This window comes from Ischnura elegans, chromosome X (genome assembly GCF_921293095.1).
Source record: "Ischnura elegans chromosome X, ioIscEleg1.1, whole genome shotgun sequence".
In the NCBI taxonomy this organism is placed as follows: Eukaryota; Metazoa; Arthropoda; class Insecta; order Odonata; family Coenagrionidae; genus Ischnura; species Ischnura elegans.
In genome coordinates, this window is record NC_060259.1 from 23,536,284 (window position 1) to 23,608,372 (window position 72,089).

The 72,089-nt window shown below is 39.0% G+C and overlaps 2 protein-coding genes and 1 long non-coding RNA gene across 5 annotated transcripts; 1 reads left to right on the plus strand and 2 right to left on the minus strand.

Annotated features, from left to right (window-relative positions):
* Positions 1 to 15,602: 15,602 nt before the first annotated feature.
* Positions 15,603 to 24,661, plus strand: LOC124171863. 2 transcript variants are annotated; one of them, XR_006867988.1, is made up of 5 exons: positions 15,603 to 15,685; positions 15,889 to 15,944; positions 17,119 to 17,310; positions 17,704 to 17,862; positions 23,720 to 24,661. It is a non-coding gene; the product is annotated as an uncharacterized LOC124171863 (long non-coding RNA). The 2 variants fall into 2 exon arrangements; XR_006867987.1 differs by lacking the exons at positions 15,603 to 15,685; positions 15,889 to 15,944 and adding an exon at positions 16,501 to 16,866.
* A 3,426-nt stretch (positions 24,662 to 28,087) lies between these two features.
* Positions 28,088 to 39,304, minus strand: LOC124171861 (thioredoxin reductase 1, cytoplasmic-like). 2 transcript variants are annotated; one of them, XR_006867984.1, is made up of 6 exons: positions 39,182 to 39,304; positions 35,974 to 36,103; positions 35,599 to 35,829; positions 29,891 to 30,025; positions 28,752 to 29,017; positions 28,088 to 28,591 (listed from the first exon to the last, which is right to left on the minus strand). XR_006867984.1 is itself a non-coding variant. In XM_046551223.1 (5 exons), exons 1-5 carry the CDS (start codon positions 39,253 to 39,255, stop codon positions 28,955 to 28,957), a joined length of 633 nt encoding a protein of 210 aa, XP_046407179.1. In that variant the 5' UTR covers positions 39,256 to 39,304; the 3' UTR covers positions 28,088 to 28,954. The 2 variants fall into 2 exon arrangements, 1 of the variants encoding a protein (XP_046407179.1); XM_046551223.1 differs by having other exon boundaries at positions 28,088 to 29,017.
* A 70-nt stretch (positions 39,305 to 39,374) lies between these two features.
* On the minus strand, positions 39,375 to 47,430 carry LOC124171105 (thioredoxin reductase 1, cytoplasmic-like). The gene is made up of 3 exons (XM_046550247.1): positions 47,401 to 47,430; positions 45,549 to 45,782; positions 39,375 to 39,533 (listed from the first exon to the last, which is right to left on the minus strand). Exons 1-3 carry the CDS (start codon positions 47,428 to 47,430, stop codon positions 39,375 to 39,377), a joined length of 423 nt encoding a protein of 140 aa, XP_046406203.1.
* Between the last annotated feature and the right edge of the window lie 24,659 nt (positions 47,431 to 72,089).

Sequence of the window (72,089 nt, forward strand, 5' to 3'; positions counted from 1 at the left end):
TTGCAATATCGGAAAGAGCATGCAATATTTCATCATCAATGCTTTTTAATCTTAACCCTTTTGTGCTGGCATAGATAGGCAAAGATATAGCTGGCATCAATTTTTCAACGCACACAACCGGATGCCAGCTATAGCTGGCATGTGGAATGGAAGTGACCAGTGAGTGTCACCAGCAAGTGTCATAGATGCATTCAGACCCTGGAAGAGACCCAAGTTAGCAAGACCTTAGGGCCAATCCTCAGAAATTAAGCCTGACCCTCATTTAAGATCCTCCTCGCTGCAGGAATGTGTTGTGAAGTTGTTATACTGTCAATGATTTTTGCCCAGTAGCATTTTGTTGCACAATCCAACTTTTTGTACTTTGAAATGAATTCTTTATTTCTTTCAGTGTGTAAGCAATTGTTTATCAAAATTATAGCGTTACTAATAACAGACTTATGGATTAAGAGTCTTAGTACCTTGTGTTCACTAACTTGGTCATTGTCATTGCTAGAAATACATTTAAAAATCCACAATGTTTAAAACAATTTTAGTTATTCTTATAGAAGAGTAAATTAATGAAACTCAAAAGCAATATTGAATTTTTTAAATATGTACTGGCAACACAATAAGTTGACAGAGGACACATGCTAAGATAGGGTTAGAGGGTCGAGTACAGTGGCCAGGGTAAGGGGTGGTTGAGTTGGGTCCCAAATCGAAGGGACGAGAATACTAGGGTAACTCATCCCCAAAAAAGCTCCTTACAGAGAAGTTAAAAATATTCTTAGGCTAATCATAGCACCGAAAACGTTTTCCTTCTGTAGGCACCAGCAGGATAAAGTTGCAATTGTAAAAGCTGCAGTAAAGGATGGATAAAATGGTAGAGGCTACAATAGACAAGCAAGGAGCAATTAGAGGACTTAAAAGTACAATACTTTCACTAATTCCAAGCCAACAACATCAATACCAATGGTCCAATGGTCATCTACATAAGGACAAAGCAGATAAAATAACAAGTTTGTTTTACGAATTTCAAAGAAGTGCCACCATCAATGGATGGTTGAATAGATTACGAAGTCAAAGAAGCATTTTTATGCCAACAGATAACAGGTGAATCCCAAGTTGTACATCAACTATGTACTCCATAAAAATTGGATCAATTCACAGAAACATGTAGAATACACACCCAGACACGTCCGCATTATCTCACAGCCCTTCCAAAATTTTTATTTGGTACAACCTTGCATAAAATCTCCAAATAATTTTCTAGCCAAAGCAATGTGAATGACAAAAAATAAAACTTATTCATCACTGACATCACTGGTAGAGTTCAGCCCCCAAAAAACGTTTTGTTCATAGCCACAGCTAACCTTGCTACTCTGTAGGAAAGATGAAAAAGATTAGCATGCAAGTGGAACTAGGGGTACAAAGAAAACAGCTGAAGAGTCTAATATGTATGACTCAAGAATGAGGAAATCTTAATCTTGAAGAAGGTTCAAAACTGCCTTGAAGCATTGGAGATGTTGATAGTTGATATGACGGAAGATAAAGAAAGAAGTAAGGGCTTGAAGTATTGTGAACTAGGTATCTATGTCTCCGGAAGAAGGTGTGGACTTTCTTTACTCAATCCTTGAGAGTGGGGTCAAAGATTTTGTGCCCATTGTGAAACCTAAGTCAAAAAAATTCCCCTCTTGGTTCAAAGCAGATACCATTCGCTCACTTGGAAACAAGAATCGTGCTTGGTATCTTTATAAATCTTTCCCGAACGAGGAAACTCGAACTACATTCACTAACCTTCTTCGCTGTTCCAAAACGCTAATTCGCTGTGATCACAAGGAGTATGTTCAGGGCATGTGTTCATCCATTTCCTCCAACCCAAGAAAATTCTGGTCCTTTGTGAATAGTCGCCGAAAGTCTCCAAGCATCCCCCTTCACGTGACCTATAACAATCTCGAGGCTGTGGGTCCAGATAGACCAAACTTATTCAATCGATTCTTTACTGATTGCTCAGCTCCTTCATCTACTCTCTCTAATAAAATTGATAACATCCCCACGCCAATTCGTGGCCATTGTCTATCTAACGTTATCACAGATCCCAAAGAAGTATTTGAGTATCTCTCCAAAATCCCTCTCCATCGTGCCCCTCGTCCCGATGGTTTGAGCCCCAAACTAATTAGACATTGCGCATACTACCTCTCTCTTCCATTGAGCCTCCTACTGAACCGTTGCTTTTCCCTCGGCACCTTCCCCTCCCAATGAAAAATTGCCAACATCATTCCCATACATAAAAATGGCCCTAAAGATGAAGTCTCAAACTACCGCCCAATATTGATACTTCCGATGCTATCTTCAGTTTGTGAAAGGATTATTCTCAACAGGCTCTACTACTTCACTTCTCCTTTTTTATCAAATAATCAGCATGGTTTCCTTCCGGGACGCTCCTGCCTGACCAAATTGGATGCAAGTGGAACTAAAGAAAACAGCTGAAGAGTCTAATATGTATGACTCAAGAATGAGGAAATCTTAATCTTGAAGAAGGTTCAAAACTGCCTTGAAGCATTGGAGATGTTGATAGTTGATATGACGGAAGATGAAGAAAGAAGTAAGGGCTTGAAGTATTGTGAACTAGGTAATTAGCATGATGGACATGAATGAATATTCACTAATTTAAATAAATTAGACCAGGGGCGCAGCTAGGAATTAAGGCTGGGGGGGGGGGGTTTAGGTGTAACTAATACTGGGGTGTGTGGGAGTATGGAAAAGGTACCCACAAGGATAAGCGGTATGTGTGAGATTGATAAATTTTGGAATTTCAAGAAAAATGGTTCAAATTGGTGAGTTTTACGGCTCTCTGAGAGATATTTTATTGATCCTTACGCTATTCTATTAGTAATATCAATCCAATTAAGTAAAATGGATTAAACATAAAATTTCTCTGAGCTCTGGAGGGGGTTTTATCCCCCCAAACCCCCCCTCGCTGCGTCACTGAATTAGACAGCACGCTGAGAAATTAGGGTATGCTGAACACTAGAGCTGGGAGTTTCAGTACATTTTTAGGAATTCGTTCACGTGGTTAGATTTTTGACAATGATAAGATTTTTCACATTGTCCATAATGAAAAAAATCATATAAATTCATGATTATTTTGACTGAGCCTAATCCACAAATCCATGATGCACACACAGCAGATCCAAGTGATTTTCAATGTTGTACATAGGGGTCGTTCCATTTCAAATCAACCGGGCCCTGACACCCACCGTCTCCAATTTTCATTAAACTTGCCATGGTCATACATTCTGGTATGATTAGAGATTGTGTACAATTTTAGCCTCCAACTGTTGATTGTTTATGAAATATGAGCAATTGAATTTTGGGTGTATCCCCTACAGTACCGCAACGTGCACCATATTGTTATTTTTATTTTTATCCATAGCCCCATTCTTTTGTTATGAAAAGTCATGATTTCCTTCTAGAGCTAAGTAGTCCATAATGATCCCAAGATTATCATTGTATATTAACTGCATGAAGTAATTCAGCTGCAAAAAAATAAAGTTTACAAAAAATCTCGCTTGTACCATTTTTCATTGTCAGCATCCACAGGGAAAGGCCATGCAAATACAGACTCATGGTTCAGTTTTAAGTAATCATTAATGTATGAGCAAAGATCCTGAGAAAAAAATCATGAGTCCAGCATTCCTTAAGAAAAAAAATACTTATTCTTTGTCACGGGAAAAAAGGTATCTTTTCCAAGGCACATAGAAATTACATGATGTAGAGGAGAGATAAGCATTTACTTGTATGATTGAACTATATCGGAGCATGCGTTATCTCACTACAGTGTATGCTATTGGCTAGTAGAGTAGGAAACACACGAGCAATCATGTGAATGCCCCCACGTACTGTTAATTTGGTACTATCAGGACTATTCGAGCTGAGGGAGTTTTATTTAAAAACAACTAGAGATGGGTCGATTCGCAGATTTCTCGGACTCGAATATTGAATTTGAATATTAAATCATTGCTCGAATATTCGAATACCTTGAATACTAAACGATGAATGCGGGAAAGTTTGACTTGGTTGCCTATGCAGCAGGAAACACAAGATTTTGGCTGGTAATTGTGATTTCCTTTAAAGGATTCAAACAGGATTTTAGCAGATTAATGCAATATTTTAATTTTATGGAAGCAATTGGGCATATAGTTGATTCAACTAACATATCTTTCAAATACTCTAAGGGGACACACCACCTCGCGAAAAAATGATTGCATGCCGTCTCGGCATTTACACTGCTACGATGGATTTCTGTCTGATGTATACAAATGCCTTTCTGTCTTATCTACCAAACGCCATTTCAGCGGCACGCCCTCTGATCTGATACTCGGCTTCATCCAACTTCTTATTTTCAACAGGTAGCTTGGTTAACCCCCACTGCTGCCACCAATGACGTGCCAGCGACAGTGGATGGCGCGAAATTCAAAGTATTCGAGGTATTCGAGAGTGTACCTTTAGCATAATTATTCGAGGTCTCGAATATCGAATACTTTCCTGTATTCGAGGTATTCGAGTATTCGCGGATACTATTCACACATCTCTAAAAAAAAACCTCCAGGAACCATGGTACACTATTACATTCTACATTCCGTTTAACCTCAGTCCAAAGACCAGGTATGCACATCTCATATCCAGATGTATTGACATCACAGGAATGTATATTATCAAATGTCAAAAGGAACTGTAATTGATCATTTGAATTGAGAAATTTCTCATGTACTTCACACTAATCCTTATTTTCAATGTTTCATTTAGTTATTCTACATCACTGGAAACTTGGTAAAAACAGTACAATTCAAATCACCATCCTTACCAATTGATTTGGAAGTGAACTTCCTCTTAACTGGCTGACCACATTCTAAGATGTCTTAATTTTTTCACCAACTTTAAATATTTTTTTTTAATGTTGGCCACTTCCTCCCTCAAGAAGTACTATGACCTTCCAGAGCTTATGGTTGCAGGAGGATTAAGCATACACAATAAGTGTCCTAGTGACAAACAGCAAACATCTCTCTCTGGCTAAGAGAATAAAGGAGAGGGACCTTTAAGTGTCGTGAACTTAACTGAAATATCACCTCCTTCATGGTTGAGAGCTTCCACTAGTCCAAAGTACCACTCCTTACTGTAGATACAAGCTGCGTGTGAACCAACAGCCAAATTATCTGGGAAATCCACTTTTTCAGAGCAAAAATAAAATACAATGCTGTACTCATCATCCAGGCCAGTGAACTTTGCAGCGACTCTTCTATCCAATAAAACTAATATCACACCTGAGGTCATCATTTCATGTAGGAAGCCCATTCATTTTCTATCGTCTTTGATACGTGTTCTCCTGGTTAGACAGGCACATGCTTTTATTTTAACAGCTGGGTCTGCAATGTGGCTCTCTGAAACATCAACCCCAGCAACCTTAAGGCAAAGGCACAGACAGGATTAAGGTGGTAAATAGCACAATACAAACAACCTAGAAGACAACACACAGTTGTAAAAACTCAACCCTCGCAGCAAACTAATTGAAAGTTTCAATTCAATCCATCATTTTCCTCGAAAGAATAGAGAACCAGGATTGAAAATGGCAAAGGCCAGGGTAGCTTGCTACTTTTCCACTACCATTTTAAAGGACAGGGTGTTGCCAATGAAATATGAAGCAGTTATAACCTAAATGTCACAAGTAAAGGTACAAGTCACATCACCTTCTAGCTGGAGTGAAAGACAGGTAAATGATGCCAAAATTATAAAATTGCATAGCAATTAAACATATGGATATATCAGCTAGCAAAATCCCAACAGAGATAGCAATCCTACACTTCAATGAATGAGCAAAATCAAATTATCATGGTAACTAATGGGCTCTTGTCATCATACCCATATTTACCAATAGTCCATATTAGGTACCACAAAGTACTACATACCTCCACTTGTACAGGCTGAAAGCCCATCAACTAAAATGCATTATACTAGGATAATTGGGTTTTGACTAAGTTGTATCACCAATAAATTATAGCTCATGGGATGAGAGACAAATCTCAGAACCCAACAACCAAAGCAGGTTATAACTTGCTATCCATTATTTATTTATTTATGTAACGCCAAAAACAGCACTAAGGCATTTACATTGGGTTTATTAACAAAATAAATTATGTAAATATAATTAAAAAGCACGTATAAAAATAATCTCATAAATAACAATGACTTTCAACATATACAATACATACAAAAGGTGGGTATTAAAAAGATAGTCTTTTCAGTTGGTTATTAAAATTGGAGCGGGAGGCAAAGAGGTCAAGAGAAGAAGAAGTATTTGAGATTGAATTGAAAATGGAGGGTAAGTGGTAACAGAGGGAGCTATGAGATATTGCCAGACAGAAATTGGGCTAGTGCAGAGCTTCATTATTGCGGGTTTTGCGAGCTGGAATGCGGAGTGAAAAGCATGTTAGGAGATCAATGTATCTGAAGGACCCATTCACAATGAAGTAAAGAAATTTGATGTCTGATGTCAATCGGTGGAGGGTGGGGTGTAATAATGCAAGCGAATTAAGAATTTTTACAAGTGAAGAGAATCTGAGGTGAGGTGTGCGATGGGACACTTAACTATTGCTAAGAAGAAATTGAGCGGACGGTTGAGTAGCTTTCGTGTGGTGGGAGAAGCAGTTGACCAAATGGGAGAGCAATATTCAAGGATGGGCGGCACATATCCAACGAAGACGGATTTTAAGGCACTCGGTTCGGAAATCTCGTTCAGATGATATAGGGTCCCAACCACTGCCATAGCCTTGTTAACAATGGTTTTTATATGTCCATAGAAGGTTAATTCTTTGCCAAAAGTGATGCCTAAATCGGAGAGGGAAATGACAGAGGGAACGGGTTGATTATTTAAAGTATAAGTGGAGGTGATAGTGCTATTCTACAGCAATAAATACATCGCAGTGGATTTTCCAGGATACACAATTGCCATTTATTGCACCATTTCTCTACCGATTGAAGAGCAGTTTGTAAAACCAGGGAATCAGCCGCGGTGTTAACCCTTTTAAATACAGTGAAACCTCGATATAACGACACCCCACGGTGCACTAATAAACACTCGCTATAGCGAATTGTCGCTTTACCGGAGGTGGAGCAAATAATAGCCAATATACCTGTTGCGAACAGATATACAGGAACAGGAGTGGTGCGGCGACAGATAAACATCTATCCGATAAACGTAAGCATAAATCCAGACGAAAGGCGATGTTTTTTGCATCACTAAATTTCCTTACTCAAATAACGACTAACTATTCAAACAATTTATAAGCGCCACACTGAATAAAAATCATGCAAAGCATTGTTTCGTCATCATTATATTTATCGAACGACAGTTTACCACATAAATTTGATACTGAGCACTCCATTAACTTCATTTCTAACAGATCGCTAGCAATTACAGAGGTTAAGGAGTCTTGATGAAAGTCTTCCGGCGGTGAAACCCTCGCTATGGCGAGAGCCAACACCGAAAGGGTCTCGTAAAAACGAATTTTTTAACACGCTTATTATAGGATCAATTGACGGTGCATCGGCTATCTCTCGTTATAGCGGGGGTGTCGCTATAGCCCGTACTCGCTTTAACGAGGTTCCACTGTATCTTACAATCGTCGGCATTGCTGTAGATTCATTGGCTCCATTAATTTGTTTAACCTGATGGTGGCTAATCTCAACTGACCGACAGTAGGCCGCTACTTTGGCGAGGGTTCTGTCCTCCATTCGCAGCAAAGACTCTTGAACGCCCTTGTCCGGGATGCCTTGAATCACGCGGTAGATCATCATTTTTTCTTCCTGAGGGGCTGGACTATCATAACAACAATTCTTTATAAGTCGCCCACAATCTGTCAGAAAGCGGTCAAATGTCTCTCCTTCCTATTGGAACCGTTGATGAAACAAGAACAGTTCGTAAATTGAGTCTTGCTTTGGATTTACAAACTTTTTGTAAGCTTCCTTAACTTTGATGTAAGCTAGCTTATTTACATTAGATAAATCAAAAGTTTCAAATAGAGCTTGCAACCCTGTGATCCCAACATAGTTTTAAGGAGAGCTATTTTCACTTTGTCCGCCGATTCATCTTGTCCCGTGGTGATAAGATAATTTTCAAAATCCCCCACAAATATAAGCCAATCTTTCTAGGCGGAAGGGCTCTCTAAATCGACAATATCGGGCAGTTTAACAAGGGGAATACCTGCCATCTCTGCAGTTTCGGTAGTATCTAAACCACTTGGAGTACTCCACTGTTGGGAATACAATCATGTGCTGATTTCAATCTGGTAAAATGTGTTCATGATATTTCCAGTAGTAATAGAGATGCTTTTGTGTTACATTATAAGGAAAATTTCAGTGGGATAGGCTGTTTACCACAAAAATGTAAAATTGTCATTAGAAGTAATGCAAGCCCTGTTTGTAAACCCCCAAGGAGAGTTCCTAGTTCCATTAAGCCTCAGTTGAAATCAGAGCTGGATAGGCTGGAAAAGAAGGGTATTATAAAAGAGGTAGATACCCTTGATGCCAATTCTTGGGTTAGTAACTTGGTTATTGTCGAAAAACCTTCAGGTAAACTAAGATTGTGTCTGGACCCCACTGAATTAAACAAAGTGATTCTCAGGGATTATCATGAAATTCCCTCAATTGAGCAGTTGTCTGAAAAATTAAGTAATAAGCACATATATTCAGTGTTTGATCTAAAAGAAGGGTTTCATCAGCTACGGCTTGACAATGATTCGTCGTTCAAGTGTTGTTTCTCTACCCTATTTGGGTGCTACAAATATTTACGCATGCCATATGGGTTGTCCAATGCCCCAGAGATGTTTCAAAAAGTAACTGAGCAAAATTTTGGAGATATTATAGGTGTAGTTTTGTTTTTTGATGATATTCTATGTACCGGAAGCTCCCAAGCTGAGCATGATGAGTGAGTAAAACAACTGATGGAGAGGGCAAAAGTAGTTGGGGCCAAGTTCAATGGAGACAAACTCCAGTACAAAGTATCTCAGGTGAAGTATGTTGGGCAAATATTTTCTAAAGAAGGTAATAAACCAGACCCGGATCGTATTCATGCCTTGGTAAACTTGCCCGCACCAGGTGATCGCAAAGAACTACAGAGAGTCTTAGGAATGTTTAATTATGTTCGGACATACATACCAAATACGTCCAACAGTTGAGCTCCTCTCCATGATTTACTTAAAACTGATGTAGCATGGCAATGGCTTCCGAGCCATGAAATGGCATTCACTCGGCTTAAAAATCTAGTATCCAATGCCCCTGTACTGGCTAACTTTGATCCCAGTGCTAAATTAGTTATACAATGTGATGCTTCACTAAGTGGGCTAGGGTGTACGTTGTTTCAGGAAGGTCCTAAAGGTCTTAAACCAGTGCACATAGCCTCAAGATCACTCACCAGCAGTGAGTGCAATTATTCACAAATAGATAAAGAGCCTTTAGCAGTCTATTTTGCAGCTTCCAAATTTCGTTACTATGTTTATGGCAAACCAGTCCTGGTTCAGAGTGATCATAAGCCCCTAATCAATGTTATGACTAAACCAGTGCATCAAATTGGTGCTGTTCGTTTGCAGCGACTAAGGTTGAAATTATTGAAGTATCAGTTAAATGTTACTTATTTACCGGGTAAACTTATGCATTTTGCCGACCATTTGTCACGCTCTTATGTTACAGACCATGTCACTGATGACCCACAAATGCTAGAGGTCGTCCATTCCATTAGCAAGCATCTGCCTATGTCAAAAGAGCGTCTGTCTCAGTTTCAATTGGAAACTAGCAAAGATATGGTCTTGAGTCAAATAAGTCAATTTTGCAAGTCAGCCTGGCCAGTTTATAAAAAGTTATTTGATGAGTGTAAAACGATATTATAAGCTAAAAAATGATCTTTGTTTTGAAGAGGGTTTAATTTTTTAGGGGAAAAAGTAGTAGTTCCAGGTGCTTTGAGATCGTATGTCCTTAAGTTGCTACATGAGGGTCACTGTGGAGAAACTAAAACTAAGGCTAGAGGTAGAGGGTTATTTTATTGGCCAGGCATGTCATCTAGCATTATAGATTACATAAAATCATGTAGAATTTGTGAGAAGTTTCGCCCAGCCAATTTTAAGCAACCATTGCAACCCCGCTCTATGGCAAATCTTCCATATGAAAAAGTGGGTGCAGATATATTTGACTATTCTGGTAAATGTTATCTTGTCCTCATAGACAAGTGTTCTAAGTGGGTTGATATTTGCAAACTTAAGTCCAAAACAGCACCAGCTGTCATAGATGCTATGCAGACTGTGCTCAGTACTCATGGGTTTCCTCGACTTCTCCTGGCAGGCAACATGCCATTTGCGTCCTGGGAGTGTAGGCAGTACTATAAAAGTAATGAAATAGAGCTGAGAACAAGTAGTCCTCACTATCCACGCTCTAATGGACTTGCGGAAATAGGGGTGAAGCTTAGTAAAATGATTCTAAAAAAGAGTCAGGAAGAAAAATCCGATTTCAGAAACCTTTTGCGTGAATAACGAAACACTCCTCTGCCTGGACTAGACTGGTCCCCATCTCAGTTGCTGGTTAATCGTTTACTACGCACAAAGATGCCGGTTACGTATAACACGCTTAAGCCCAAAGTCATCAGACCACAGGATGTGGTAAAAGCGTTACAATCAAAGCCGAACCAAATGAAATCCAACTGTGATAAAACCTCCAGATGGAAGGAAGTTACTTTTCATATGGGTGAAAAGGTACTCATTAAAACAAGCAAGTGTGACAATTGGGAGCATGGTGTCATTGTAAATAGACATAAAAGTCCTCGTTCGTATTTGGTGAGAAATTCAGTGGGAAATGTAGTGAGGCGTAATATCATACATTTAAAAAAAAGAATAGTAGCATGTCCCTCATCTTATGCAACATTACTACCAGATGTGAATGCAGCAATCCATAATGCTGTAGAGTCAGAGAATCAAAATGTTGTACTAAGATCTGATATATATCCTGTTCATCCACCTATGTCTACCGCTGGGAGTGGTCATGTGAATCAACCAGGTGTACCCAACCCTATTGTACATCCTGCTGGCCTACCTATAACTACTACAAGGAGTGGCCATATGGTTAAACCTCCAAGGCGTCTTGGTTTGTAAACTTTCAATTTTTATGTTCTTTTTACTCCTAAAAGGGGAGGTGTTGTAGATCTTTAATCTGTGTGAATCTTCAGGGTTGGCCACCATGTAACTTGGTGTGGAAACTTAGAAGGTTGACCTCTAGGTTTAGATATATATCTGTGCATCACTGTGGATTGAAGTTAGTTTTGTATTGCAATAAGTTTTTACACCACAATAAAAAGATTAAAACAGGCATAGAGGAGAACACCACAGCTAGAGGGAAGAATGTCATCAATAATGTCGTCAACGTAGAGAGTAAACAGAAGTGGGATTAATACACTGCCTTGAGGCATGCCAGAAGAAACAGGTAAGTAATGCAACAAAATACCTTCTATTAGAACTCTTTGGCTGCGGGAAGTCAGGAAATTAGAGACTAAACATAAGAGAGTGCCATGGATATTAAAACGTGACTGGAGTTTATGGATGAGGAGGGTATGATTAACGGAATCATAAGCTTTAGAAAAGTCAATGTAACAGACATCCAGCTGATACCTTTTTTCAAAGGCAGAAATTATATGGTGGTGCAGTATAGAGAGATTAGTAAGGCAGGTCCCACCAGGAAGAAAGCCAGGCCAATCTATTTCTGAAACCATTATCGCACATACTTTCAGTGCAAGCAGTTAAGTAGTGTAGTAACACACTAGCACGCATGACTATATAGCAACTACCCTCGAGAAGTAAGATAACAAATATTTTTTTATAGGCCACAGAAAAACATCAACTGGTATACCTTCCCTCCTAGCCTCTCATAAATGTATGCATTACTTGATCAAACCTTCCTTTCGCCATAAAACCAAAGTTTTCCACTTTCATTCATTCACTTCATTATTGCATTGGCTTCTCCAACTAAGACTTCTTTGGGACTTTAAAATACTCTGAAGATGAATTATTGTAATCCTGCACCTTAACATATCACATCATGTGCACACATAAATTGGTATCAATTATCACTTCTCTAGCCATGCTTTATAGGTATAATTATAAACACACATGGGCAAATGATGGACACCACTGGTTCACTGGCATAACTATAAGCTTGCACTAAACTGAGCATATTTCACATTAATCGGGAAGGAAAAACTGCCATGTTTATGTGGATGATACGGCATTTCCGTGAATATGAAATTTGTGAATGTGAACTTCTGTGAAGTAATTTCCTTGGCATGAATGCCAAGACCACGATACAGACATAATAAGTCAAGTGATCATTCCATGTTGCATACCACAATCAAGGAAGCATAAGCATACATTACCTTCGGATGAGCCTTATAATGAACACAATTTTGACCAAAATATCTCATGATGATATCAACCAATTAATTTGTTTTCTATACTTCTTTTGAGAAGTTCATTTCACACATGGATTGAGGTGTGGTCGAACTGATGACCATTCAACGATTTAACTTGGCAGGAGAACAGCCCCAGACTAAATTGGTTCATCTAATTCTATCTTACACTTCTAAAATGAAAAAAGGCTATGGTTCAGTTCATTACCAAAGCAAGACATTACTTTGAACCCAAGGGCATACCTAGGATCATAACTAGCGGGGCAAGCCATGGTCTTGGGAGGGGCAAGCCAAGTTGTGACATTTAGGATGGAAAGGTTGAATTAAACCAACGTTTAAAGAGAATTTAAGAATAAGCTTTATTATTTTATGAGATTATTACTTTGAAAAAATAGTTTTATCTTAGTTACATATCTTATACTAATACGTTTCATTTTTCTTGGGTTTAAAGAAAATTTGTTGAATACTTTCGTTTCAATTCAGTACCTACTGATTTTGCTTACAGACTTTTGCGATTTTTGCTTCTATGGGGCTGTGGCCCCCCCTGCCCCTCGCTGGGTATGCCCATGTTTAAACCTCTAACCCAAATCAATGCTTGCCAGCAAATAGCGGACAATGACATTTTCATTCAGTAATGCCACTACCTGATAAATGGATGATATAAATAAGTTTCCGGCGATCTGCAAGTTAAGCTGAATAGATGAAGGAATAGAAGGGATAGAACGTACCCATGCACATAAACAAGTAAAAGTAACCATTGTCTTAACTGATTATGCGAGTAGAGTGCATCTCTGAGCATCAAGCATTTGCATTGCTTCGGACTGTAGGTTCTTAATTCATTTTCCAAAACTTGAAACTACACCAGCAATACATATGTATGCAAATAATACCTCAGCAAGCAATTGGTTATTAAATTAATTTACACATGAATATGAGTCATTTTTTGTTTAATAATTACTTTGCCGGCCTTGGTGGCGGCGGGTAAAAGGACAGGCAAACCGAAGGCCATGGGTTCGAGCCCCAAATGGCAAAATCGTCACTAGCAAGAAAAGGTTAACCCCCCATTATATCGGCCCCCCTAGAAATGCATTCCCCTTTCACGGAAGCCTCGCCGAAATAGATTCTTCATTTATGCAACCCTTCCTCCTCTCTCCTGCCCCTCCAAAGATTTCAGCCTGCAGCAAGATTTCCTTTGTCTGGGGACAAGAAAGTCCGTGTTGTTTACATTGGTGCCAGTTGAAATGCCCAATGTAAAGAGCGTAGAATACTGTTTTCGGGGTTTTGGAGAATAAACAATGTAGGTAAAGAACCATTTTATAAGCACTAGCATGAATATATGACACGTCTTGGGTGACGTCCTCCGTGAGAAATGGTTTAGAAGCAAAAGGGTTGCAGAATTTATTGACAGAGTGGTAATAATTACTCAGTAAGAACTCATACATCCATGCTTCTACTTGTTTTTCGTGGAGGAAATGAGGCGATTTTTACGGTGCCTGATTGGAAGGCCTTATTTAGCGGAGGAAAGGGATTAAAACCCCTCCGAAATTTTCATACAATCCTCCCCAAATGAACCTCTCACAATATATACCCATTCTATGGTATACCAACCCCTCTTTCGCTTCTGACCCCACCGTAAAAATATATGTCTACAGCCTCGCATACAGGCACGTAGACATGGGCAGGGGTGGATCCAGGATTTCTTTCTGGGAGGGGCACAAGCAAGGCCGTATCCAGGATTTTGTTCAGGGGGGGGCACAAGGATACCTTGTTATACAAAACGAACGAAATGATAATGGGACCGTATTAAAATCTAGCATATTTTTAAGGGTCTGGGGGGGGCACGTGCCCCCGTGCCCCCCCCCCCTGGATCCGCCTATGGACATGGGGGCTTCAACCTCTCCCGGAATTTGTTGTGAAGACAGCTCGCGATGCATCCATTGAGGGGGCCACTAACTTAGCGCAACCTCTTCTTTGACGATTGTCGATAACTATATGTTTCCTCAAATAGTCGACCAAATCACATACAAGAAATAGATCGATAATTCTACCCCAAGAGTTGAACATTTTTGTGAAAAATTAGGCGGATTTCGGGAACTTACTTACAAACTTACAAGTACGGCGCGGTAATAAAAAAGAAAAATCGCCTATTTATAACCTCATGGTAACAGCTCTTCACAGAATCGCGGACTACAATTCAGCATTGAAATTCACTCGGGAAGAAAAAATATTGCCCAGGCAGGGTAATAGCATTTTCGTTCGTGTATAAATAAGAAACTAAGAAATTCTTCTACCAGGATCCGCCTTTCGTACTGCGAGCAAACTATCGCGATGTAATATACACCCGCGGGTGTAATATCAAAATTGATTCTCACTAATCATCGATCATCAATCGAAACCTCATCAAATTCTGCGCCGTCTTTACCAATTTGCTGTTATCCTTATAAACAGTGGCGTGTGTGGCAGAAATGAGAGGGCGATTTGTCCCGAAAGCACAAATTGAAGCTTCACCGCCTGCTGTGGGCAGCACTGTGGGGCCCCAGGGGCGCCAAACTCAAGGGCCGCCCTGGGCAGCACATTTTCTGAAGTACGCTGATATTTGTCACACCTCATGGTTTGCCTAAATACCGCGAGAACTAGAATTCCCATACATTTTCGACCAATATTGATCACCTCGTAGTAATCGGCAGGAGGGAATCGGCCGAAGATTTGCTGCAGGGAAAAAAAGATTCTACATCAGGATTCAGATTTCTCACGTCGACCTGTTGGTTTTATTCGCAAGCCTCTAGAAAGGTTGCAAAGTATACTTGGCAAACTTGATGGGAGTCAGAATCAAGAAAAAGCTTTGGCACTACAGCAATCATAAAATCTGCTACAAAATATGTAAAACGAATACCCATGTTTGAAGGGAAGAGTTCTTACTTCATCAAGTGCCGCAGAACTTCTCGTGTCAGCATCAATTATTCATCAACATTTCATAAATACACAGCCGCGCCATATAACTATGCATAGAAATTGCTTTAGTTTAGTCGATCTTTATTTACTGTCCATAGCCATTCATTAGATTGCTCCTATGGGGGTAGTACGAAATGCTTATGCATTGTTGCGCGAAATGTAAACAGCGGCCTTACACAACGAGAGCGTCAGTTGATTGTCTGTGCCGTTCGCAGTAGGTAGCATACACATCCTGCAAGTGATACTGAGGATTTTTAGGTTTGAACTTGATAAATAATTTGAAACCAACTGCAATGATGGATATTGTGATACTTAACAGCATTTCGAGAACCTGCACCTTTGGCTTTATAGCGCCGGCAACGGACAGGAATAATATTTACTCGCTTAAGATATCGTAGGTTTTGTTCTACCTATTATCATAATGTGTTGTTGACGAATGCAATTTCTCTATTTGTTTTAAGGTTACCTACCAATAAGAAGACTATACGTACGAACCAAATATACAACTACTAAAATGGTGAGTAGATTTTTTTGCCAAAATACTTATAAAAAGTCAATGCCGATTAGAAAATTATTTAGGACCTGATTGGAATCTTATATGAATTATAGGTAAATTACGCTAAATTAAACTTTGGTCGAAGATAACAATTTGTGATGAAAGTATTTGAACTATATATACGATCAGGTTGAATTTTTCTTCGTAATTGATACGCTGTGTCCACACAAAATTAATTTCCCGTGGTCTGTATGCACGACGTCTTATTTTTTGTCTGAAAATGCTATTTAAAACTCACGCCTTGGATTTCAAACTGTATTTTAGCTCAAAAGCAAACATAATACGAGTATTTAGAAAGCAAATTAAGAACGTTACTCAAGTGTTCACTTTGGGCGCTATAGAGACGTAAAGGCACGCATTTATAAGAAATACAATTAAAGGAGCTCAAAAACTCCGTTGTTGGTTGATGATGAAAGAGTTGAAAAGCATTAGAATTAATGTAACATTAAATTGGGCCCAAATATTTATCGTAGCCAGCGCAATGCCAGCTCGTACTCCTGTGAGTTGGGCCGCCCAAACGGGGCCCAGGCTCTCGGAAAAAAAAGAAGGCGGAAGTGGCGGATTGAGGGGGAAGAGGGAGGAGCGGTTGTTCACCACCATGGACCATGTTCGCCACTTTGATCCCCAAAAAATAGGAACATATTTACGATGAACTTGGACTTGGTCTTCCGACGCAAGTTCTCATGCCACCATTTCAATATTGCTAAATCTTTCGGTGTACGCGATTCATGTTTGATATTTTTTGTTAAACGAGATCCCATAAAACCCCAGTTTCATTTGAAGGATTGCGTACCCCCCTGTCGACCTGAGATGCTGGAAGGAGTAAGAGCCCTACAGAAAAAAGTACTCCAGGCATCAAAATGTCTCAGACCGCTTTGTGCAAGTAAGTTACTTTTAAAATCCGGACACGCTGAAGCAGTAGGGTGTGAACATGTTACTTCAAAAACTACAAGAATATTACTCATCCAGCAGTCAATGATGTCAATATTCATAATGCCTCCACAAAAGCTGATAGCCACATTAAAAAATAAAAGTAGACTTATTCTAACAAAAAAGACTAGCAAGAAATTTGGTTGATGTTTGGATGAATTCCATTACAATATTTTATCCATATCTTATGTTTTTTTAATTGAAGGGAGGAGCTGGGGATACAGTCACCGATTCAGATTCAGAGGACGATACTCCCGGAGAAATTCGTTTGCCGTGCGAGCTAGTCGCATATCTATTTGCAGATAGAATAGGACTTTCTGCAGATCCACAGCAAAATATCGAAAACACTGTTGAGTTACATTGCAGATGTGGAAGACAGGTGACAGCAGCCAGTTTGGTAAGTTTGTTGATTTAGAATCTGCAGCCCAAACATGATATCTTTGCCAGATGAAAGGCCTCAACTTTGCAACTGTCGAGGCATGGTAGCAAATTTCATAGATCTGAGGAGGAGGCCACTGTGGGGAGCCATTTCACGTAAAACGACATTAGTCCCGTGTCAATAATCCGAAAAAGTTCTTTGTTCTAATTTCCCCTAAGGTTACATGGTGTTCTTTTATGAACTGGTTCTCTGTACTCAGCCGAAAATAATGGTAGGTTGTAGGTTGTCATTAATGCATTTATTCCAAGAGATAGATTTTCAGGTTGGTGGTTAAATTGATGCACAAGATATTAAATTTAGGATCCAATCATTTATTTCTTTTTTTGCTTAATCTCTACATGAACCATTAAGAATCAAGACACTTCGGTGGGCAAGCCGAAGAGGAAGCATCCCCGCAAGTTTCCTGTAGAAAAGGAGTTGAGGAAGGCAGCAATTTTCCGGAATGCATATCCGCATGTTAAATCATTCTACATCATGTCAGGTGATTCTACAGAATCCAAATAAACGTTGGTGAGTGTCTGCTAGTTTATGGTCGAGCTTTGAAGAAACAAGGTGTTCTAGCCAATGTACATATTCTTTCAATTGGTTGCTAGGACACCACTGCTATTTAATACAACTTAGCTTACTAATACTCACTCATGTATTTTCAATCTTATTTCAAATTTAGTAATTCAATTATGCTCAAATCATGCCCAAGGATTCTTGTGGATTCTGTTAAATGAAAAAAAGCTATAATGGCATTGTCTACTTTAACTATGCATTTATGCTTTTTTGTTCGAAGACCTATGCACTCATTCTAGCTACGGTACGTAATACTCTAGAAATAGATCCATCTAGAAGGGATGGGAAAGGGATGCTTTTGCTCAAGGCACTCTCACCTACGCCAGGCAAGGAAGGGGTGAGGAAAGGACAAAATTACCTCAGACTCCTGAATTAAAAGAGACAGCCCTGTCTTGAAATGACTCAAAATAAATAATCTTCACCTCACAAAATGATAATGCTATGCATATTTATGCATGCGCATGGGCGTACCCAGAATCAAAACGGGGGGTGGAGGGGGCAAAATTAGCTGTGGTTGTTCAAGTTGTTACTTTTTTGCACAGAAAAGTTTAATGAAACCAAAATTTTAAGGAAATTATGACAGCAATTTATTAATTGTTATAATTATTTGCTTGAAAAAGAAAATGATTTTTATTTTAGTTCCATGTCTTATACTAATACCATTTTTCTTCATAAGGAAAATTTGTTCATAACTTTTGTTTTGAACTAAATTTATTTTCGCTTCTAGGGCAGCTGCCTCCCCTTCTGGGTATGCCCATGTGCATGCGTGCTGTCGAAGGACAGCTATTGTTTTTCATTTCCCTTTGACGTGTAATTTCCGATATCCCAATCATTTCAGTGAGGAATTATTTCATAGGATTTATGCTTTCCTATAAGGTGGTATGGATAAATCTCAGGAATAAGTTGTCCAGGAAAGATATCCTTGAGGATTTTCATAGTAGAGACATTAGTTTCCAAATAAGAGTGATGTAAAATTTTGGTGTGTATTGCCAAAGGTCCCAGGTTATTTGGTAATTTAATGTGTGGGAGTTCATGAGTGTCATGAACATATGATTCTGAAGGTATTCATGTCTCAATGCCAGAATCTGATGCTTGAAGAAAAGAAATTGCATGCTAATATACGCATATCACTGCACACTAAGAGGTCTCGTGAAAACACCATCTGAATGCTCATTATCACAAACTTTGACAAGTGTGGCAACCTTTTCACATCATTCATAATGAAAAATAACATAATTTAAATTAAAGAGTTCCAACATGGAAGTAGAGCCATCGTCTGGGTAGCATTTTATGAGGTGGGTGGATGTGTATACTCAGTTGAAGGTGGAAAGGGGTAGAGTGGGGGTGGTTTGGAGCTGAGGGTGGCATCTGCAGGGAGGTTCCCGCTGTTGCATTATCAATTCCTACCACTTCCTCCTCTTAACTTGAAGACGGAGAAAGAGGAAATGGTGTTCCCTCTCATTCATTCTCTGTGTCTCAAATATGCTCAGTAAACTCTGGGATGAAACGTTTGGTGTGTCATTTAGAAACCCACTCATAGTGGCTAAGGTGTTTTTCAATGGTACAGAAAACTATGCTGATATAGATTTAAGTCAAATGTATAAATCTACATGTTACACATGTTGTGTGGCTAATATCAGTAACACAGGATGAAAATTCAAAAACTAAGTGAAAGGCCATTAAATATTTTACTTAAATGATAGGTAGTGGAATTTCAAATTTGGTAAAGCATGTACAAAATTGCAACCACTTACATGATTTTGACTTCTAAATTTTTTCATGTTAATGACAAGGGTGCAAAATTAAATTTTTAAGCCCTGTTTATACGGTACATTAGCTCAAACAAGTTAATATCCTAATGTAGGAACATGAGAATGAACACCAAAATACACGATGTGACCACTCAACTTGAGTGAATGAATAAAAATAGAATGTGTCCTAATTTGATTCATGCATTCCTACATGTTCCATTACTGTCCACTCCATGCAATCAGACTTTAACACATGTGTCTTAATTAGAGGTGGGGTTAACTGTTCATTTTGATGAACCGTTCACTTTTAACCTGTTCAGTAAAAAGAGCAGTTCAAAATATCTGTTCATGGTGAACAGTCTGGGTCATTCAGGTAGAAAATACTGTTTATCGGATGTTTAGAGTAAGTGAAAGCTTAGTGTGGTATCATTTGGTTTGTGCAACTTGTCATAGTTATTTCAAGCAAATTCTGTCCCAGGCCTTTACTTGGTTGCCCGTTTGCAGGACAACATCTGCTTTCCACATGTAGAATAAGCCAGAACTAATATTTATCAACCCAGTGTCTGATGTTATTTGCGTGTTTAGCACAAGAAAAGTTTTTTAAATGATTCTCTTATGAGCAATTTAGACTTTCATACACAGCTAACAGTTCTTTATACATATTTTTAGTATAACATAGGAATCTAATATTTTGAACAATAGTTCGAACCGTTCAGCAGCCATGTTGTTCATGTTTGTTGACGGAGGGGAATGATAGAGAAGGAAGGGGAGGGGCTCGGTCGTCTATGATGCACTTCAGTGGCCTTGGATGGTCTGCATCATAACTGCCATCTGTGGTGACCACTACGCACTTGCTGGAGTAAGCTGCAGTTCAAAAAACCTCTCGGTGAGCATACCTGTCAGACCGAAAACACTGCGCTTTTGCTGTGTAGATATGAACAGTGAACAGAGAGTTTTAGAGAACTGTTCATTTTCAAACCGCTTCATTTCAGTAAATACATAGTTCGTTTTGGCAGTTCGGTTCTTTTTGACCCATCTCTAGTCTTAATGTATCATGTAAACAGTTCTTTAGAGCAATTTGCAATTATGAATAGCCTGCATGTCATATGCATATTTCATTTAATGTGTATTACTGTTTGGTAATTGAGATAAAATCCTTCCTAGATAAAAATGATGAATCAAACTAACCATATGTGATATGCATCCCTCATTCTTCAATGTCAGACCAATGTTCTCACGAGACTCCCTCCCTTCTATTCCAAGCAGAAGCAGTTATGTAACTTCAATGTGTTTCCCTTTATTTCATGGGTAAACAATAATTAATCCCTAAAGCATTATTGGTCTGGTTGATGAGCTTTCAGGGCACCACTATTCTGAGTATCTGGCTGGAATTATTTCTTGCTGAAGAAACAATTACATACAATCATTTAAGTTTCCTCTGAATACTATAGAATTAGTACTACAGTATTTCTGAGCTTGTTTCAATGACAGCCTTGGAATGGATAGTGATATTTATTTTATAGTTTTCATGTTAACTGCGATGTGGTAGAGAAGAAATGCGTAGGTGTGACAAGATTAGCTGATATGAGAATAGAGTGGAGAGCTGCATCAAACTATTTTTAAGATTGTTAACCAGTGATGATAAATATATCTGTGATATGTGCGAAGTGATAGTAATGTGTGTGAAAGTTATAATTTTAGTTTCGTATAAATAATTAATAGCTCAAAATATTGAGGAGAGAAATGGGGGCTTCAAATCAATTTAGAAACACAATCTAACTTTCCTATATTATTCAACTACCATAATTCATTCAACTGACATATTCCAGTGAAAGTGAATCAAAATATGAGTTATTTGCATTCATCATTCTGTTGCATTGATGCCGAATCACTATAACCTAGTTGTCCCATCCAAAGCAGGACAAAAACTTGGCCCGTTTTGAGAAAACGTCTCTTTTTGATTCGACTGAGAGTCCATGGTTGTCTTTGGTAGCTTACCATTATCTTCTTGTTTAGGCCACAGAAGCAAATAGCCCATCTTTACCCATACCTCCTCACTTAGTCCCTTTGCCCTCAATAAGCTTGGCTCATTTCCCACTGCTAAGGCAGCACAGGCAGGCAGTCATCTAGCGGGACAGCTGCCCCTTCTCTCCCCCCATCCTTTTCTGTGTGCATAGGAATCTGCATTTTTGATAGTATCCCTATAATTGCTGGTATCTATTTTGTTCATTTTAAGCAGAATAAAAAAATTCAAAGTCTGACCACTGCATATTGTGAGTGGAATTGAAGGCATTTCAGGGTGTACAATCTATGCAGCACGTAGCATTCTCCCCAATAATTGATTTTGTGGAGATATGCCTTGTCAAGCAACTAGGAAACAGTAAATATTGGCAAAACAAATTCATTTACATTCTCAAAAAACTATTATGTATTTTAAATACCTCTACATTATTTGTTAACCAATAAGGGTTTGAGCATTTCTTTTTCGCCCTGTACGGAGTTGTTTCTCGGCTTGGGACTGTCCAGGTAGTCGCTTCCTCCACTTAATGACCTTTCCTAGCAGGGTGCCTGACTCTTTCCTCGGCAACTGGGCAAATATAATCCTCGACCCTTTTCCTGAAGGCAGCCCATCGCGGCATACTTTTGCGGTCAGTTTATTGTTACTAGTGCGATTTTTATTTTTTTTAATTGTTACTATATGAAAGTAATCACCTGGATAGAGCAGTTCTCTCTCTATTCATGTTATGGGCTGCATCGCACAGCAGGGTTCCACAGAAACCATCCCTTTTATAGGTAGCGGAATGGGTACAGAGAGTTAACGGCCATATTTGAATACACGTCAAGAAAATTTTGAAAAGAAAATGAGTTATTCCGAGAAGAGTGAGGTAATTTTCTTCCACAAATTTCAGGAGGAGGCTACTTGCACCAATCTACTCTTAGATGTGCCAGTTGGAGGGTAATAAGTTTTTCCAAGAAAAAATTAATGCGCTAATGTGTTCCGAAGTAAGCCTGTGAGGTGCTCAGGGCAGACCACCTAAATGTAACCTGACCAGAGAACCAAGATATGAGAGTAATTACCTGGGTAGAGCAGTGCTCTTTCCTGCAATGGTATAGAATGCTTCTCACAACATGTGTCTACGTAAAACATTCCTCAATTGCACATTAAATTTAAGAATTTTTAGGATATGCATTAATTAGTATTTATAGCGAAATTAATTTATAATACGTTTGTATTCAAAGGTTGATAAGAGGTTATTAAAAATAGTCGCTGTAATTTTAGCTCATGACAAAGAACTGAGAGGATCATATTTTATTACATTACGAGGGCTTTTTTTCATAGGAGTTAAATCGGATACTTCATAGAATTTCTCCGCAAATGTACACTTAGAATGTGGCAAACAGAGTAACGTATATCTTTAGATGTAAATCATTACAATAACCCTCCTATGAATTTGCTAGTAAGTTTTAAAAATAACAATTAAACATCTAACCTTAGCATCTCCAAAATTTGTTCTAGGTGATGATGAACGCGGTTAATATGAACGCTAAAGTTTTAAACGGAACGCTAGAGTTCCGTTTAAAATTTGGAGCCTATCAGCAAAACATCCAGAATGTAATTCTCGGCATTGATTTTCAATAGATGCAACATGTACGTTTTTATTTAATCTAACTTATAAACAAATAAGTGACCATGAGCACCTTCCTTGAGTAGGACACAGAGCCGGAATGGGCCGAGATAATCCCCACACGGACAATTGGAAAGGGTTGGACCTCTCGCGCCGAGGGACCCTAATGGCGGTTGAGACCCACTTGGCATGCTTGACCACAAAACCGTGAAAACACGGCCTTCAGCCTTTTGCTTCGAAAAGTTAAAGCCCTGAAAACCCAGCCTTCATCCTTTAGCAACAGAAAATTCGTAGGGAAAAGGTTAATTAACTACCCATATGGAGGGGCTTTGGGCTGAAAATACAGTTAATATGCACATGTGTTTTAATGTATGTTGTTTTTCCTTTCTGTTCTTCTTTTTATGATCATGGCACTTCTATATTTACCAGATCAATGGGGAAGCTGTCGAACAAGAGCACAGACATCTGTGGGATGGACAGAAGCAACACCTTTTCCCCCTGGGTTTCATTCTACGCTCGTTCGGAAACGGGAAGAAATGTGGAGAGAAGAAATCAACCTCTTAGGAAACTTCTAGTATGCTCTTGGACTATCAGAACCAGTATTTTTAATCGAGAAGTTTATAAACTATTACAATTGTATCTGCAGCATGTACTAGTACATTACATGTACTGCGTACCTTAATGCTTTTTACTTTCTGTTTTTGGGCAGCCATCAACAATGAGAATGGCAGGCTTACAATATGAGTTTTCCGGTTAAGTAATTTATGTGTTCCAATGTTGCAGGTGTTTCCATTTCATTGAGTTAAATGATTTTAAGAGATTTAACAGGCCAAAATTTGTCATTTAATGCCTGAATTTGATGTTATAGGTACTCCTTTATCAAAGAGTATTCTATTTTTTATTCCTAGTGTTTAGTGAAATCTAGTCGTTGCATGTAAAATACGAAGTATTGCTTGTGTTGCAAGAATGTTATTTAACTTGAGATTCAATGTTATATATTTTAAGTCATTTGTGATGCATGTGTTATGTTATATTTAACTGCTTTACTTGAGGATTTTGATGTTAGGTTATCACTATTTTTTTCAGTAGACTTCAATCAATAATTTGGGACTTAGATTGTGTCTCTTCAATATTTTGTATTCGGAGAGACTGACTGAATTAACTTTTGCATTAAAGTGTGATAACGTGAAAACCTCAAAGGGATGATAAAAAGTTTTTCATATGTACTGCATCAAAATTTGTTGTTTGTTACAAGTTGTATTTTCTTAAATATACCCAGGACTGTAGGTCTTATCCATTGACCAAGTTCCTGTTTAGTCCTGGGCGCTTTTAATTGCATTAATTATAAATAAATATTACTGCAAAAAACTCTCCTTTGCATAGCTTATTTAATTATGGTGTCATGAAAATTCGCAGCGTTCAAAAATTTTCACTCTGATGAGAGTGAATCAAACATTTCTTGTTGGCATTAGCCATTTTTACCCATCACAAACTTAATGAGTGCTTGAGAAAACCAACTACAGTAAAACCTCTTTTGTAGTGAACCTCTTTACATCATAAACCTCCATACTTCATACCACCCCTACGGTCCCGTCAGATTTAGATGTAATTTTATACACAGGCTCTTCTCTTTGCAGGAATCTCTTTGCAGTGAACCTCTCATAAAACCTCCACTTATCATGCCAAGGAGACACCCCCAGGACTGCCTAACTACCTTCGCAAATTAGACCGAGACAACTAGAGACCATTAATGCAGCCGCGATTACGTACATGGAATAACATTTTCAGCAATAAATGTTTCATGCTTATTTTTTTCTTTTACACCTTTAAAATGCTGTAATTTTCACGTTAACCATAAGTTATGGCCATTTTGTTCTATATGAGAGCATACCTAACAGTAAATAAGAGAAAAGATATCAAACTATCGTTATCATTTTAAGTGACTGATGAACTAAGAGATATCACATCGTTTTCTCTCGAATCATGGTAAAAATCACGTGATAGCACTTGCTTTGTGTTATCATTAAATAATAAATATATGTTCACTAATCCATGCATGTTTATTTAAACACATAAATACAGCAGACTCCCGATTATCCGGCTGCGGTTTATCCGGGTTGCGGATTATCCGTGCATGATTTTAACTCTCTTAACAATTTTTTCCGCAATCTTATAAAAAAACTTAAATCGGATCCAAAATCATCGGAATTACTGCATTAATGCTAGGATACACCAGGCTTATCATTTCCGTCAGAATCCCGTTCGTAAAACGGAAGCGATCGCGCGCTAGCCGCATTCAAGGGAGCACCGATTTCGTGTTTTCCAAGCCTATCAGTGCGCGAACGCACTCCGTGATCACGGATACACGTCCCGCAGCAGATGCAACCCGGGCAACTTGTACGAGACGCGACTGCGTGGCGTGGTGCCTGACAATGTAGTTTCCGACGTCGAGCAGTCGTTTTGAAGCATTCGCGCAAATCACTTTTCTGTATCCGCGATCACACACCCACGAAAGTGTGGTTTTCGAAACCGGGCCTTACATGAAGCATTAATAATACGAGTACATTCATGTTATTGCCGCTAAAAAGATCGCGAACTGGCGAAGAAAGCTCTCATTGAGTCCGGGAAGCACGCTAATAAAGCAGAATAACGGCATAAATAATAATATATTGTTTGTTTTACGTAAATTATGATCATTACAAGACATTGGAGTTGATGTTTGGGTTATCCATGTTTTCAGATTATTCGTGCCGTCCCTCCCCATCATTAGCCCGGATAATCGGGAGTCTACTGTATAATGGTTTAAAAGACAGTACGTAATGCCTTTCATTTCCAAAGGATATGAAAAAAATGGCGTGTATTGCTAAAACCTCTCTATAGTGAACCTCCATGCATCAAATCCTACAATTCTGTAGGCACTTCAGCTTGGCCTAAGGATGTTTACAGCATGACAGAAGCTCTACCACCACCAGGTACAGGACACAACAAAACCCAAAAAATAACTCTGCATATTGAGTATCTTTCTACAGTATGACAATTGTTGAGGTGAAGTTATATTTAACATAAGTTTACTCATGGTGATATCTCAATCAAAGTCACTTGTATCATGAATATATTTCAACATTTACTACGGTAATCAAAAGTGCCTCATCTGACTGTGGTACGCCAGCTGGTGCTTGAATTTAGCCTAAATATTAACCATCAAAAAAACATTTCCTTCATGCTCTGTTCCTGTTGTCTCTGATGACCCCTTTTTTGATCACTTCCTCATGCTAAAACTGTCATATTTTAACACGCAAAATATTATCGATTTGAGGTAACCGCCATTAGCAGATTTTTAAAAGTTTGAGTCTCTTAAGACAAAACAGCACAACTGCCCAATGCCCTACCAAGTTATCTCTCTTTCCCTTACTTAGCATAAGCAATCATATACAAAGAGCATTATTGAATTAGCAATAAAAAAACAAAGCCGTAAGTATTTCTTTACCAAAACATGAGTGCCAAAGTAATACATGCATCACGGCCAGCTGAGCATTTCACATTTCTTGCGAGCATTATGTTAAGAGAATTATATTTTTCCCGACTCATAATTAGATCACCCATCGACACAAAATTTCATTCCATAGCATGACAATAATGTTGGCACAGCAGAATTTTCAACCCACTTCAATGCAATAGTGTAGTCCTTAACAGTAGAACTGCCACGGCGGTCATTTTGACTGCTGTCGACACTTTCAACAGTTGCCAATGCCAAGTGTAAACACGACTAAATGCAAGTCATTTTAAGACTTCTCCTAACTTTATGAAAGGAAAATACTGGAAATTTTTGGCGGAAAAACTACTATTTTCTCTCTGCAAACTACTGAAAGCCAAAAAGAATACTCCGAGAAATGAATCAACACTTACTCTGATTACTTAGGAATGTATGCATTCAAGGCACAACTCTGTCCTGCATCCACTGGCATCCGAGCCAAATGGCATATAACTTGTGCGAGACGCGACTGTTTACGTGGTGCCTGACAATCTTGTTTCCGATGTCGAGCAGTGGTTTTGAAGCATTCGTGCAAACCACTTATCTGTATCCCTGATCAGGCAGCCACAGATGTGTGGTTTTCGAAACCAGGCTTTACATGGAGCATTAATAATACGAGTACAACCATGTTATCGCAGCTAAAAAGATCGGGAACCGGCAAAGAAAGCTCTCAACGAGTATGGGAAGCACTCTAAAGTAGCAGAATAACGGCAAAAATAATATCTTGTTTGTGTTATGGAAATTATGAACATTCCAAGACATTGAAGTGAAAGTTTGGGTTACCCGTGGTTTGCGATTATTAGTGCCATCTCTCCCCATCATTAGCCCGGATAATCAGTAGTCTACTGTAAATAGAAATCAGATAGATACATAGGCCATTAGACCACTTGAAAAAATGGGCAACCATGAATTTAGAGGCTTTCTCAAATTCTTACGATCAGTGCAAGGTTACTGAAAAATTACTTTGCCCATGAAAAACATGAAATAAATGAACTTGAGGACAATTTTTGGTTGTTTAGGCCTATGGCTTTACCTTTGTGAAATATTCTCCACTGTCAGATCTAACATTACAGTTTCAGCCAAAAGAACAGTTTTCAAGATCTTACATCGATTGGGTGCCGGAAATATATCTTCTTGAGCAAATATTTAGAAGGGCAATGAGGGTGCAGCAGGAAAAATTGGATACAATATATGCTTGTTATATTCCTATGATATAAAAGTCTTGAGAGAAATCAGTGGGTTAATGAGGGAAATTACATCATAAGTGAATGTCATTATAAATTTAATTTCATATTTGATAAAATAATATTCAACCAGGCATTTACAAAGGTAAAAATTTAGAATACAAACAATTCTAGGACTACTTTCCAAGAGGAAAATAATCTGCAATCAAATTCAAGGCATAGAGTAATGATTTCAAAGAGTAACTATAGCATCATTGCCAAAAATGTTCTGAAGTATCATTATTTCCGGATTACTCTTTCAGTTCAAAGGCACACACAACAGTAAAAACTGAAGTTAATTCTATAAACTTCATTCAACTCCATGATTGAAAGATAGCTTCAATTAAACCCTCTAAAGGTAGAGAAAATGAGAAGAACTAGGCCAAAACGAGGCATGACATTTCCTAGCTTGAAACACACTGAGAAAAATATTGAAACCAATTACATGATTCCAATATTGAATTATAAACTCATTTAAAAGCATTACTTTCATGACCTAAGTACCAAAATTAATAATTTTATTCACTGGAGCATAACATCAAACATCTGCAAGGAAAAAATGCAAATGAAAACAATGCAATAAGTTGTACAAAATCAAAAACAACACATTTTCTAACACAATATGAAGCATGGATAAATTATCCTGACATAGTGATCAATAATACTGAAATTTAAATATTTTCACAATGTTTTCTCCCAGTGATACCTTGAAATTCTACCAGTGATGACTTTCGAGGACAATTCATGCAAAACATCAGACTCCACCCTCCATCAAGGTTTTAAGTGGGGTCGTCATTATTGCCACAAGAGCTCTTGCACTTCATATCCTTCAGTTGTTGCTATTTTGCTGCTATACTACCAAGAAAGAAAACTTCCTCAGGTAAACAGCAAAAATAGCATACTTTAACTTCAGCAAGACTTCTTCTCCACACTTATTCCAGAGGATTTGGTTATGAACATAGTTGTAAAGACCTGAAAAAAATCCATCATGTGATAAGCTTACCAGAGATATTCTAAGGAAATGACATTTCATAGCAAAGAAAATGGTATTGTATTTATGTTGCTCTTATCTTTCCATGTATCTATTGGATTAGAAGTACAAATTAGTATGATGGGTTGGTGCCACTGTTTTGCTGGTTTTAATTCCCATTTGGTTCTCACTCACAAATCAAGCGTTTCATTTTCATTGAACAACTTTCAAAAACCATCAATAAGTTTCTTGGGTTATTATATAAGAGCCTAAAATACCACATCAAGTGATGCCACAAGAGATTAGATCCAGAACATTACTATTTAAATTTGTAAATTGTGCTCAAGAGAACTTTTCAAATTGGCTCTTGAACAAATTACTTCAGCACAGTTTCTTTTTGCTAATGAATCTGGTCCTGATCTTGAAACGAAGGTCTATATATGGTTGAAACAAGAATTGACCTGACTCATTCCCAATTCCAAGTATTCACCAGTAACTACTTCAAGTGCAGATGAGCCTTGACAATTATTTGACTCACCATTCCTTTATCTACCTATGACTTCCCTGGACTGTCTCCCAAATCAATCACCTGTCCCTTTCCTACAGCCTTCATTTCCCCTTCCCCACCTCAACAGGTACCATATTTCTCAACAGGATCAACAGTTTCCACAAAATTATTGTGAGTTCAATCCACTGACTTAAACGTCAAAATTTCTGAGCAAGGCATAAACCATAAAAATAAACCAAAATATGAACGTAACATAACAAGTACTTGCACATGGATAGCAATAACTGAAAGTTATTAACTTATAATTGCTTCTACTTCACAAAACAAATGAACCATCAGCGAATAAAGCAAATAAAAAACAAATTACCTCCGCACATGTTGGATGAATGCCTACTAAATTGTCAAAGTCAGACTTGGTAGCTCCAAGCTTCAGGGCAAGAGCGAATCCTTGAGTGATTTCACCTGCATTTGGTCCCAGGACATGAAAGCCAATAACTTTCTCCTGAAAAATAAAATCATTAAAGGTACTATTGAAGCACAGTTTCATGGCAACCAAAATTTTCCCTTCTTTCCAGGAGCAAAAGTGATTTCTCAACTATGATACTGGTTAAATAATTAAAGATGACAGGATTCGAAAGTTTCAGGGATTCCCAACAGAGTAGGCCTTCCCTAAGTTTGAGATGGAAAAGGGGGTAAAATTTTTCGTAAACATTACTGCAGGAAATTCATTTTTTATTCCAAAATTCAGCATTGAAATTAAATTTCATTTGTTGCTCACTACACCTTAGATTGGTGATAACTGGTTAAAGCATGAAAATCCATCTTCAAATGACTTTGCATGACCAAATGCTTCTTAAATCTTCTCTTACATGCAAGGCATATAGATGATACTGATTTTTTGGGTAAAAAAGTGATACTTTTCTAGAAAAGTAGGCGACATTAAACAAGGACACACTGATTAGAATTAATAATGCATACATATTTGAAAAAATAACAAATCCAAGTGAGAAAAGGAAGGGGGATGATCCACCAGGGCTGATGGGTGTGTGGAAGCCCCCCTACCCAAGATGTTTGCTCAGACAATCATCTTGGCCCCTACAGTGTGCTCATTTGACAACACTATTCAGGGAGGCCAATAACAGGCTAGGTAGGTGCCTGCCCCTGTGCTCAGTGAGAGTTTTGAGGGAAGAATTCTCACTTGCTTACTTTCCTGGGGAAAATTAAGTGCATTCCAGGGGAGTGAGTGCTCCAGCCATGGAATTTTACCTTGAGTGTGACTGCTATGTAAATGCTCAATTTGAGCACAGTCATTTTTTTGGAGAAATCGTTTTGACTGCAACATACCGGAGCACTTTTCACTCATCGGGGAAAGTTCAAAGGAAGTTATGCCTGGCTCCGCATGACACAAGACTAGAACTACATTAATTCATAACAGCCAAAAATTACTAGGGGAGCTGATGGATGGATAAAATAACCTCAGCATAAATTTGTAAAATGGAATCTGTTGTTTTCACACACTTAAGGACATTTACATCAAAGATAAACATTATTCTTCACAGTCCTGAAAATGTGTGCGAAGAATTTTCAATTCAAAATCCTCCCCATACAGGAAATAGCCTTTCCTGCTCAATGCGTCATTGATAAGCTTTGATTAAAGTATTAAACATACACCCATGTCTCGTATAGCGCAATTTCAATTAGCGCAATTTCGATATAGCGCAAATTCGTTCCTCGGGGAAACATTGCAACGCAGTGTAGCCTAATCAAAAATTTTAAACGCTCTCGTGATAAAACGTGAACTTGCGCTAAGTACACACGTAATTTCTATCAATTTACGCATATTAATATTATTTCTTGCCTCAAATCTTCTTTTTTGTTTATATATTAATCGAAATTCATTGCTGTGCAATTGCCAAAAGTATTACTCATCATTGGGTCCAGATAGCCGGCCTACTGAAGATTTATCTAGTCACCTTAACAGAATGATAGTAAATAATTTAGATCGTTAATTAAGCGTGGGGCTAGTGGAAATGAGTTTTTTTTTCAGCAATATGGTTTGAGACGTATTTTTGCCGTCGTAGGTTACCGGGCGATTGACTTCCAGGTAGAGGGTCTACGCTAAAGCCTTCAAGGTCATCGGTATTTACGGGGGAGAAATGGAGCTGTGGCCGAGTTGCGCATGAATAGCAGCAACACATAAAAGGGTCCGCTATAGAGTCTCAAACACAATGGCTTCGTTCCCTCCCCGCAGTCATAGGCCTTCTGCATCTCAGGAATACAGTTCAGCAGAAGAAGGTGATTTAGATAGAGCCATACAGAGTAAAAACCAAGAGAATATGGCAAAAAATAGGAATGCGTGTAGAAAAATCAAGACCCAGACGGCACAGAACCCTCCGTATCTAATTCGTATGTACATAGTACCCATTGACTAAGGGGATACTATGCCGCTCCGTCGCTTTTCGTCAATGGATACATTCCATTCGCGGCCTGTCGACGAAGCGCGTACGCAGCATGTGAATGTCCGCTACTAAGCACGTACGATTGGATACAAAGCGCGCAGGAACACGGCACTCAGGCTAATCTCAATCGATTAGGTCGAAATTAGTTATATCGTAACTCGCACGATCGAAAGATGTATCGAACGCAACACAATCGATAACTACCGACCGTAGCGAGAACCTTGATACGAATCATTATGAATTGTAAGTTCTCAATAGGTAAATAACACCATATCATGAATTCTAATTACCATGAAAGACTCACGACCGACAAAGTTTTTGTCGGTTGTGAGTTTTTCATGGTAATTAGAATTCATGATATAGTATTATTTACCCATTGAGAACTTACAAAACTTACTCGGCCACTTAAATAACTCTGCGAAAAATGAGATTCTCACGGCTAATTCACGCATCCCCAGCATCCAGAATTCTTAAGTGGCTCGTACTTACATGGAAACCTTGAGATGTTAATGAGAGTAAATTCTTATTAATTTTGACACTAAATAAGACATCACATAGCCCACGAGCATTAAAAAGCTTACCCTAAAGCCTGACGAAATAAAAGTTTTAAATAAAAATTGCCGATGAAACAGGATTGCTGACACATCTGCTATTAGTATGATCGAATTCATCAAAATGCAAGCAAAAATTAACGTATAGTTCAGTCTCAGCTACTAAAACTTACCCATATCAGGCGCTAAAGTATTTGAAAAATTATTTGGGATGAGTAAAAGTCTCTAGGTCACTGCAGTAAATGTATCAACCTATTAAAAATATGAAAGTCCTGCCAAATCACCAGCATAAACACTTGTAAAATAAAACATGTTATCTCTTAGATCACACCTCCGATTTTATACTTACTTTGCATGTAGTCACCACCGCAAGAAATTTTAAAGAGGCAGGAAAGAAAAAACCCACAGAAATACAATACATATATTATGTATTTTCTATTGTCAACCACAATAATATTTCCAATTTTCTCTTCTATCCCACATCTAATTTAGCGAAACAATTACTCTTATTCTCTTTCGAATAGAAAATTATTTAAAAGAGGACTGGTCGATACATACAAACTATCGTCAATACTTTCTCCGATGAACGTCCACTATCACTGCACCAACTTGCACAAATCAAATCCACATCCACAAATATGTCACTTCTGCCACAATGTCTGTCTTCTTGGCGACAGGTAACAGTGAAGCAATGGTACCTTCCTCCAATCTGGGTAACTTCAATTCAGCAAGAATTTTCTCCTCGTCTTCTCGTCCAAGGCCACAGATTATTTTCTGATATCACAAGGTGCGATGTGAATCTCACACACCTAAAATTAATAAATAATAAAATACCATGTAACTTATTAGGTCAAATCATTTCCAATTTTTGGTATTTCTGCATGAGAAATCAAATTACTATAGGCTCGTAAATATAGTAAATATTTGTATGCCTGATATTTTTATTGTTTTAAACTATAGCATAAGATAATTTGAAATGATGAAAGCCGACGTGTAATACACCATAGGGCAAGCTAAGAAGCAATATTCGATCCTATAAACTTGGCAGCTTATTCCTAGTTTCTCCTTTAACCACACGTTTACCGAATGAATTAATACAAAAAAGACAACTAAAATGCAAGAATTTTCAAAAGAATTGCTGCTACAATATTTTGAATCACCATTTTTAGTACTGAATAGTACTATAGTACTTCGGTACTGAATAGTTCGGGATGTTGATGCATCAACATCCCGAAGCCACTTCTAACTTAAAATTACATCCAAATAATTACAGCGAGAAAGAGTACATACCTCACAGTTTTTCGTGGGGGTGAAATGTTTTCTTCTTATCGCCCAAATGCACTTCTTCTTCAACTCAGGATCTTTTGGAAAGCTAAAAACTTGAGCCATGTCCCGGAGATTCCATTACATCCCGACATTACACACACGGAAGGCATTTTTAACAAAAATATCTCACAAACACGTTTCTGAAGCCCAGAGAATGAAATTAAAGAATAAGGGAAACTTCACCATTACCAGACACTATTTTTCACAAACTTAACCACAAAAATCCCTGAAATGTGGTAAGACGTTACGTAAACGACGCGATCTCCAACGCCTTGTGCTAGCTTGTGAAGACATGTGATCTTTCTAGGAGGATATGGCACGATGGCACCAGATGGCACCACCCGCGAAAGAAAATAGTCCCAGACCGAATACAGTTTTATCGATGAGATACAATTTTATCGATGCATATGAATTTGCCAGTCCTCTTGCATCTTTTTTCGTCATTAAAGGAAATAAAGAAACAAAACCTTCTAAGTAACTTCCTAAGCGCGATTTTTGTATCTTGATTGTCCACCCTCGTATTTAGGTACGAAAACTTCCTGTGCCGTCTGGGGAATTTATCAAGAAAAACCATTAACCTAGAAGAGGACTTGAGAGAGGTCAATTGCTTTGAAAATGGAGAGCGTCATAGCGATATTGCGTGGAAGTTTAAACTCACGATGCCTTATTCTGAATAAAGACGAAGCTAAAATATCAGTGACCTCAGCCGCACCAACTTCAACCAAGCGGTCTACACATACGGAAAGTTCATGGTGAATCAGTACAAAAAGACGAGAGTGGTAATCGCTCCGAGACATTTAGTGAAAGCGGTTGGTTCCAGAATTTAAACGGCAAGCAGGTATTTTCAGTGCGGCGATATCAGGTGAATCTGCAATTGTTGATAGCGCAGCCACCACAACATTTTCTGATGAACTCCAAGCTGTTATTGAAAGTGGCTCCTTTCCCCCTCAACTAGATCTAGTGTTGACGAAACGATATTCTTTTGGAAAAGAATGCATTCTCGTTCATTCATTTTCAGGGAAGGAAAACCTGGGTAAGGTTTCAAGGCATTTAAAGACTGTTTCACGTAGCTGCTAATGACTCGGAGGACTTCAAATTAAAATGATTTATCATTCGTAAACTCCGCTAGCTATGAAATGGCATTTAAAGTAGCATTTTCCTGTCATTTCGATGAGCTACAAAAGGGCCTGGGTGACACAACAGTTGTTTTTAGACTAGTTTGAAAAATCGTCAACTTCCGGCAACGCATTACGATCCCCTGAGATGACAGATGTTAGCCCACCCGCACGACAGGATGGAATTTCGAAAGCACGTAAGAATTTTTTTAAACGTGAATAAAAGTATTTGAATGCGTGAATACTATCTTTAAAGATGTTTTAAACTATAAATATTTATAGAAATAATGTTTTCTAAGGCTTTTTATGGGAATATAGATGTTTTAGAGGAAATTCAATACCAAAGACCTATGCTACCAGGAACGCATCCCTATCTTCCCTATGTTAAAATGCTCTCGTATAACGCAAATTCGTATAGCGCAAAGACCCCAAGGAACGCATCCCTTGCGCTATACGAGACATGGGTGTATAATAAAACCAAAGAGTAAACATGGTTTGAACTTGATAGTGATTCTCAAATTACTCTTAATAAGGACTTATAGTTTCTGCAAACAGAAGTTTATAAAAATAAATTTGAGGTTATTACACGTCGAATTAAAAGGCCACAAAAAAATATCAACATTCCCCAGCACTTTTAAGGCATATTAGTTTCCCATAGCTCTTATTCTCATCTCTCTCAGGAAGTGTGTACTCCAACGGCTGGTAATGAGTATGATACACCTCAATATCATCAGCACCATATGTTGCTATGGCATCTTCCTCTGAGTATCCAACAGACCCATATTCAAGAGGAGTAAAAACTGTGGTTGGAACCATTTTGTAGTCCATCGGCTCATTTGATTTACCATAAAGCCTCTGCAAGAACAAATGTTCAACAATACAAAATTCTACTACATTGTAATCATGACAACTGAATAGCTCAATCAACTAGAACTGCATCATACCACAACAAAGAATTAGAGAGGTACAAATAGAGTCGAAAAGATCAAAATTACTCACTCGTGCAAGAAAGCGACCCGCTTGGATGGCCACAGGAGTAAGCTCTGGGGTACCATCCAATACATCTCCAATGGCAAAAATATTTGGTACATTTGTCCTCTCAAGTTTATCACCAATGATTTTACCATTCCTAAAAAACAGAATGACTGTATTAATATAGCATTCTTCACGCAGCAAGACTAGGTAATTACTAGAGATCAGAGAAATTTGCAAGACACGATATCGCAAAATCTATTAAAGCCTAAGCCTTCATTGCTTCATGCTGCTGACGTTCATTCGATCTACCTCATTATGATTCCAAGGGCAATTGGCTTGTTTTGTCTGTTGCATATTGAATTGGCATAATATTGCGAACTGCAGTGATGTCTCCGCCGAAATTTGCCATTAAATTAATCACGACCTCTCTCTTCACTTCACATTTATCAATTCTGAAACTATTGGAAATGTCTAGAATGACGCGCTTTCTCTCCTGAAGAATTACATATTCTGAATCAATAAAAAACTGAAAGAAATTCAACGCAGCCACAAAAGAGCGTAAAGCTCACAAACTCAGCACGGATCAATTACAAGCAGTAATTCTGGTGACTCACTGTGACACAGTAAACAGCATTATTGGATAAGTTGTAGCAGGAAAAACTTAAGTGTGGGTCTAACTTAATTTTGCAGACTTAAACACGGCCACTGGCTGGGAACGGAAGGCCGCTTTCAGACTAGACAACTTTCCGCCGGCCACCATTCAAGGCACGTGCCGGTGACCATGGCGGCCATCGACAGGGCCGTGCCATCAACAGCATGATTCGTCTCCTTAGAAGACAACAAAGACCTATTGTTGTTTGAAAGCATGAAGCACTAGCAGTTTATGGATGAGAAGGAAGGAACAGAAATGATTGGAGGAGAGGGGGGTGCTAATTATTAGTAGACGGATCTTGGGATATTCGGTGCTCTACTGAGCTTCAATGCAAAAAAAATCATTTGTACACACCCCCGGTTCAAGTTTATTTGTATCAGATTGTGTTTAGTTGTGTGTGCTTCTTTATCGGCCTTTCTTAACCGATTTGCAATAGCGGTAATCAATACTATGCGATTTAGTTGAACCTGTCTTCCCTCAGCACCTAGGTGAGGGCTATCAAAAGGGAGCCCACAACATGGAAAATTTTGGTCAAAATGTAAGTTATACATTACGTATGGTTATACCATAGCTACCCACTACTCTGTTTGAAAACACTGTCACGATTGGTCGTGATTCGTGCTTGGACTGTTTTTGATCATGGCTACAGCTTTATACATCAAATGAAGGAAAGGAATTTTAAAATGCCGAAAACCTAGTGTTACGGCTCATACCAGGGCGAGTGATTTCGGCTCAGGAGGATTTTATGTGAAAGACAAAGTAAAGGCTTGAATCTGAAGGACGGATGACACTTTGTTAAAGCAAATCAATTACGATACACAAACGTTCGAACAGGGCCGGAATCACCCAAGTTACGCTATAGGCACCTCTCCATTGAGCGCCCCTCCTCACTTGAGCCTACCCCTCCCTGACTTCTATGATAAGGAGTAGCCACTCGCCCTGACAGAAGGCACCCCTTGGACAGCGACGCCCCTAGGCACGTGCCTATTTTGCCTTGAAGTAAATCCGGCCCTGCATGCGAAATAAAGGAGATCTGCAAAATGACAGCTATCATTTGAACAGACAGTTACCCAGTCAAAGAAAGTGAAGGAGGTGAAAGAGGAGTTTGTTGTCCCTACTATTGAAGCATTTTTAAATGCTGGAATTAGGGTAAAGAAACTTTAAAATCCAAACATTTGGGAAAGGGTCTCGAAGTACAGTTGAATGGTAGAGGGGATTTGCCATCTGCAAATCGTATTTGCCAAGAATACATTATGATTACAAGGAAAAAGAAGCAGGAAGAGCTTAAATATAGTGATACGAGCGTGCTCCCCCGCTCCCAGCGGGCTTCCCCCACTCTTTTCAATGCAGGTGCACAGAGGGATAGGCGCGTTTCTAATTTTAAAATGTAGAAAAAAAAAGCAGGGTCTTATGTACAAATTGAGGTCCGAGGACCTCTTTAAACACAACATTGGAAGTAATTACACTATCCTCTGTTAAACGCACATAATGACTCATACTTACGTATTAACAGGAGACTTGAAAGTGGAATCAGCCCCATTTTGATAAAAGATATTAAAAGAATGCGAGATATTGTTGCAAATGAACAAATGTATCAGTTTGTGTGCCGTTAATGTCAGGAATATTTAACGGTTTTTGTTTTTTTTTTTTGCTTTATTTTAAATTATTTATAAACCAATATTTGGAAACAGTAGCAATATTTAGGAAGTAAGATATGTCGTTGCATGTTCTCTGATAAATTCTGTGCATTTTGGTACCTCATTTGCAGAGTTTGGTTGCGTATCAGTTGAGAAAAAGGTATCTATAAAGTAGAAATGATATAGAAGATTGGTCTAAATTACCGTATTTCTCCAAATAGTCCCCCCCCCCCCTAATTGTGAGGCTTAAGTTTCGGAGAAAGTTAAAAAAATGCGTTTGAATATAGTCCCCCCTTTACTTTTACCAAGGGCATTTTTGGAAAAAAAGGGGGGACTATATTCAGACATATACGGTAATACAATGAAACTGAAAACACATTTTAGTACTATTTGGTCAATTTTTGCTCTACTCTTCCTCACAAAGACAATCAATTCAAGTATTCACTGTGCACCTTTTCTTGCTCACTCTATAATATTAACGCTTAAACCATTGATATATGTACCTTGAATCATTTTTTTCATTTGGTTTTATCAGATATTTTGTACTGCTTCAATTGTATTTAATGTTATGTAAAATGCTTATAAAAGTATAAGCAATTGTGAAATGTCCACAAAAAATAACAAAACACCAAGAAATGTGAAAAAATTTTATCATTACAATAACACTATCAAGATTTTTTATAACACCAAAATCACATAGTTGTGAAACAAATTCTAGCAAAAAATAAAACCACTTTCATGGATCTCTAGTAATTACACATCAAAAAATGTGATGTTAAGAGTTTTTTTTTTAAATTTCCATGCAAAAAATGCAACAAAAAGCTCTCTCCCTTATTTCCAAGAATCTTAAAATTATTACTCATTCCATGAATGCTACCATTTAATAGCAACAAGGCAAAAGTAAGACTAAACACCCTACATACATACATAAAGGATTACCTACTTTTCATTCAAATTCACTCCTATTTCTTGAAGGCCAATATTTTTTGTACATGGACTCCTTCCAGTAGCAAACATTACTGTGTTGAAGGTTTGTTCTTCCTCTCTTCCATCCTAAAAACTTGTACGTCACCTACAGAGAATAAATAGCATGAATATATTCTTCTAACTATCATCAATGCAGATAATTGACGCAATCAAACTCTTACTGCGAGCTCCCCAGGGCTTCCAGTACACTTCTCTGTAATTTTGGTTGGGACAGCTGGCCTTATGAACTTCACTCCATGAGTTTCCATGTGGCTACCTATCATTTCAGCCATCTGGCGATCAAAGCCTCTCAAAAGGATTGAGCGAACCTGTAAAAATTATCAACAGTAATTCCTCAAAACACATGAAGAAGTAGGTGATATGTTATTATCACATTCTTTCTCTTAAATTTTATACCTTGGACTTAAAGAAATGACATTAAATTTAAAAGTAGAGTAAAAATACATGCCACTGAATATGTAAAGCCAAGGAAATGGAAAAGTCCATCATTAACCCTTTCACTGCTGTGGACGTACCTAGTACGTCCGCATGGCAGACTGCTGTGGACGTACTTTTTCTTCCTAACTGCCATGCGGTCAGCACTTTCGCTGAAGCACTTCGAAGGGTCGCTAATCCACGACCCTATCCTCGACCAGCTCACCCACGCAGGACTGTCTCCTCGACCCTACGAGCAGGCAGCCTACCTCCTGAAAAGTGACCGCTCTGACTGCAATTTGAAATTCAATCACTCAATACGATCATCAAAAACTTATTGTTTTCATCGCACTCCTGCCAATCATGCAATCAAGTACGTCTTTGAACCGTGTTTCTGCGATGAAAAAAAAACGGTTTTGTTAACTTTGCTAAAATGGCCATTTTTCCGGTTGTCCGCAGCCACGTTTCTAGAAAGTTAACAAAATCGTTATTTTTCATCGTAGAAACACAGTTCAAAGACGTACTTGATTGCATGATTGGCAGGAGTGCGATGAAAACAATAAGTTTTTGATGATCGTATTGAGTGATTGATTTTCAAATTGCAGTCAGAGTGGTCCCTTTTCGGGAGGTAGGGTCGAAGAGACGGTCCTGCGTGGGTGAGATCGTCAAGGATAGGGCTGCGGATTAGCGACCCTTCGGAGGGTGTACCACACCCATCCTGGAAGTACCTGCTCCATGGGCCCACGAAACGCATTTTAACATTTTCGCCGAATGTGAAGAGTAGGTTTTCGGAGATTGAACAGCAGTGAAAGGGTTATAAACATGGGCAAATATGAGGTGGAAATTTTTGAGTAAAGCAAAATCTATTTCTACCCCTTTCACGATAAATGGGAGAAAGGATATGCCAATTTACCCTGGTATTGACAACCCAATTATCTAAAAAATAGATAGGAAATCAGTACCTTCTCATGAAATATATCTTCAATTAAAATATATTCCCTCAATATATTCTAATAGAAAATACACCATTACCACCCCAGATTTCTGAATTTATCCATACATTACATGGTAAAATATGGTTTGCACACAGTATGGGGAAATGGACAAATATGTCCTGAGTGACCTGGAGTATGGGACATCTTCCAGAAATTTAAGCAAAAGGAATTCCAAAGGATACTGATGGAATATGAGGGGGTGCATTACTGACTGAGTGGAGTCATTGCTTCCAAAGATAGCAAGGGAAGCAAGCTGATCTTGATGCTGCATTTGCAGAACTCAGAGAAAAATTCCATTGCACTACATGGTGTTAAATACCTGGAGCACATGGTACAGTGGAACCTCAATCTATCGTTTTTCAGAAGGGTGGACGAAAAAAACAATGAATGCGGGAAAACAATCAATGCAGGAATGTTTGGCTAGGTTGCTTATGTCACACGCAGGTTTTCGGGGAGTAATTGTGATATTCATGAAGGAATTCAAACAAGATTTTAGCTGATTACAGGAATATTTGTACTTCATTGAAACACTTAGGTCATATTGTTGATTCAACTAATATCTCTTTTAAATATCCTAAAGGAACACACCACCAAGCTAAAAAATGTTTGCACTCCATTCGGCATTTGCACTGCTATTATGGATTTCTGTCTGATGTAAAAATACTAATCCATCAAATGCCATTCCAAGTACACGTTTTTACAAGAGCAATGTGCATGTTATGCCTAAAACAACCACTTTCGCCGCCACAGTGATTGGTTTTGAGATGGAGCACAAAGGCCAAAAATAGTCCAATACATATTTGAAATGTTACTTTCTAATAAATATATGTACTTATGATATAATTAAGGCAATGTATAGAGCATGCACAATGTTCCGTTAATCGTCAGCGGCATGCCCACCTTATCCTCGCTTCATCCCACTTCTTGTTTTCACCAGGTAGCTTGCTCTACCCTTACCCATGCCGTCATGTGCTATAGGACAACCCAAGACTTTCTGGAATATTCACGTCCTTCTAGCCCGGATTCTTTTCTTCATCTTCAATTATTTTCCGTCCATCTTTTTAAGATCTCCCTTGTTTCTTCGGGAGAGCCATGGTCCAAAGAAGAATAAAAATAAAACTAATAAAAATGAAACCTGTCTTTAATAAACCCGACCGTCTGAAACTGGGAACTTGGAAGCAAGTAGGCTGAAAAAGTTCAGTGGGCGAGAATGGGAGAGGCAAGAAACACGTTTCTATTTTTCTCGTGTAACTTTATATTTTCTTCCAAAGCTTAAGTATTCGAAATACAATCCCTGCATGAGCTAAGACGTTTTGTTCGATTTTGGAGAAGAGGAAAGGGTCATTCCATGTCAGTTCATCCAGGCATGACATTTAGGTTACTTAGAAGTAACCTCTTTTGCTTGTGGACATTTCTGGACACACTCACCTTATCTTTCATTCCTGGCATAAGGCATGAATACTCGTTATTTTGGTAAAATGACTGAACTAAGTCCACTGCAGTTTGTTCTATGTTTTTGCCCCTCCTTGGATCTGGTATAGCTATGATGCCTTTCATTCCTAGAATTCCCTAGCATGCCAAATTGTATATTCACTAACATTAATTTCGGTGGCTACTTTTTTCCTACTCCATGAAGTCGGAGCTAGTGTTAATAGCCGAATTATCTCTCCCTGACTGCCTTCCGTCACCAGTTTTTCTTTTAGTAACCCAACTAGCACATTCATATCACTCGCTTTATCAAGAACTTCTGAATCATGCTCTGGAAGGAAATCTTTATCCAGTACTTTGAAAACCTTTTTGTTCAAAGTAGAACAGTATTAATGAGGTAAAACACAATCGTGAAATTTTTTGTCAATACAAAATGGAGAAAGTTAACTTGTATTGACATGCATCCTGTATTTTGATGTGTTTTATACAGCAACAATCAAGTTTTCCCCAGCAATGATGGGTAAGTGCTATGAATTCCTTAAAATATTCTATTTCAAAAATATATTTTTCTTATCGGGAGAAAAACAACCTGCACATAAAAAATATATTAATTTTTTTAACGTATTATTTACTAGATTCATGTTGTAAATATTTGCTTAGATATAGAAAACAGTTAACACAAGCATTTCATCACACTTGAAGGAGGACTGAACACTGACTGCCAGAGTCGTGAAAAGGGATTTTTTTTTTGCATAAATTTTTTTTAACGACAAAGCAAGCAAAAAGCCATGAATTTTATTTTTACAGGTGGTGGGTCATACCTTAAGGAATATCAGAAAAATTAATTTAGCTTGATTCAGATATTGCCTCAGGTCAAAATTTGATGTTTTATAGAACCATGTTTTTGACGCAAAATTTTCTAAAATCTTATGAAACACATGAGTTTAGAGAATTTCCAATATTCCTTAGGATATTTTTCAATTAGTTTTTGGCATCCTCATGACTTCTATAGTAAACCTGCAAAATTTCATAAGAATCGGATGAAAACTATGGCTGAGACAAATTATTGCCCTCTGGAGGTACAAGTGCCTCTGGAGACCGCATTCATTGAAAAACTGCAGTTTCACCCAAACTTCAAATGGTTTTGGAATAAAAAACTATTAGAGATAGCCAAGAAATATTTTACACTGTTTCATTCCATCATGGAAGGATGAAAATTGGCAAGTTTCATCAAAATCCGAGTCGGTGGGTGTCATGCCTGGATGAACTGACATGGAATGACCCGAAAGCGTCAGAGGGGGGAGGCAAGTGCTGAATGGAAGGGGATAGTGAATTTTGGGATATACGCTAATGTTACTGAGCTTCTCCCTATGCTAGTTACATCTCCTGGGGAAAATTCAAACTATGTGCCTGCCGTTATTAGCCATAAATGACACACTGTATATACATTTCATCTCATTTTCGTCAAATGATGGATGCAGGAAAATTATACTTCGGGACCGCAATCTTCAAACCATCAATGCGGGACAACAATACTTCGGGGAACAATGGATGCAGGAAAAAATTACATTGTCCGTATGAAACTTTATTTGGGACCAGGAATGGTGAACGATGAATGCGGGTACGATAGATCAGGGTTCCACTGTATTGGCTTGAGCCCATTTCACATGGACGTGGACATTCTCCACTACACATATGGGGAGCGATCACCACTTTTCACATTGGCTCAGACAAAAACCATCCACATCCAACCAATTGTGTTCAGCCTGCCACGGCAGAAGAGCATCATACAGACATGCACAATTTAAGTAATTGCTGTGCACCAGGAAATGAAAAATTGGAATAAAAATACCCATCAAACAAGGTTCCTTATTTATAACGTGATCTCACCTACCTCTTTACCTAACGATCATGGTATTGGTATTTAAAATGCAAGACATCACATACGTTGGCCCTTCTCTCCACTTCAATAAATGGTGAAAAGCACTCACAGTTATCTCCAAGTTCACACTTATTCTACTGATGAATTTGCTTGGCCTGCATCAGCCACCCCCATTCAAGTGCACGCACAAACATGTCACTACAGCTTGGACACACAAATGATCAGCTGCTTGTAGGAGCCAAGCAGATGACTCCTCTATGTATGGATGGTCCGCACTCATGTGTAAGCTTTCACTTATGCCAATGGAACCTAGCCCACACTCGTTGCATGGACTACCTGTGTTCATAGGTAATTGGCCAAAGGGAACCAGGATCGATCAGAAAAGAGCTGCGCCCACCCTCCCATCCTGGCTGACCAGAAAAAAGGGAGACTTTTGAGCTCCCCCACCATATTTCAATGGGTTAGAGTTAAGTGAAAAGACGAAGTTTTTGTGCTATGACATATGTAATACAAGTATTTTTAATGGTAAACTTATATTTCACTATACAAATTGTTTCAATTGTGTCTGTAACTGTCCAGTCATTGATAGAGTGAATGAAATGAAATACTTGGGAGTAATTCTGGATAGTAATCTACGCTGGGATAAACACTTACTTACTGTAAACAAATGCCTTAGAAGTACCTTGTCCAAATTTTATTACCTACGAAACTAATGTCCTCTTCAAGTTAAAAAAAACCATTTATCATGCTCTTGTTCATTCCAAACTTTCTTATGGTATAATCTGCTGGGGCAGTGTATACATGAGCACATTTGAGTGTGCACTCGTTTTGCAAAAAAAATAATTACGGTAATACTGTCTAAAAATTACTACGAGCACTCATTTCTTTTGTTTGTGGCCCTAAATTTGTTGCCGCTAAGGCATTTGTATTTATTCAAAGTGCTTAAATTGTTTTTGGCCAGAAGTGGAAATATGCAGAGTGTAAGTGACAAATATAAATATAACTTAAGGAATGTGTCATTTATTATGTCATATTATTATTATACGTCATGACAATAGATTCTGTAGTCTGGCTCGAAAGTTAGAAAACCTGCACTCAGCGAGACCAGACGTGAAAGAGAACCCCAGACTTTGAAGGAGTTTCCCTGAATTAAAACACTGTCTTGTACTATGGAGTATATGGTAGTAATGGCAGATATTGATTTAAATCACCTTATTTTTACAGTAAAACCCTTGCATAAAAAAACCTCTAAGGTAAAATTTCACAAAAATCTCAATAAAATGAAGTAATAGCCTCAGTCCCTACCTTACATAATGCATGAAGAAATACCTCATGTGATGGACATCTAAAATCATAAAACCTCCTTAATTAATATTAATAAGTCTGCATTTGGGCTCCATTTAAGAAAGCAATTTCTCTGCCGTGAAAATTTTCACTAGTCATTGGAAAACTAGTCAGTTATTCTTGAGGTATTAGCCTTACTTCAACAATGAAGGACCTAATTTCATGGAAAACCCTCAAGTCACTTTGTGAATATAGAAGTTTAGGAATAGAAAACAAATTGTAAAGGACATGCAATAAAACAAGATATGTATTCAGCTTACCATTACAGTGACATCGAAACCAAAACCAGCGAGAAAACCCGCACACTCCAGCGCAACATACGATGCCCCAACAACTAGAGTTTTCCCAGGACTATGGCGTGGGTAAAATATATCATCAGATGTCATACCATACTCTTTGGCTCCAGGAATGTCCGGGTAATTGGGTCTGCCTCCAACAGCAATCAAGATATTATCTGCAGTTATTTCCTCTACTTTATTGTCCCTACCAACAAGCTAAAAATAAAAAAATAAAGGATATGCATCACCAATACCATAAATCAGGTCAAATAATATAATTAATATAATTTGTGTATGTTTGACAATGAAACTGAAAAAGCACAGGACTTGATGTGAATGGATAAACATAGAGAAATGGTCTAATGGCAACTTTTACAATCCAAAGATCACTCGGATGACTTGAAGACATATGTATTACAACGCACACAGGGGATTGTCATGATAGACAAAAATGAGTGACATGGCAGCTATCCATGGTATGGAGCCCATTGTATTTTAAACAGTAAAACCTCTGCCTTGCAAACTCCCACTAAGAGAAGAACTCTGATGAACGAACAAATGCAATTAGTCCCACTAAATTCCTATATGAGTACATTGGTAAATACCCCCAATGAATGAACTGCTGCTTTACAAAAACTCTGATTAACAAAATAAAAATTTGGCCCTGTCTCACGAAATTTACCTCTTAGAATAAGTGACTCAAAAAGTTGGTAAATATTCGTGCATTTGCAAATCAAATGGCGAGGGTGTGAGGTACATTTGGGGGACATCTATTGGCTGCAAACTGTGCTGGCGCAGGGTTTTCCGCCCCTCCTATGGTGCTGTCATCGGGCAACTCTCGCCGGCCGAACTGTATGCAAGGAATTGAGGAGTACAGTTATCCTGCAGAATGCAACACTGCATGACAATGTGCGCTAACTCACGACTGTGAAGAATTGATCTAGCTGGGTGTGCGACGCTTCCGGAGCCGAACTATTAAAACTTCGCATATTGCATATCCACCGATGCTTATTCGTGGAACTCCGTAATCAAGTTCATTAAGTAACTGCCAGGACCGGGACTGAGGTGATTAATAATGGTTGTTTTACTATAGATTGGATAGGGCTTTTCGTTGGGATCAACGAATTGCTTCGTAATAACATTGCTCGTATTGACAATAGAACACTGTATACATTAGCTTACTTTCATACTTTGAAACAAAAAGCTTTTACAATAAACACACAAAACCAATAGCTTAACTTACATCGTAGAGTCCAAGAAGGAACCCCAAATTTCGTAAAACCGATTAGGAATTTTTAAAGCCCCACCTTTTCCAGGCCAAATACCCAAAGAATTGCATACCATTAAAAAATTTCCCAGATGCCATTGACAATATTACCAGACTCTTCTCTGACCCATTCTGACCAGTACCAACACCTTTTATGGAACCAGAATTCCAATGGTTAAGATTATGGATTAGCAATGAGTCAAATTAGTAACTGTGGATTAACCCTTAGGCCTCGGGTACGATACGAGCGGCGGGTGGTGAGCGGCAAGCGGCGCCGCTCTGATATCGGGCCTCATTTAGTTGCGTGTAAATCCATTGAGGGTGGGTACGATATGTTTGAGCGGAGAGAGACTGTGAGCGGCGCCGCCCAGTGCCGCTCATGGTTCCAAGTCCAGACCGATTTCTTTTCCACTGCCGCTCAGTAGATTCATCCTTCAGTGTAGTTGAAAATGTAAGCGGAGAAACATCAAAGTAGTGAGAATACGGCCAAACAAAGGAAGACTGAAGTTAGAAAAGGTGAGAAACATGAGCGGTGCCACTCGTATTGTAGCCACCTCTGCCGCTCACGTGCCGCTCAGGTTCCCGCTCGCCGCTCATATCGTACCAGAGGCCTTGGCCTCGGTTACGATACTAGCGGCGGGCGGCGAGCGGCAAGCGGCGAGCGGCAACCTGAACGGCACGTGAGCGGCAGTAGTGGCTACAATACGAGCGGCAATTTTCTAACCGCTCTACAGTGGGCGGAAATCGAAAAAAGCCGGGCAAAATTACAATTTGACTTATTATATAGTTATAAACTTGAAACTTCGCAGGCATACTCAAAAATGATTGAAATTTATGGATCTATACTTTATTTGACAAAGATTCCTCCCTTTACTGAGATAGAGATGCTCAAACGTGAGAAAATTTCCATAAAATCGCCCGTCTTCAATTTTCTCTGAAAATCTTCTAAAGTAAGTAGATTGTGAAATTATCGGTGGATTCTTGCGGAATAAAAAACCACATAATCTGTTGGCATGGTATCTTTTCTTTAATTTTCAGTAATCTAAAAAATCCTGTGATAGTTGTTGTTTCATGTTATACCCTCCGATGTAAAAGGCCTTGTGAGCTGTTTTCGGGGCGATGGAAATAAATAAATAAATGGAAATAAGAATATTATGGATTAATTCTTGCCGTGCAGTTACAAAAAAGGCGGATACTGTTTTTCGACAAAGTTTTATATTTAGGTCCCCATGAAATTTACATGCATCGATATAGGGAAACTTCTTTGCAGCAAAATTTCTCAAGAACAACTGACATAAAATTTAAGTTCATTTTCATATAATCAACTTTTCTGCAAGTCATATCCATCTTCAATTTTTTTCTAAATTTGAGCTAACTTTGCAATTACACAACTTAGAAAGTGACGTAGATTTGAAACATTGGAAATCATTAGACTAAATTGCCAAATTACTCTTTATGCAAGTGAAGTCTAAGTAAGGCTTGGAGATCCCTTGAACATCATGGAATTGAGGCAGCAGGAGGGGAAACAGAGTTCATATAAAGCCCTTAGAAGACTGCTATTTGACAAATTGCCTATGTGAATTCATGACTCAACAGACATTGACACGGCAGCTAGGTGACACCTTCATCCTTTCCCTCATTCATGTCTCTGACCTAATTTTGAGGCCCCTGAATGCGAAGAATGGTGTAAGATGGAAAGGGGTGATTGGTGGACGAGGCTTTGAGGACAGAACCTTTACCATGCATGTGTCAGTTTTGTGTACTTGACGCGAGGCAAAATCCTAGAGAGGGAGCCTTAAAGGTCAAAATCGTTCAGCACCTCTGATATAAATTTTGGTAACACCTTTGGACAATGCATTTGATAGCATAGAATTTAAGTCTATAATATTGAAAATAACATTTATAGGGGGGACAGGGGACATGATAGCACTAGACTTCCACTGGAATATGACATTTACATATTGAGTCACTATATGATTGCACAAATTGAGTGTCACCGCAACATATGTTGCAATATTGAACAACTGCCCTGCTAGATGGCACGTCATCTTTCGGAATCTTGAGCCATCCTCGAGTTTTTTATGTTTATATGAATTTGAAAAGGATGACATTGGAGCAAGCATCTTAAGATCGGAATTTGACGCTGCAGTAAGACACCTGCGAAAGAATAAGGCCCCAGGAATAGATGACATTCCGGCAGAGCTAATAAAAAATGCAGGAGAAAAGGTCTTAACTCAACTGTATAAAACTATCTGCGATATGTACTCAACAGGAGATTTACCTAGTGACTTCGAGGAGAACGTCATCATTCCCATACCCAAAAAGAAGAGAGCTGAGAAGTGCGAAGAATTTACGACCATAAGCCTGACGACACATGCGTCGAAGATTCTGACAAGAATCATTTACAGGAGAATTGAACGAAGAGCAGAAGAATTCCTGGATGAGGACCAATTCGGATTTAGGAAAAGCAGGGGCACGAGGGAAGCAATTTTGGCTCTTAGGATGATCATAGAGAAGAGAATGGAGAAAAACAAACCAACCTTCATAGCATTTGTCGATTTAGAGAAGGCTTTTGATAACGTGGAATGGAATTCAATGCATAGAATTTTGAAAGAAATCGGCGTACTCTACAATGATCGTAGAATTATTCATAGTTTGTACAAAAGCCAAGTAGCTGTGATCAAATGAGGACCAAACGGTGCAGAAGCGAGAATAAGAAAAGGGGTGAGACAAGGTTGTGCGCTTTCCCCTTAATTTTTAATGTTTACATAGAGAAAGCCATCAACGAAATCAAGCAGAAAGCTTCGGGTGTCAATATCCACGGAGAAAAAATTAGTATGCTGTGATTTGCTGACGACATAGCAGTCATAGCCGAGACAGAGAAGGATTTGCAGAAGACGTTGACAAATGGAAAGGACAATGGCCAGATATCAGCTGAAAATCAACAAAAAGAAGACTAAGATATTAGTTTGCAGTAAAAGAGAGGAGGCTAAAACAAACATCAACCTAGGAAAGCATAAGCTTGAAGAGGTGAACGAGTTCTCTTACCTGGGAAGCCGAATTACCAGCGATGGACGGAGCAAGAAAGAAATACACAGTAGAATAGCGCAGGCGAAGAGGGCTTTCTACAAAAAGAAGAATCTTCTTACAGCTGAAAATACCAGCATAGAAGTAAGGAAACAATTCATCAGATGCTACATATGGAGTATGTTTCTCTATGGAAGCGAGGCTTGGACGTTGACAGCAGCAGAGAAGTCAAGAGTGGAAGCATTCGAAATGTGGTGCTACCGAAGAATGATGAAGATAAAATGGATTGACCGTGTGAGTAACCATGAAGTGCTAAGGAGAGTAGGAGAAAAGAGAAGCCTCCTAAAAACATTAAGCAGAAGAAGGGACAACTTAGTTGGCCACATTTTGAGGCACGATGGTATGATGAAGACAATCGTTGAAGGACAAGTGGAAGGGAAAAAGGGCAAGGGACGGCCCCGAATCAGTTATTTCGGACAGGTTGAAAAGGATGTAAAAGAGAATAAATATGTAGCTATGAAGAGATTAGCGGATAGGAGAGAGAAATGGAGAGCTGCGTCAAACCAATCTTAGGATTGTTGACTAATGATGATGAAATGTGCATGGGCTGAAGAAATAAAGTTCTTACGCAAATAAAGAGGAGAACGAAATGCAGTTATTGGTTGAATAGATTTCAATATATTCAAGAAGAAATGAAAAGATGTGGTTCTCCGCTCCTTTTGTTGCATTAGCTCCCCTCAGTGACCCGCAGTTCCTACAAAGACTTGTTAATTAGGAAAGTGTTAACCTGGACATAGCGAAAGCAGCACAAAAGAGGTTTTGACCACTTGTGGTACATGAGTGAGGAGTTGGTATGCCTGTCATTCTTTGACGGATCCATTGCTAGGTGTGAAAAAAACGTGATACGCCGTATGTGGTCTTGTGTAGGAAAATATGATCCACCGAAGAAGGCATTCTATAAACGTAAAGACATGACTAAGCTATCAATACCAAATTTGGTCACCACTAATTCGAGAAAGCTATTTAATGTACCTATTGTAAATATGTATTGCATTCTTTGATGTGAACATGCGAGAATGTGATGAACACACAAGAACGATTCGCAAATTATTCGCGGTCATTAAGTGGGAAACGATTGTGCAGCGAGAGGAGTGAAACTAATTCAAGATTTTTAGGCAGTCACGTTGAAGGAAGAGAGCTTTCTAAATTTATTACTGACAATAAGTGTGACTTTTCATCGCAATGCAACCCTTACGTGCGGAAAGACACTTTGATTGCCAAATATGGGATGTCAGTGAAAAATATATTTTATTTTGGTTAATGTACCGAAATTCATGGACAGAATGAAAATAAATTGATCTCTTGGATTGGAAGTATTGTTATGGCAATTAAATTCTTTCTAAGGTAAGCACATTTCTTCAGAGGCTAGATCTTGACATCAGGAGCAAAGTCTTTGCCGAGGAAGGGGAGGGAGTTGAGGGGAAGTCTCCAGTAAGTGGTGCGGGACATACCTCAGCGGTGCCGCGGTGCGGGGAGGCGCCCTAAGGGGGGGGGGATTGCATTACAACGGATGATATATCCTAAACGCTTAGAGATAGGTTAAAACAAACAGAAAATCGGCCCCAAAGAACTTTACTTTTACATTTTACATAGAAATAGCGCTTTTTCGGCCCCAAAAAACTCAATTGAGGGTCCTTAGTACTTAGGGCCCTTGGGGCACGGGTTGCCGTTATTTTAAAGTAACCAAATTTTAACACGTGAATATAAACACCATTTGGATCATTTTGAGACCAGGAAAACATAACTTTTCGCAATTCTGAAAAATAAGGGCCGGCCTACTGATCACCCCCTGACAAACACCCTAGAGGCCGCGTCAGACTACATCTTCATCTGTGACTGCAGCGTCCACAATGGTAGCATCCGATCTGTTTAAACGGAACCCTTGATCCCATGATTTACAATCCCCATATCAACCCTACACTCTGCCCTACTCACTAACCAAGAAAAGGCCGACAATGCTCGATGATTCTACTCGTCACACAACTCGCTGACTCGGCCGTGTAATGAACTCCCGAACAATCCAGAGTGTTCCGACACGATGGGATTGCCTGCAGCAGATTTTCTGGGCAACCCTCGCATAATTTGGGGTTTTAACCGACATTTATGTGTACGATGATTTCATCTTAAAAATACATACAAGCTCAGTGCTACTCTTCGTTATTACAAACACCATAAGGCAAAATGTTGGGGAAAAGGGATCTCAACGCACTCAATACCGTGAGGTGGATATTTTTAAAATCCTATAAAAATGCATTCCTTTGTGTAGAGCATTCATCAATCGACAGTAAGGACATATTGAAAGGATTTTAGGCACCATATGCTTCGCTATTTCGGTAAAAGCAACATTGGAGACGTAGCTGACGTAGCCCTGAGTGATTCGCTTAATTGCCAGATCTGATTAGCGGTGTAACGTGATTTGAGTGAGGGAAACGACGCAACTTCAGGACAGTGATTTTTTTAGTTAAGAAGTATATGCAAAAATAAATTATCACTCACGAACACGGAGGAGACAAAAATGAAAGACAGGATGCTCTATCATGCATTCGCGACTTTTCCACCGAGTCATACTGTCGTCATGACCAACTATTCGCTGAGAAAATTGTGAGGAGAAACACACAGAAATGTCCTTTTCTATCTGTTTAGCATTGTGTTCGTTATTGAAATGATTATAAAAGCGTTCCTTGCCCAACACTTAACGGAGAACCCTATAAATGTTCGTACGTCTTTCAGATGTAGTTCAAATGAATCTATGATGATGATTCACTTTGTAAGGTGCTGTTAATCAAGATGAAAGGGGAAAAATATATCTGGATGTTGCATTGGCGGCTTCCTTCTATCAAGGGCGTATACGGAGGCGCAGTGAAAATTGCGTTGTATAAAGCGGTGAATTCCTAGACCGCATGGGAGACACGCGTGGACGTGAGATGGCAAAATATCACATGTTCTAATTTCATTCGTGCAATCGCGATATTCCACGCCGTATGAGACACAAATGTAGTTCTAACCTGCGCAATTACATGCATTATGTAAAACGGCCTTCACACGGATATTCTTCATTATATTTGAGTTAGAGGACCTCTATTAAATGTTGATAGTATTTTATAAGGAGGTTAATCTTTGTCTATGAAGTACCGTGCAAGCCGTCAACAGAATGTGGCCCGGAGTAATTCCACTGTAAGCGTGCAGTACTCATCCTATCCTCATTCAGACACGCGCTCGTTTGCCAACCACATTTCAATATCATTTATGTATACCTACAGGTGTAATCAAGTAAGAATGCATTTTATTTTGAGCGACAAAGGCGCATAATGAATATCTTTTACAGCACGTGAATAAATAAGGTTGAAAACAGGCGTGACGGAGCAAATGTTGAAAAAGAAAACGCATAGCATGCCTGATTTAATGGTTGGATGTATAACCATAAAATATTACCGCTGACGATAACCGGTTAGTGACGGAGCAAGCGCTTGAAGTCTCCGCTGGCTACTTCAAACCACTTTCGAAAATTCTGGGCACACAAGAAAACACAACTTCCTTCCACCACAGTCAGAGTAGAACTGAGAGTATGATGCACATTTTAAAAAGGCTAGGAGAAGTTTCCCTGGAAATATCCAATGGAGACTGTCAAAGGCTCCCCTCCGTGGAGTCATAAAACGACCGTTTTCGAAGTTGAATCCTGGGGGTTAGGGAGATTAAAGAGGGCATTAAAGGTCAGTCAGTGTCTCTCTGGGAAGATTTTGTGGATAATTATCAGGAAAAGAACTCACTTTTTCGTGGCTTATGCGTATTTAATAAAAGCATGCCCCCGATCGCATCCAAAGAAAACTAAATTTACTTCTTGGCGTGCACTTACCTCGGCGGAAAACCCTCCGTTTTCTTCACCATAGACGAATTGGGGATCGAGCGCATTAAGGTCAGATTAATACCGGTAAACTTTGAGCTTTAAAATCCATCCGCTTTCAATAACCTTACCGCGTCGCGTTTAATCCAGCTCCGGGCGCGCGGAGACGAACCCTACCGCTTGATCAAAAAATCAATTTAATTTCCGGTGTCGCAAAATTATTTCAAAGCTCATTGCGTATACAACTTGAGAAATCTTCAAATCTAAATTCTGATCTAAGTTCATTAGCGTAATTTTGGAAACCCCATCTGAAACTCTTAGTTAATATTTAATTTTGCTGAAAAACAGTATCTGCCATTTTGTAACTGCATTTTTAGAGTTTATCGAAGTTATTCTTTATGTTTACTGAAATTTAAAGAAAACGCACGTTGCTAACAGGTCATATAGCTTTTTATTCCGTACAAATCCACCAATAATTTTGGAAGATGAAGAAGATACTTTGGACGTATCTACTTAATTTGGAAGATTTTCAGAGAGATCTAAAGAGGGGCATTTTTACGGAAATACGCTCACCTGTGAGCCTCTGTATCTCAGTGAAGGATGAAATCCAAGTCATAGTAGGAACATTTTCGTAACGTGTAATCATATATGACTTTACTTGCGAAGACTCAAGTTTTCATCTCAAATACAGCAATTGTGTAATTTTGACTGGCTTCTTCCGATATTCGACCAGTGCGCGGGCGCTGTCTCTTCCATGTTGGCATCAAAATGATGTGACGCTATTCTCTTGCAAATTCTTCATATGTCGACTTGTGTGAATGCTAAAACGATGAATGATACATCACTCTAAAGAAAATTTAATTGGAAATTCTGCTTTTTAGTAGTATGAGAAAGTCAAAAATGTAGACACATCAGTGCAGTAAGTACCTCCGCGCATCATAAAATTATTCATTGTGTCAATTTCATTTCCAATTTGACACAATTTGTCAATTGTGTCAAATTGGAAATCAAGCTAGAGAATAGCTCTGAGTCTATAGAATTTAAATATAACAATACGTCGCGAAAAGCAATCAAGATTCATATAATGGCATCGGAGTACTATTAGATCGCATAAGACGTAGTAAATTTACGAAAATGTTTAAACAATCTGTAGCCGCTGTAGTTTTTAGTAGAAATTCGATGCAGCAAAGATAAGTATGAACTAGCTAACGACCATGATACTATCCAAGTATGGTGCGATTCCTGGAAGTTAGTGTTAAATCTAAAAAAATGGTAGTAATTAATTTCTAGAAAATATAAGTCATCAAAACGTAGCTTTTTCATTCAGAGTACCCAATAAGAAATTGTAGAGTCCGTATAATATGTGGATGTTAGACTCAATAATGATCTACCGTGGAATAAACATATTCGGAAAGTAAGATGTGAAGCTAATCGTGAATCGGGGTTTGTCAAAAGAATACTAGCAAATCATGACGGCAAAGTGAGAGAATCCAGCTATTTCTCCCTCTTTGGAAATATATTTGGAATTCGCTGCCAGTTTTTCGGATCATGTTGCATGCTGGTGATTGATCACCACTGACATACACCGTAGGGGTGGGAAGCAGTGTATTATTTAGATGTAGATGTATTATTACCGTTTATCTCGAAAGCAAAAATTGAATTGGCAGAGCGTTTCACATTCAGTTGAAAGTGTGGTGTTATGGACATTCGTTTCCCACGTAGTCTATTCTCCACAAGGCCGGGAGCGCGGTGTTGTCAATAGTAATATAAAAATTAATATTGCGCTGTGAACTGTTCAACACTGTATTCCAATGTAGAATAAGACGCTGCATTCATTGGCGTCAATATTTTTTACATAAAATTATATCAAAGGCTGGGATGGGATGAGGATTAATCACAAGAAAACTAAGGTAATGCGTTTTTGTAAAGCATCACGAGCGAGGAATGTGAGACTCAAGATAAAGGTGGGTGGTGAAAAACTTGAGCAGGTTGAGCAATTCAACTATTTAGGCAGTACGTTAGAGGAAAACGGATACAGTAGTAAGGACATCAGGAAGAGAATAGCATTAGCGAAGGAGGCGTTCATGAGCAGGAAGGAGCTTCTGAGAGGATCGTTGTGTAAGAGTTTAAAGAAAAGATTAGTGAAGAGTTTGGTTTGGAGTGTAGCTCTCTACGGTGCGGAAACGTGGACTCTGAGGAAAGAAGACGAGAGAAGATTGGAGGCGTTCGAGATGTGGGTATGGAGAAGAATGGAGAGGGTGAAATGGACGAAGAGGAAAAGGAACGACGAAGTTCTGGATATGGTTGGCGAGGAGAGAAAGCTTTTAGATGAGATACGCAGAAGACAGAAGGTTTGGATGGAGTTAGTGCTTAGCGGTGAGGGGATGTTGAAAATGGTGTTGGAGGGTAGAATGTTGGGGAAACGAGGGAGGGGAAGGAAAAGAATAGGATTTTTAGATAGATTGAAAGAGAGTAGGCCTTACAGTGAATTAAAGAAGGCAGTGCTGGAAGGAAAGGGAGGCTCCCAGATCACCTCTTTAGTACTCCATGGAAACCTACCTTAATCGGTAGAATACTATAATAATAATATCAAAGGCTATAAAAAAAATTCCATAAATTTACGTTACATGCGTGTATTTTTTTACTTAATTTTCTTCTCGCAATTGTCGTCAAACTGTTAATTATATTGAATTGAATCCTCTACACGAAGCTCTTCACACTAATATAACTTTGACGGTTTTCACCAATTTTACATTAATTGAGGAAAAAAGTAGTCATACCGATGTAACACCCTTTAGGATAAGAAAATTTGGATTTGTGTGAGGTAAAAAGTAGTCGGCCACTAAAAGACGTTTCTTACGTCGTAGGTGATATAATGTGTGTTAAATGTGAAGACAACTACGATGTTATTATTTTTAGTGAAAAAATCATTTAATTATCTTAATTTTGAAGGGGGTTACAAGTTCTTAAAAAATATTTAGGCGCCACTGAGCGGAGCTTCTCGCCTTGCCTTGCCAACTCCTTGCGCTCGGAGGGAATCATCTCGGGCGGAAAAGGAGACTTTTGTCCATTCGTACCATAATGTATGCACTCCTTCGATAAAATCCTGAACAGAGAAAACTCATCCGTTATAACAGCGATGTTTTTATTTCAATACATTGGTACATGAAAGCAAGCAAATTTTGAGGGCTAGGAAATTTTTTGGAAACTTTGAAGCGAGTTTCGCCTAGGGTCTTTCGGTCTATCCACGGAAACAGAGACAGGAAACATCTCATAATTCGTGCAAAGGACTACCCCCTCTAGTGCATGCCTTTTATAATAGGGCGCTCTGGGTTTTCCCCAAGTCCCATTCATTACATTAAACATCTGCAAGAGGAGCGACCCCAGGGAATAATTAGCAGAGGAGCTCACTTTTTCGCTGCATTTTTTTGCAGTGTTGGATTATAAAAATAAGTTCACCGAGTTACCTCGAGATTTTAAAAGACATATACAACACAACCGATATAGAGTATGATACCAGAAGGAGAATTGCGACCACCTGCGACGCCGAAATTAAGATCGATTTTTCGAACGTGCGGCACAGTTCGGAGCTTGCTGTAGTCAACGGGGAATACCGTGCTCGACGGACGTTGAAAAGAGAATCTTTTAGCAAGTGAATTTTGGATAAGATATAATTTATCTAGTGCCACATTTATTCTACTTTATATAGCTTAATTTCTTCGCTTTCATTCGATATTTACCGTTGATATGATACAAATTGGAAGACTGTTTTTCGTCGAAATTTTGTGATCATGCATGATTATAAAAAGGGATGACCGAGTTACCTCGGGATATTTACGTTGAATTACATCAAACGTTTTAAAGTGTTCGTCCAAAAAAATCAGCTACGACCGTTAGCATCAAGCAAAATAAAAATCGATATTTTGCCCCGCGCGTAGTGTGCAGCAGCTCCGGATGGTATGGCATGCTAAATGTATGCAGTATATAGAAGTTCTGTATTCAGTTCATAACTGTCCCTTTGTAGAAATGCCGCTTATTGCTTTATTGCCTCAGTCTATGAAGGGGTTTTTGGACAGTTGAGGATCGCTTCCCTTCGATATCCGCGCAAACGTTTTCACGAAGTAGCTCGTACGGGGCTTTCCACAAAGGCTTCTTTCCAATTGGTTGAAAAATATTCTCTTTCACAATTTTACCGAGAAAATTAGTCAGTTTGCCTTCTTGAGTGCGAAAGGATCTCAGTGCATGTGATACGGAAGCGAATAACCAGGGCTTATTTTCCCTATGTCGTGAACTTTCAGCGTTGAGACCGAACTACCACTAGTGGAGAATATCTCGGAACGATAAAAAGGTATGTTTTCCAAGTAATAAATCTCAGGTACGACTAATGATGGGAACACTGCCCGATGTTTTTATTTACTGCTCTTATTTTTTTATTCCTAACTATTAAATTCAATTAAATGTTCCCTCTCTACTAAAACGGTCCAAATAGTCGATTTTTGTTTTTTTTTTCTGTCTCACCGAATTCTTAAAAAAAAACTCCCCGGATCGATTTTTCGGGAAAATGTCATTATATTCATGTTTTATAGCCTAAACAAGATTAGTAGGAAAAATATCATCGAGCTAATTATAAAACTATGGAAGATGTGATTTTTGGCCAGCTTTTTTCGATTTCAGCCCACTGTGCGTCGTGTGAATGAATGAAGTAGTATATATAATAAAGTAATCTAAACTCTATGTTCATGTGTCTCCCAGGTACTTACTCGATATATTGCCTGACGTTTCAAGGTCGTTGCTGGTCACTACCTCTTTTGGAATCAGATAAATTTCCGAGAAGGGACGGTATTCCTATTTGTTTATGGAGGAAGAGGGGCTGAAAGTGCTAAAGGTGATGTCATTTTTTCCCCCTTCAGAGCAGAACCCAATTTGTAGCTGATTTTGATGCCAATGACCCTATTTAATTTTTCACATTTTCCTCTCTCCAACGTCTCGCGGATCCGCCGTTGTTTGATGTTTTCACCTTTGCGTCGCTTTTGTTTTCTGGACGCCAACTGCGTTTACCCAGGTTGCGTGTTCTGTCCCTGCCGACTTTATGGGTTTTCCATGAGGAATAGAGTGGTTATGTTCTGCTAATGGAGTTTGAACAAAGCGAACGTTTTCGTCGATATATTTTTTGTCACAGAATAGGCACCATATCTTGCCTTGGGCGATACATCGGAATATCAGAAAATATCGCGACATTTAAATATACCTGGGATCTGATATATGGTTTTCACGTTATTACATCTACAAACTACCCCGCAAGCCGACTAAAAGGCGTGTGGCTGGAGATGTTAGGACACCAGTCGTTTAAACATAAAAAGGAAATGAGAAATTTCGATTAGCATTTATTGAAGTCCTTCATGGTTTGGGAGAAAAACGAATTCCCAAGTCTATCCGTTCGGCTAAATATCTCTCTTAATTTATCGCTTCTGTGTGACCTGGAAATATGGTGGGGTTCTGATATTATGTTCTCCGAGTGGCTCTCAAAAATATCTATTTTCAATTGTCCAAGTATTCTATGCCTAGCGCGCAGCCTCCTACTAGCAGTCTTCAGCGGCTACCAGCCTAATTCGCTTACGATCTGAATAACGCTGTCTATACGCCCGCAGCAATTTTTGACGAATCGTGCAGCTTCCCTTTCATTGTATAAAGTTCACGGATTAAGTCTTTCTGTACCGGATCCCATATGCATGCTGTATATTCAAGGTGCAGTCTGACGAGCGCGATATAGCACCTTTCTCTAACTTTCTCATCCGAAAATCCTCCCTAAATACATTTGACGAATCCTAATCTCTTTAGGGCTATGATGCGAACATTTAAATGTGTTCACCACGAGAGGTTCGAGGTTATCGTAACTCCCAGGTACTTCACTTCGTCTATTGCCTTTCTTTAACACCATCCACAGCTTAAACATGGTTATAGTGGGACGAACTCTGCAAAACATGTACCGTCGTGCATTTGCTCAGATTAAGTTCGAGTCCCCACTCTTGGCTCCACAAATGAACGTTGTTTAAGGGGGCGCCCTAGCGTTTGAATTTCCCAATTTAACGGCTCACGAAGGCCTCTAGCTGCAGCGCCGGGATATGCAGACGGAAGCCGAAGCGCCTCGAGGGAGAGAAAGGGGGGGGGGGAAAGGCAACTCCCCTCCAACTTCACCCGCGACGACTCCGAGGAGAAATTTAATACTCAGGATAAACTTGATACGGGTCATTTGAACAGGGTTCGCAGTCGGAGTTGATATGTGACACCTAAGTGGCGGCGAGCCAATTAAAAATATTAGAAGCCAACTTCTGGTTCCTCGGGTTCCTCTCTCATGCGCTGAAAAAATAGGCCTGTGAATGCGAAGGTCCTTTTGAGCTAACACCTTTTTCGTAATTATTGGCGATGATATTACGTAAACAGGCATGTCGTCAGCATAACACCGCCGACCTCGGTGTCGGCTGGGTTATGTCCTCGCCTGCCAAATAAGAAGTCGCGGGTTCGAGTCCCGCCTGGGTAGGTTTCCCCTATCCAGGGCTTGGTTGTTCGTGTAAATAATTGTTAAACTTTTTGAATACTCGATACAAAATGGCTCAATTTGAGTTGTATTCGGTGGTTTAGGAATATAACAAAATTTAAAAAATTAAATTTCATTATTGAATTGTGGTTTATAATGTTATTTTAACGGAATGTAGAGTCATTTTACGTAATGAAGACATCATCGCACGCAGTTTTCGAAACGGAAGGGAAAAACGGGTGGCAAACGAAAAGTGGAGAGGTTTCTCATTTGATATATACTTACGTGAAATATATTCAACTAACATAATTAATTATTAATAAAAAGTAGCAATATATGTCAGCTAGCTTGCTTGAAAATCACACTTGGATGCGAAAAGCAATGGTTACTTAAGTTAGAGCTAGAAATATTTTTTTATTAACACCGATGAAAAGAAGCAATAAAACAGAAGATGATGAAAAAAACTCCGTGGGAGAGCCGAAACCTGCATTTCAAGACAAAAGTAGTACTTAATTTATAGTTGAACTTTGAGTCATCATTTTTTCTGATACAGCACTCATCAGAAATCACCTCGCAAACTTTTTATGTTTTGAAAATGCAAAATATAAAAAGTTTGCATATATTTGGAAAACATGAAATTATATATGAACCATTGTAAATTAACTAAAGTATTTAAATCATAAGAAAACATCAAGAATAAGTTCACCAGCTCCACAACTAGATTTCATTTGCATTCAAGGGAAAAGTTGACCCCGTGATCATCACTGAATTTTGGCATTGATGCTATGATGCGCGAGGCTGTGTGGTTCAGAAGCCCTTGAAGGTCCACTTTAAATTTTTTTCTTCCACTGATGTCCCCCTCTGGGTATGAAGATTTTTTTCGTCGAGCCCTTTCATAACCACGATAAAGCTGATACCCCCGGATCTTGGCAGTCTTAAGAATAATTTTGGATAAAAATTTTGTTAAATTGCCATCAGCAATCAGCGAAATAGCTTCTTCTGGCGTCAGTTCATTTTGAATTGTAGGTATTTTCCTCCATTTCTGTAATATCCGTTTCCCTCGGGTGGGGGTGGTCGTGGTCATTTCCGTGATTATCTTCGCTGCCGCATCATTCCCTTGCGAGCGCAGTGTCACAGATGTCGCTAGCGATAACTCAGCTGCTGTTGCTTTCTCAAACCAGTCACTTTACTGCTCTTATTGTTAGACCTATCACTAGACCTCTTCAAGTCTTTCTTAGGCCTATCTTTGCTGCTTTACCCAGAAAAACCAGGAATTAGATAGCAATAGTGACATAAAATCGCCTAGGAGGAAAGTAAAGCCAATACGAATACGTTAAAGAATAATAGGTTACAAACTGTGCAAGGAGATTATTATGCATGTCAGGTGGGTATACCCTTCTCTAACCAACATCGACGTTTTATTTCAAACCTGTCGCTGGTTCTCTTGCTTGCGTCCCATTTCTGGAAATACATATTGAAAAAGTATTTGTTCATGGCATTCTGCATTACTTCCTTCGTCTTTACTTCCTGCTCCCAGTTAAACTTATTGAGAAGATATTGAACGGCAAATTTACGTTTTGAGGACAACGCATTTCCACTTCCATTAACAATAACGTCATGTATTTCTTTTCGTGTTACTTTCATTCGCTCAATTTTTCTTATCCGAAATATCAACAATCTGAATCATCAAAGATGAAAATCAATATTAGAATATAATACCCTGCTTAATACAACACACGAGATCGGTGAGATATTTATCTTGGAAAACATAGGAACCTTTTTATCGTTGCGAGATATCCTCCAGTAGTGGTGGTTCGTCCTTAACGCTGAAATCTCACGCTCTAGGGAAAATAGACCTTGGCTCCTCGCTTCCGTAGCACAAGCACTGACACTTACTAGTAAAAGTTGACTAATTTGCTCGGTAAAATCGTGAAAGGAATGCTTTTCAATCAATTGGAAAGAAGCATTTGTGGAAAACTCCGTGCTAGCCACCTCGTAGAAATCAGCTGTATCGAAGATAAGCGATACTCAAAATGGCAAAAACCCTTCATATAACGAGGCAATAAAGCAGTTAGCGGCATTTCTACAAACGGACAGCTATTCTTTCAGTAGAAAACTTTTTAAACGCTAGATAAAAATCGTAAGACTGAGGTAGGGTTTACGGTCACAATAGGGGTTACCGCGGTGGGCCCGCCGCCACTCTTGAGCCCTTTCCAATGTTTGAGCTGATGGGAGCTATGAAAGACCTAGGAGAATGTAGTTAGCAAAATGCGGGTGCATTGCGGTAAGATATGGGTTCTCCAAGAATAAGAAACTATTTCCTTGCAGCCGCGCGCTTTCCGAGACAAGCTTCTGACTTGCCAGCGCAATCGTCGAGTCCGTAACATATATCTCATGAATAAAATCGTAATTTGTACATTAAAAAATCAAAAAATAACACATATGGAATTTATAATGTATGCAAGTGTAGAAAACTGTAATGTCGCCTCATATTTAGCGAAATATCCTCAACTATAACTGATGCTGAACTAATTTCGCATTTAATCATCGCGTCGGGTGGTTGGACACTCAGGCACATAACTTGATAGGAGAGGTGGGGTGGCAGGTTGGTGCAAGATTTCCCTTTTGAGAATCAAAATTGATAATTTTTTTGTTATGCGGTGTAAGATCTTATGCGTAGCAATGTGAATAAACATGAAGTTTTTCTCTCACCATGTTATCAAGACGTGAAAAATAAAACATCTTCATCGTTTCATAAAAATAATAGAAACTATCAATAGTAAAGAAATGTTCACTACTACGGAATGTAACCATATTCATTCTTGCTATGGCATCCTTAAAAATTACTCATTTTAAAACAAAACGCAACTGTAGACATATACTTCTGACAATTTTATCAAAAGATAAGAAAACATTATTGAGATCATTTTATGTTAATTTGACAGTCTCTGTTTGTTGCAAGTCTTCCTTCTCCAAGGCTTCCATTCTTTTCGACGGCGTCGTTTCCCTTGGGGCTTGGTAGACACTTCCATCGCAAAACAAAAAGAAATACGCAAAACGAAAGAAAGACGATGCGACCCCAAAATCAAGCAGCTAAGAAAATGTATCACCGGCCGGCCGGTGTTGCTGTTGAGAGGAGGGCCAGGAGGGGAGGCAAAGAAGTGAAGGATGACTCGCGGAAGGAGGAAAGGTGTTTAGGATGACTTGAAACGACTGCGCGTTATCGAAAAACTGGCTGCAAGGTCTCACAATTTCCCAAATTGTAGCTTTGATTTACGACGTGTGGCATACGTGCAGCCTTTGCTTGTAGTTGAAGGATTATATTATGCTTTGGGTGGTTGGATTTTCTTTACGTGATTTTGCGCCGTGGTGATCGTCATTGAAAAAAGTCGAAATTCGTGAAATTAAGCGTCAAGTATCTCCTGTAGGAAACCTGGTAAAAGACCCTTCTTTGTCTCAAGGCACAGATTTAAGCTTTAAAATATTCTGAGTCAAGAAACCGCTATGTACCTAAAATGAGCGAAGCACAAACTGGTTAATAGAAAGGGTCTGCATCGTCTTCCGCGACCGTGCTAGGGCGCCCCCTTAAGTCCGATGATAGAATTTCGTAGTCAGAGTGATCACTAATTTCGTGATAGATGACAGCGTCGTCAGCAAATAAACGTATTTTACTGCTAATGCGGGAGCAGAGATCATTGCTGCATATAATGAACAAAAGGGGGCCGATTACGCTTCCTTGTGGAACGCCTGATGTAACTTTTGCTACATCAGAGTCAACTTCGTCGAGAACTACTTGTCGTTTACGATCTCTGAGAAGTCGCGTATCCAGTTTACCACTGTTATTAATAAGTTTGAGTCCCCACTCTTGACTTCACAGATGACGTTGGTTACCCAATCACCTGATATTGCTTAATTTCAATGTCAATTATCATAAGGAATTCAATTAAAAGTTATCATATTCCGAAATTGAATTTTCAATATTGCCCAAGCCTGAGGAGAGGAAGAATGCCCTACACTCCACTTGGGATGATGCTGTGTCCTTCACAGTAGGTACTCAGACAATTTCAATTTTTTTAAATGTGGCTTCAGCATAGTTTAATTGAAAAAATATCGAATGCTTTCCCGGCGTATGCTGGTAGTGAAGGATGCTCGGGTTCTCCATTCTCCATAGGGTAGTCTCCTGCATGGTTTTCGGCAGCCATGACTCATACCCTGAAACGTCGGCAGCAATGGAGGAGATTACCCGGTGAAAAACCCGAGCAGCTTTCACTACTAGGCTTCAACCCAAGGTTCTTAAAGTAAAGGTTGCCTCATTCGCGACTCGGGCTCCCATTGGCTTGACGTCACGGTAGACCCAACTTCCAGCGCCATTTCAAATTCTAGCCTTTCCGCGGGCCTAACTGCTTACCGCAGCGAGTTCTTGAATTTACCCTCTATCGAACACTATTAGCCGAATTTTAAATTGAAGGCCGATTTATGAAAATAATGATGATAAGATTTAAAAAAAGATAAATTCGTGTATTCAGACGCCATAATTTTCTGATGAAGTGATGAAATGGGAAGGTGTGCGAGTTGATTCCGTGTCCACACTTCCTTCCTGTAACTCTCAAAACACTGTTTTCCTTGCTACTTCCGCAATATAATTTAAACTTAGATTAATATGGCTGGGAGGATAATACGCAAAAACCAAATTAGTTGCTTTAAAAAATTACAGTTCTGCAACTTTTTAAATAGAAATTATGCTCGTTTTCATTCTTCGCCGGGCTTTGAAAATACAGACTGTCCCAAGGGTCGTGTGTCATTTTTGACCTGTAAATTTAGTAACTTTGCATGGAGCAATGTTCATTAAAATTAGCATATGTACTTATGGGAAAAAGTCCTAAGTTTTGTTGAGTGTAAAAAAGTTTTTACAATTTTGACCTTTTGACCTCACAATGTGGGTCCAAACCAAAAATTTCAATTTGCCTTATGGGGTTTCAATGTTTAAAAAATCGAGATAGAAAAAAGTCTGAATTTCATTGACCAAGATGACTATTCTTAGGTTTTCGGACACGAGAAACCCGAAAATAATACTTTTATTCACAAAAATTCAACTGTTGACCCAGTAAGGTCACCGTCAAGGTCACAAAGGTGGCAAAAAGAATAGTATACCAACAAAGGTGTCGATCCATGGGTTTTATAGGGTGCCCAAGTCATTGGTAAAGTCCAAAAACCCTTATTATTCACTAATTGACCTCCGAGGGTCACAATGGGGGTCAAAGGTCATAGAGTTAAACGTCGGGCCATCATGACAACCAACGTGTCAAACCATGGGTTTTGAAGGGTGCCAAAGTCGGTTAGGCAGTTCATAGATCCGTAGTGTTGATTTTTAGACCTCCGAGGGTCACAATGGGGGTCAAAGGTCATAGGGTTAAACCTCGGGCAATCATGACAACCAACGTGTCAAGCGATAGGTTTTGGAGGGTGCCAAAGTCGGTTAGGCAGTTCATAGATCCGTATTGTTGATTTTTTGACCTCCGAAATTCATAATGGGGTCAAAGGTCTTAGAGTTAAACCATAGAGTAAGAAAGTATGCAACGCGCTTACCATCCCTTCCTTCCGAATTTTTTCCATTTCCTCGCAGTCTTTTCCAACAGGCCCCCCGTGCTCTCTTACTTTAACGCCGCAGTTGATTATTTATTTCTCTAAATATTCTTTTGATTTGTCGCCCAAAGTGTAAGACAAAACTCCGTTTAAAAAGATATTGGCTATGTCCAAAACCTTAAGGTAAAAAATAAAAGCAATGAATGAATCCAGCTTTTATTTTGATTGTATCAAGCAATCTGATAAAAATTTGACGATTTTAGAGAAATATCATAAAACGACAACATTAATAGGATTATAAACTGAAATGTGAACATGGAGTTTTCATTGTGCTAGTCAACCATCCAATTGTAGATATGGTTTCGATTGCCATGCTCTTCTTCTTTTGAAGCTCCTGCAACATTACACTTTCTAGGTCTTCCAGTTTAGAATTTTTAAATTCGTTATAAAGCACACCTGGAATTTTCTAGTACACGCTGCGCGGACAATAGTGCGCGGACACAGAGTCGGGAAAAAGGATGTCTAGGGAAATAAATAATCAACAACGGCTCGAAACTAAGAGGGCGGGGGAGGCTTGTAGGAAAAGACAGTCGATATATGTACTACCACCACTCACTTGGTCACCCTTCTAAACCTTTGGCTGGGGACATTAGTTTTCCTATTACTCCAAAACATACCTCTATGACCTTTGACCCCCATTATGACCCTCGGTGGTAAAAAATACACAATATGGATCTACGAACAGCAAAACTGACTTGGGCACACTTTAAAACCCATGGTTCCACACTTATGCTGTCATATTGGCCCGAGGTTTAACTCTATGACCTTTGACCCCCATTGTGACCCTCAACAGCAAAATTCTATGAGCGGATCTATGAACTGCCTAACCGACTTTGGCACCCTCCAAAACCTATCGTGGGAGGTGGCATAATAATTTTAAATTTAATAACTATTTCGAGGGGCTGCAAAGATATTCTCGAATTGCTCGAAATTTCATTCGGGTGAGTTCCTTGAATGATGAGAGATAGGAAATATTGTGATCTCATAGGTGAGCCAAGATAACGTAGCGGCTCGTTTTGGCTGGAATATGTTCATCGAATAAACAGAGATTGTGTCATCAATTGGGACTTTCAACTTTAGCGCTCAAATCATGAAAAATAGTTTAATAATTGTAATTTAAATAAAATATAGACGCAATCGAGGAGAATCACGACGTTTTTATTCATTAAATATCCAAAATGTTATTTCCGAATTACCCACTTAAGACAGTTGATGTTTGTGAATTTATGTTCTCTCAAAGTACATATTAATTATTTGAGCTATTCCATGGATTGCTATGCTTCTAAAGTTTTTATATATGATATTAAAATTCCGAGGTGAAATGTTTTGCAACGAGCTTCTAGATTTGGCCACTAGGAGTCGACAAGACTGAGTTCTGATTGGAGATTGGCCTCGAGAAAATAGAACCCGTTCTAAAATCTAGATTGGCCAAGAAATTGTGCCCAATATTGTGAAACGGAGATTGGGCTAGAAATTGGTGTGTGTCAGTGGGTCCACAATCCAATATCCAATGGATTGGCCAATAAATTGGCAAGTGTCATACGGGCTTTAGGGCGGGGCGACCGGGGCGAATGCCCCGGGCCCCGCGCTTTGGGGGGCCCCGCGTTCGTGAAAAAAAATTAAAATATACGATAGTTTGAAAACGCAATTTCAACTATTACTGTATTGTTAAGTCCGTGCAAGACAAAAAATAATATTATGAAAAAGGAATAATAATGCAGTAATTTAAAGTAAAAAGCGCGCTTTTTATGTTTATCTTACGTTATAATTTTATGAATTAATATAATTATAAATTTAATTTGTATTGGATTGGAGCACAATGCTTGGAATCCTAAAGGAAATTGGGGATCTTTATAATGACAGAAGAATCATCCACAGCTTATACAAAAACCAAGTAGCCGTGATAAAATCAGGGCCCAGCTGTGAAGAAGCAAGAATTAAGAAAGGAGTGCGACAAGGCTGTACATTGTCACCCGTAATTTTCAACGTTTACATTGAAAAAGCCATTAATGAAATCAAAGAAAAGGCATTGGGAGTGAATATCCATGGAGAAAAAATAAGCATGCTAAGATTTGCCGATGACATAGCCGTTATAGCAGAAACAGAGAAGGATTTGAAAAATATTCTGATTAATATGGGTAGGGTAATGAGTAGATATCAACTGAAAATAAGCACGAAGAAAACCAAGATCTTAGTATGCAGCAGAAGAGAAGAAGTCAAGACCAACATTAAAATAGGGAGGCAAAAACTGATAGAAGTGAATGAATTCTGTTATTTGGGAAGCAAGATAACTAGTGACGGGAGAAGCAAGAAAGAAATTATCAGCAGAATAGCCCAGGCGAAGAGAGCATTCCACCAAAAGAGAGACATGCTTACAGCGGGAAACTTAAATATGGATGTAAAGAAACAATTTATAAGAACCTACATCTGGAGTATGCTCCTATACGGAAGTGAGGCATGGACAATGACCGCAGCGGAGAAAGCAAGGATAGAGGCCTTTGAAATGTGGTGCTACAGAAGAATGATGAAAATCAAATGAATCGACCGAGTCAGTAACGAGGAAGTCCTAAGAAGGGTAGGAGAGAAGAGAAGCCTCATGAAAACCTTAATAAGAAGACGGAACGACCTTATAGGCCACATCTTGAGACATGATGGCCTGATGAAGACAATCGTCGAAGGACAGGTGGAAGGCAAGAATGGAAAAGGAAGACCTCGAACAAAATATATGGAACAAGTAAAGAGAGATGTGAAAGAGAAGAAATACGTAGGAGTGAAAAGATTAGCTGATAGGAGAACTGAGTGGAGAGCTGCGTCAAACCAATCCTAGGATTGTTGACCAGTGATGATGATATATGTACTATATTGAACTCAAAGGCGTGATGGTATCATAGCGGCGTAATTACGAAGTCTGAATTTGGGAGGGGAACACATACTTAGCCAGAGAGTGGTAGGGATTCAAAATGCTCGAGTTTGTAGATGGGGTATAGAGTTTAATATTTTAAGTGAAGGGCCCCGCACTGAAGGTTCGCCCCTAGCCCCGCACCTGCTAGCGCCGTCACTGCCGCACGCGACATGGTTCTGAGTTTCATTATCATAAGTATCGTCGATGTACCTTACCATATTTCTGTGTCGTGAAGCTAAAGTACTAAATGCGTTCTATGCCTTACTCTAAAACTATGAGTTAAAGTAAGCCAAAAATCGGTGCTCTACGACAGTCATGAGAATAAGTACATGAAAATATAATTAAAAACACTTTTCTGGCAAAGTAAAGAAATTTGTAGTGCGCGGAAATCGTTCAGATTTATTTCACTTAAAGCTGTTTTGCGGTGTTTCCTTTGCGTAATTATTAATTCACGAGCAAATTTAAATGAAAATCTGAGATTTTTGAAGGGCTAATCGTTTAATTATGGTGGAATCACCAGTAAAGGATTTCGTAGCGGATGGAACGCGGTCTACATTTAGCCAAAGATAGACGTATAACGCTGTATGAGACAAGAAGCTAACAAAACGAAAATAGCATCGCCGGCAGCTACAGAAAAGTTGTAAGCTCAAAGGCCCTCGCATTTACAGGCTTATTTTTTCAGCGCAAAAGAGAGGAACACGGCCCCCATAAGTAAATACTACTTACCGGGAACTGGCTGGCCACCATCTAGTTATCACATATCAACTCAGACTAAGACCCCTTTTCAAGAGATCCGTATCAAATTTATCGAGAGTATCAAATTTCTCCTCGGAGTTCTCGCGGGCGAAGTTGGGAGAGGAGTCACTTTTTGTCCCCCCCCCCCCCTTTCACTCCCTCAAGGCGCTTCGGCTTCTGTCTCCACGCCCTGGCGTTGCGACTAGAGGGTCTCGTGATCCGTCAATTTGGGAAATTCAAACTCTAGGGCACCCCCTTAATACACGGGCAAATTTCGATGAAAATTTGAGATTAGTGAAGGGCTAATCGTTTAATTATGGCCATTTTATGTTGAGTATTCAAAAAGTTAAACAATTATTTACACGAACAACCAACCCCTGGATAAGGGAAGCCTACCCAGGCGGGACTCGAACCCGCGATTTCTTGTTTGGAAGGTATGTTGACGACATGCCTGTTTACGTAATGAAGCTATCATCGCCAACAATTTCGGAAAAGGTGTAAACTCAAAAGGACCTCCGCATACACAGGCATATTTTTTCAGCGCATGAGAGAGGAACCAGAAGTTGGCTTTTACTATTTTTAATTGACTCGCCGCCACTTAGGCGTCACATATCACCTCCGACTGCGACCCTTGTTCCAACGACCCGTATCAAGTTTATCCTGAGCATCAAATATCTCCTAGGAGTCCTCGCGGGTGAAGTTGGGAGGGGAGTTGCCCTCCCCCCCCCCTTTCTCTCCCTCGCGGCGCTGCGGCCAGAGGCCTTCGTGAGCCGTTAAAATGGGAAATTCAAACGCTAGGGTGCCCCCTTAACGGGGCAACCACCTTTCACCTTAAGCCAAAAATTTGTAGGTTTCCGATGGCGGACTTATAAAATTTTGCGACCCAATGAACGATGCGTGGCGACAGTGGCAAAGCCAGTAACTTCGTTCGGGGAGGTGGGGGGGGGCTCCAAAACCAGGGGGGGAAATTTTTGAAAAACCGGGCACTTCGTAATGAGTTTTAAACTGATTTCAACACTTTTCATAATCGAAAAAAATTAATTTGTTAAAGAAACATTTTGCAAGTTCATGATTCCTAAATATTTTGTTTTCTTTTATGAAGGACAATGATTGTGTTTTTTATATTTCGGGGGGCGTCAGGACCCCCCATACCCCTACTGCCTAGCGACTATGCCAACTATATCTGTATATTGTCTATTTTCATCTATTGTCAAGATGTGCAGTTGACGAAGGGCAATTTTGGATGCATCTCCGAAAGTGTCTTTTAAAATGCGATTCATGAGCTATGGAAGCGATTCGACATTTGATAAAGGGATAATTTTTTTGGTTATAAGAATGCTTATTACCATGCTCTCATGCAACCATTACGAGGAACTATTGAGCAAACAAATTGTAGACTGCATCAGTTGTGGACAGTGAATCTTACTGCAAAAGATGTACTGGCAACTCCTGATTCCAAGACAAGAAGAGGAAAAGATCATGCCACATGGCAATATCGGAAAGAGCATGCAATATTTCATCATCAATGCTTTTTAATCTTAACCCTTTTGTGCTGGCATAGATAGGCAAAGATATAGCTGGCATCAATTTTTCAACGCACACAACCGGATGCCAGCTATAGCTGGCATGTGGAATGGAAGTGACCAGTGAGTGTCACCAGCAAGTGTCATAGATGCATTCAGACCCTGCAAGAGACCCAGGTTAGCAAGACCTTAGGGCCAATCCTCAGAAATTAAGCCTGACCCTCATTTAAGATCCTCCTCGCTGCAGGAATGTGTTGTGAAGTTGTTATACTGTCAATGATTTTTGCCCAGTAGCATTTTGTTGCACAATCCAACTTTTTGTACTTTGAAATGAATTCTTTATTTCTTTCAGTGTGTAAGCAATTGTTTATCAAAATTATAGCGTTACTAATAACAGACTTATGGATTAAGAGTCTTAGTACCTTGTGTTCACTAACTTGGTCATTGTCATTGCTAGAAATACATTTAAAAATCCACAATGTTTAAAACAATTTTAGTTATTCTTATAGAAGAGTAAATTAATGAAACTCAAAAGCAATATTGAATTTTTTAAATATGTACTGGCAACACAATAAGTTGACAGAGGACACATGCTAAGATAGGGTTAGAGGGTCGAGTACAGTGGCCAGGGTAAGGGGTGGTTGAGTTGGGTCCCAAATCGAAGGGACGAGAATACTAGGGTAACTCATCCCCAAAAAAGCTCCTTACAGAGAAGTTAAAAATATTCTTAGGCTAATCATAGCACCGAAAACGTTTTCCTTCTGTAGGCACCAGCAGGAAAAAGTTGCAATTGTAAAAGCTGCAGTAAAGGATGGATAAAATGGTAGAGGCTACAATAGACAAGCAAGGAGCAATTAGAGGACTTAAAAGTACAATACTTTCACTAATTCCAAGCCAACAACATCAATACCAATGGTCCAATGGTCATCTACATAAGGACAAAGCAGATAAAATAACAAGTTTGTTTTACGAATTTCAAAGAAGTGCCAC

What these genes read in the sequence shown, in the direction of transcription:
- LOC124171105 (XM_046550247.1), bottom strand. Translation starts at nt 47,430, where the DNA reads ATGAGCGGCGAGCGGGAACCTGAGCGGCAC. An exon ending in AGCGGGAACCTGAGCGGCAC is followed by an intron (nt 45,783 to 47,400) that starts GTGAGCGGCAGA and finishes TTTTATTTTTAG; the next exon opens with CTTGTTGGTAGGGACAATAA. An exon ending in GTTTCGATGTCACTGTAATG is followed by an intron (nt 39,534 to 45,548) that starts GTAAGCTGAATA and finishes TAATTTTTACAG; the next exon opens with GTTCGCTCAATCCTTTTGAG.
- LOC124171861 (XM_046551223.1), bottom strand. Translation starts at nt 39,255, where the DNA reads ATGTTTGCTACTGGAAGGAGTCCATGTACAAAAAATATTGGCCTTCAA. An exon ending in CGGGTCGCTTTCTTGCACGA is followed by an intron (nt 35,830 to 35,973) that starts GTGAGTAATTTT and finishes TTGTTCTTGCAG; the next exon opens with AGGCTTTATGGTAAATCAAA. An exon ending in TTCATCCAACATGTGCGGAG is followed by an intron (nt 29,018 to 29,890) that starts GTAATTTGTTTT and finishes GATTTTTTTCAG; the next exon opens with GTCTTTACAACTATGTTCAT.